The sequence below is a fragment of the Cibotium barometz genome, chromosome 24 (genome assembly GCF_041138505.1).
Source record: "Cibotium barometz isolate CiBa-2024 chromosome 24, ASM4113850v1, whole genome shotgun sequence".
NCBI lineage: Eukaryota > Viridiplantae > Streptophyta > Polypodiopsida > Cyatheales > Cibotiaceae > Cibotium > Cibotium barometz.
The window spans coordinates 10,189,344-10,250,291 of NC_141069.1; the positions used below are offsets into that span (position 1 = coordinate 10,189,344).

The 60,948-nt window shown below is 39.9% G+C and overlaps 2 protein-coding genes and 1 pseudogene across 5 annotated transcripts; all 3 read right to left on the minus strand.

Moving 5' to 3' along the window:
- Window positions 1-5,511: 5,511 nt before the first annotated feature.
- LOC147624898 (inactive protein kinase SELMODRAFT_444075-like) lies at window positions 5,512-7,996 on the minus strand. Its single transcript, XM_086818838.1, has 5 exons — window positions 7,991-7,996; window positions 6,913-6,995; window positions 6,561-6,714; window positions 6,166-6,315; window positions 5,512-6,058 (listed from the first exon to the last, which is right to left on the minus strand). The coding sequence occupies exons 1-5, from the start codon at window positions 7,994-7,996 to the stop codon at window positions 5,807-5,809; spliced, it is 645 nt and encodes a 214-aa protein (XP_086674964.1). The 3' UTR covers window positions 5,512-5,806.
- Window positions 7,997-15,207: 7,211 nt separating this feature from the next.
- Window positions 15,208-19,640, minus strand: LOC147624899 (uncharacterized; annotated as a pseudogene). Its single transcript, XR_015269014.1, has 10 exons — window positions 19,606-19,640; window positions 19,008-19,507; window positions 18,708-18,863; window positions 18,328-18,460; window positions 17,666-18,241; window positions 17,406-17,568; window positions 16,681-16,726; window positions 16,292-16,428; window positions 15,897-16,046; window positions 15,208-15,789 (listed from the first exon to the last, which is right to left on the minus strand). The product of XR_015269014.1 is annotated as an uncharacterized LOC147624899 (transcript).
- Window positions 19,641-37,966: 18,326 nt separating this feature from the next.
- On the minus strand, window positions 37,967-55,121 carry LOC147624900 (uncharacterized). Of its 3 annotated transcripts, none has more exons than XM_086818145.1 (10): window positions 54,189-55,121; window positions 48,761-48,897; window positions 46,443-46,537; window positions 42,242-42,735; window positions 40,892-42,100; window positions 40,631-40,794; window positions 39,368-39,450; window positions 39,016-39,166; window positions 38,621-38,770; window positions 37,967-38,513 (listed from the first exon to the last, which is right to left on the minus strand). In XM_086818145.1, exons 1-10 carry the CDS (start codon window positions 54,718-54,720, stop codon window positions 38,262-38,264), a joined length of 3,267 nt encoding a protein of 1,088 aa, XP_086674271.1. In that variant the 5' UTR covers window positions 54,721-55,121; the 3' UTR covers window positions 37,967-38,261. The 3 variants fall into 3 exon arrangements, with proteins under 3 accessions (XP_086674271.1, XP_086674270.1, XP_086674272.1); XM_086818144.1 differs by having other exon boundaries at window positions 39,016-39,169; XM_086818146.1 differs by lacking the exon at window positions 48,761-48,897 and having other exon boundaries at window positions 39,016-39,169; window positions 54,189-54,376.
- Window positions 55,122-60,948: the final 5,827 nt, after the last annotated feature.

Here is a 60,948-nt window from a genome sequence, read left to right on the forward strand (position 1 = left end):
TATGGCAACTAGTCCTTCCTTCTTAGTATGCTTGAAGCCTTGTAGCCGCCCCTTCCAATGATGTAGCATATTCCCTAGTACGCACTCCTAGTACGCACTCGATGTGGTCCCTTAGAGCTTGGCTGCATGTAGACCCAAGCCCCAACCCTGAATCTTGTTGGAGCCCAAACTCCATTCTCATCTCTTGTGTTATGCAGCACAAGCTCTTCCATCTTCTCCCTAGGTCTTATCACATTACTGGAAGAGGCCATGGTGGGTAAGAAAAGAGAAGAAGGAAAAACAAAAGCTTTTACAACAGAGGAGTGGAGAGGAGAGAAAGTTCAAGGTTTTCAGTGTAGCAATGGAAAGCTTAAAAGAGGGTAAGAGTTTGAGAATAGGCTTCCTGAACCTAGAGTAAACTAAAGAGGGATAGAGTTTCTGCAGCAATGGAGAGGGAGGAAGAGGGAGAGGGAGATTGAGAGGGAGGGAGCTTGAGAAGGAGGGAGAGCTTGAGAGGGATAGAGTTTTTGCAGCAGCAATGGAGAGCTTAGAAAAGGAAGAAAGAGGGAGAGGGAGCTTGAGACTAAGGGAGCTTGACATGCAGGGAGAGCTTGAGAGGTATGGAGTTTCTGCAGCAATGGAGAGCTTAGAAGAGGAAGAAAGAGGTTCAAAATGAGCTTTCCAAACCTAGAGTATGTTGGGGGGGAGTTTGAGAGGGAAAACACACTTTTAGGACAAAATTAAAAAATTTTAAATTTTTAGGGTTTTTAATCTGCGCGATTCCAGGTTGGGGGACCTCTAAGTTTGGGCCGAGGAGGTAGGGGGACAAGAGAAGTAATTAGGCCCAAAGCCTAAGCCCCCTAGGGTCAAAGAAGTCAAAAATGTGCACCCAGCCCTCCTCCTATTGGTCCATTCCTAATCAAAAGTTAATCCAAGAGCCCTCTTTGGGTCCAAAAATTTCCTAATGCAAAGGGGATAGCCGAGCGGTCATAAAGAGTGGGTCCAATGATGGGACAACCACCAATGCGTCGACCTCCTCATCTGATGAGGAGAAGATGCGACCTTCAACAAACCCTTTCATCAGAGGACAAATAGACCCCCACCAGCTACCTTGGAGCCCATTGAAGAGAAATAAAGGTTGAAGGCCACTAAGGAGCTGGTCAAACTATCAAGCTCAATTAGAGGAGGAACCTCAACTAGCACACCTTGAAGAATGTCCTTCTATCCTCAACATAATACTAACTAGGGAAACCCAGGAATATAGCAGGGGTTCTTCTATCCTCAACATAATACCAACATAATACTAACTAGGGAAACCCAAGAATATAGCAGGGGTCCCTGACCAAGCACCCTTTGAGAGACCCCCCTCGAATGGTAGAACCAAAAGCTATGGATATCCCTCACGAAGGAAACCTATCAGAGTATCTCAAAAAGCTAAGAGACCATCACCTAAAAAAATGAACATGGAAGTCCAGGTTCCAAAACCCTACACCCACAAGAGCCTATACACGAGCAAGGTTGATCCAACTCAAGAAACTACATTCATTCCTAGAGACATTATAGGTCTCTCCTCCTTCCTTTCTTCTCAAATCCAAATCCCCATTGGCACCTTACTCCAAGGCAGCCCAAGTTTATGGAAAGATTTGAAGCATTGGATGGAAGGGCACCTAGGAGCGGGAATATAAGAGCCCGCGGAATTAGCAAGCTCTGACGAGATTGATGAGGATGAATTCATAGAACCATAAGGAATCACCAGCGTTCCCACTGTTCGAGTCAACAAACTAGGGAAATACTTTGAAGGGAACAAACTCAACACAGCACTACCCCTAACCTTTGATGGCCTTTAAGTTACCGTCATCCTGGATGGAGAAGCAGGAGTGAGCATTGCTACTAAACAATGCTAGGAGAAATGCGGAGCTGATGCTATGAATGACACGGCTTTACTTGTGAAACTTGCTGATCGAGCCACCGCAAGGCCCATAGGCCTTCTGTGGGATTTGAAGATAAAGATCCTTGGAACCAACTTTGAACACACCTTTGTGGTGATGAACTTTGGCCAACAACATGTTTCCTATGATTGCATCCTAGGACGTCCCTTCATAAGAGAAACCAAAATGATCCACGATTGGTACACATATTATATCTACATTTGAAAGAAAGATCAAATGATAAAGGCCAACCTACCCACTTGGAAAGTCCATCATATGAGTCACCGAACCTTTAGCAAAAGATTCAATAACAACGACCCAATCCACTTGTTCCAAACATGCCATAAGACGATCGATAAGGAATGGGAGAGTGAAGAATTTGCACCCCTTCTAGAGCCAGAAGACTCTAAGAATTGGATGTATATCCTTGCTCCCTTGGACATACTTCCAAGACACATGGGTCCTAGAATTTCTACTTCTAACGGGCAAGAAATCCCATCCCTCTACATGCTAAGCACTGCTTGCATGCCCAATGCCACAAGCCACAAGCCACAAGCCATAAGCCTAAGAGTGGCAGTGTGATAGAGAACCATTATTGGGAGACATTTGGGCAAAACTTGTAAACCCAACAGTTTTCTCGAAAAAAATGCATATGTATATTCGATTAAATCAAAAGATCATTGGCTGAAATATGTTGGGGATGTCGACACGCATGCTTACTTCTGCCAAGTTTGGCAAAAGGAGCTCGCCGACATCTCAATTTTGGTCAATATGGTCACCTCAAAACTAAAAGAACCCACTGATTCCCAACTTGAATCTCAAAAGCTTTGCTACTCTGCATGCAAAGCACAAAACAAAAAATTAGTGCTTGTGGAAAAAGAGGCTAATAAACTAATGGAGGAAGAAAGCACTAAAGCCAAGGAGACTATACAAGTCCCCAAACACTTCAAGACCTTCAAGGTCGATGATCGTTTTATACAATGTGACACAACCCAAACAATCCATGATGGGGATCCAAGAACATCCTATGATGGTCCGTCCAAAGTTAGAGAAATTAACCTGGAAGGCCCAAGGGAAGATCCTAGACCCATCTGCATAGGGGAAGACCCATCTGCATAGGGGAAGACCTCTCTGTCGCGGCAGGAGAAGAAAAAGACATGGTCTCTTTTCTCACAGAATTCTAGGATTGCTTTGCATATGGAAGTATACAAACATGAAGGGTGTACCTCCCGAAGTAGTCAAAGATACCATCCCCATGGTAGAGGGAGTGAGACCAATGAAGCAAAGAGCCTACCCTATGAACCCAAAATATTCCAAGATGGTCTAAGAGGAAATCAAACAACTTATAAATGCCGGATTCATCTATGAGATAGAGCACACATAATGGGTTTCAACCATAGTGATAGTGCCCAAAAATAATGGTAAAGTACGAGTGTGCGTGGACCTCAAAAAGGTCAATGCTGCCACAATACGAGATCACACTACCTTTCACAGAGCATGTTCTTGAGAGAGTCACTGGAAAGGAAGCCTACAGCTTCCTTGACACATTTTCTAGGTACAATTAGGTGTTGATTGATCCAAAGGATCAACATAAAATAGCTTTTGCTGGGACATGTATGCGTATCAAGTCATGCCATTTGGGATGACCAATGCCCAGGCACCTTCCAACCCTAACGTGCATGGCCTATAAGGAATATCTTTGGAAATTCCTTGAAGTCTTCATGGATGACCTCTGTGTCAACTCTATGTGGAAAGCACATTTAGAGTGTTTATGAAAAGTGCTAGAGAGATGCTGATTCTATCAAATCTCTCTCAATCCTCTGCAGTGCCAATTTTGGGTTTGGCGGCATAGAGTAATCTTAGAACACATTGTCTCAAAACAGAGAATCTCCATGGACGACAGCAAAGTATGACTCATTCATGAGCTACCACCGTCGACCAATTTCAAAGGAGTGCAGCCCTTCATGGGACATGTTGGGTATTATCGACGTTTCATCTTCATGTAATCCAACATTGCTCATCTCCTCTATGGATGCCTAATAATCATTGAATGGATAGAGGAGTGCCAAAAGGCATATGATACCCTGAAGAAAGCCTTGGCAAGTGCTTCCAATTTGTTGTTCTTAGCCTCTAGATCCTTTGTTTTTTGTTCCAATTCATGGTTCTACAAATGCTGACAATAAACAACTTCTACAAACTCATTGTATTCATTCTCCTTGTTAAATGATCAAAAATTTAATTGCTTGATCTGAGCTTCCTTCATCATCAGCATCCTTTGTGACAATATCCAAACGCTTTGCACCTAACTCTTTGCACCTAACTAGCAAGCCTTGTTGTGTAACCAAGCAAGCTAGCATTGCCCTCACAAACATATTTGATCAAATAAGTTAGGCCTGAAAATTTAGGTGGTTTTTGGGTCGAGGAATCAGGTGGGTAAATTAATCCTTCCACCCATATATCAACATGCTTTCTCCCTAATTCCCTGGCCTATTGCATTACATAAGGGTTGACCCCTTAGAAGCCTCTTTTCTCTTATACAGAGGAGCATACTCATCATTCAAGTCCACATACATTAATCCTTCCACCCATATATCAACATGCTTTCTCCCTAATTCCCTGGCCTATTGCATTACATAAGGGTTGACCTTAGAAGCCTCTTTTCTCTTATAGAGAGGAGCATACTCATCATTCAAGTCAACATGTATAAATCACTTCTGAGAATTATCTCTGATGTTCTATAGACCATAAAACAATACTGAAATTGGAATTAACTCCTTTCTTTGCAAAAATATACGGTGTAGTAAAACATTATCATTAATTTTAGACACTCACGTTTCAAATAACATAAAAATTAATGCCCTCTAAACATATCCATACCTCCATTAAGCACTGTAGCAATACTTCTTGATGCCCTTCTTGATGCAATAACACTTCCTGGTAGTAGAATAATTAGGTTACAGGTATATAAAATCAATGAAGGTAAATATGACTTTTTGGTTCCACATGAAGGTACCAAAAATTTAAATCTCTCTTCATTGTTGTCCATGCATAAATAGTATACGAGGAAAGAGGAGATTCAGGTGAAAGCTTAGAGGCTTCCTTAAGAGATTAAAGATTTGAATGAAGGAAAATTCAAATGGAGAAGAGTGGCTATTGAATGAGAAAAACTCGCCCAACAACAACCACCATATAACTTCATGAAAATGCATTAGAATAGAACTTAAGCGTGTTTAATTGCACTGGAAAAAAAACTTTTTTAAATACTAAGTTTGCTTCAAGATATATTCGAGTTCTTTTAAAAAATGCCACTATTTTCAATCAACATCTTCTAATTCTCTGTTGTACTTATGTAAGAAATATAGTTGCATAGTTACATATGTTAGCAATATTCTCGTACTTGTTTTCTTACTTTATAGAGTATTAGCTTTTCACATTTATGAATTTTCACTGGCAGTGGTTGAAGTTACATAGAATTTAAGCACATTATAATAAAATAAGTATTGAATCTCTTTAGAAAATATGAAAAAATAAGAAAATTAGATTCGAAAAGAAGAGAAAGAAACTTAATATAATAATATTATTTTTGTACTTTTTTTTGGATTCCAGAAAGAGAAAGAAAGCCCTTAAAGGGTCCATTTGGAGCCCAAATTTCCCCTAATGTTCTTTTTTTTTTGTTGCAATTCAAAGATTGTATAGAAAGCCCAATAGCATATACTTTTGGTGCATTAATGTTAGTGAGAAAGTAGGGAATGTGAATGTTTTCTAAGCAAATCATGAAGTCCCATATATAGACTTGGTTATTTTAAGGTTTCTAAGAGCATATGAAGTCACATGTACAGTGGTTATTCTGAATGTTATCAACAAGAATCTGCATTGTGGTTTCATTTATTAGTATATTCTTATTGTAGCATTTCATCGTAAGTGAGCATGGCCCCTTTGGATTTTTTTCTAGGCTTGCTACTGCTGATGACCCGTTGGTGTACTGATGAGTGTGGCATAATTGCTACATGATCTGATTCTTTCTTAATTTGTGATGAACGCCTACTTCCAAGATCAACCTGCACGACCGACAGCTTTTCAGAAACATCAAGCTCTACAAGAGGAAAGCTCGAGTCATCATTGCCGCCTTCACCCTCCAAGATGTGCAGTACCTGGCTCATCATGCAACAAGACACACTTTATAATCAGGATTGATGCCATGGTAATGAGGACTCATTCAGAATATGTGTAGACCAATATATTAGCGAAGCAGATTTACCTGGCTCATTCGTGGGCGTGAAAAGAAATCGTCAGTTACACAAAGTGATGCAGCACGGACCATGCAAACCAATTTGAAAGAATCATGTGAATTTTCGAGCCGGGTGTCTAGCAATTCATGATATTTTCGCTCAAGCAGAAGTGGCCGTGCCTGTGCATGTCGATAGGATATCAGTGTGAGACATTCATTAATCCATGTTAAATGATGATTATAGCTCTCAAGGATCGTTACTAGTATCTGCAATATGTTTAAAAATCTATATTTAAAAAAAAGCTTGTTTTTGACTAACACCACACTAATCCATTCAACTAGATTGTGTTGCCCAAACTAGTATCTGCAATATGTTTAAAAATCTATTTAAAAAAAAGCTTGTTTTTGACTAACAACACACTAACCCATTCAACTAGATTCTGTTGCCCAAACTCAAGAGAGCTGTCGATAGCCTTTCGCCCCGTTATGAGCTCCAACAGCACAACACCGAACGCGTACACATCCGATTTCCATGACACTATGCGGCTGTTTGCACACTCAGGTGCCAGATATATTCTGCTGCATGCAATACACAAACACATGCATGATTAGCAAATCATATACAGTCACCCAAATATAATTAGGGCAAAGCATTATCAAACACTTATAGCATGGCGCGTTCTTCCGTCAAGTTCGAAAACAACAGATAAATATTGCTTATGATGAGAACTCAAACAGAGGGCGGCATCGGATGAAGTGCTAATTAATAAGGCCTACCCACTGGAAGTTCCAACGACTTGAGTGTCTATGGAATAATCTTTACTTCGTTGTGACCGTAGTGCCAGACCAAAGCTGCCAACCTGTGAACACAACTGTGCAATTAGAATCAGAATGAATATTCACATAACTCGAAGATAAAGAAGTTGTTTGCTGGTGCCATCTCCGACATTCATTTTGTACATCATTCAATATCCGGTTGATTCGGAATAACACAATCAGTGCTCACAAAAAAAACTTGTTCTCAACCGGTCTAAAAAGGGAAAAGTTGAATCCTAACCAGTTTTTATTAATAAAAATCTTGTTACTAATTGGTTTTATAACTGAATATGTAAAAAATTTTGCCAGTTTTTTTTAAATGATGAAGTTAAATTTTTACCCAAAAAATTTTGAATTTCAACCATTTGAAAATACACTAAAGGCCACTTTCCTGTGTGAGCACTGAACACAATGCTCATGTATATTGTGTTCATGTATATACACTAATGCATACTTGCAAAATTAGTATACATATATCCCGAGCAAACCCACGGCTCTAAGGGGGAATGTAATTAAGGCATTATCAATAACTTACGTGACTAATGCATGTGAAGGGGGAATGCTGACTTCTAAGGTATTATGAATACCTCGTGTAACTAATGCACATGCATGCATTAGTTACATGCACATGCATATTGTCAGTCACTAAACCAGTTGTATTAACTCTAAGTCTGTAAATCAGTTAGTAGAGTTGAAACCAACTCTAACATAGCTCACTCCTCTATTTGATAGAGGTCGACACCTTGTGAACCAGATATATAATAGAGGTCGACACCTTGTAAACCAGACATTCAAAGCCTCGACTCCTTGCAAGAGCTTGCGTGCTTTGTAAGAGAGCTGCTTCCACTGACAGGCATGTTGAGCCTTCAAAGCTGCGAGAAGATTCAGCAAGCTCTGACGAGATTGATGAGGATGAATTCATAGAACCATAAGGAATCACCAGCGTTCCCACTGTTCGAGTCAACAAACTAGGAAAATACTTTGAAGGGGACAAACTCAACACAGCACTACCCCTAATCTTTGATGGCCTTCAAGTTACCGTCATCCTGGATGGAGAAGCAGGAGTGAGCATTACTACTAAACAATGCTAGGAGAAATGCGGTGCCGATGCTATGAATGACACGGCTTTACTTGTGAAACTTGCTGATGGAGCCACTGCAAGGCCCATAGGCCTTCTGTGGGATTTGATGATGAAGAAGATCCTTGGAACCAACTTTGAACACACCATTGTGGTGATGAACTTTGGCCAACAACATGTTTCCAATGATTGCATCCTAGGACGTCCCTTCATGATGAGAGAAACCAAAATGATCCATGATTGGTACACAGATTATATCTACATTTGAAAGAAAGATCAAATGATAAAGGCCAACCTACCCACTTGGAAAGTCCATCATATGAGTCACCAGACCTTTAGCAGAAGATTTGATAACAACCACCCAATAAACTTGTGCCAAACATGCCATAAGAAGATCCATAAGGAATGAGAGAGTGAAGAATTTGCACCCCTTCTAGAGCCAGAAGACTCTAAGAATTGGATGTATATCCTTGCTTCCTTGGACATACTTCCAAGACACATGGGTCCTAGAATTTCTACTTCTAACGGGCAAGAAATCCCATCCCTCTACATGCTAAGTACCGCTTGCAAGCCCAATGCCACAAGCCATAAGCCTAAGAGTGGTAGTGTGATAGAGAACCATTATTGCGAGACATTTGGGAAAAACTTGTAAACCCAACGGGTTTCTCGAAAAAAATGCATATGTATATTCGATTAAGTCAAAAGATCATTGGCTGAAATATGTTGGGGATGTCGACATGCATGCTTACTTTTGCCAAGTTTGGCAAAAGGAACTCGTCGACATCTCAATTTTGGTCAATATGGTCACCTCAAAACTAAAAGAACCCACTGATTCCCAACTTGAATCTCAAAAACTTTGCTACTCCGCACGCAAAGCATGAAACAAAAAATTGATGCTCGTGGAAAAAGAGGCTTAAAAACTAATGGAGGAAGAAAGCACTAAAGCCATGGAGACTAAACAAGTCCCCAAACACTTCAAGACCTTCAAGGTCGATGATCGTTTTATACAATGTGACACAACCCAAACAATCCACGATGGGGATCCAAGAACATCCTATGATGGTCTGTCCAAAGTTAGAGAAATTAACTTGGAAGGCCCAGGGGAAGATCCTAGACCCATCTGCATGGGGGAAGACCCATCTGCATAGGGGAAGACCTCTCCGCCGCGGTAGGAGAAGAAAAAGACATGGTCTCTCTTCTCACAGAATTCTAGGATTGCTTTGCATATGGAAGTATACAAACATGAAGGGTGTACCTCCCAAAGTAGTCAAAGATACCATCCCCATGGTAGAGGGAGTGAGACCAATGAAGCAAAGAGCCTACCCTATGAACCCAAAATATTCCAAGATGGTCCGAGAGGAAATCAAACAACTTATAAATGCCGGATTCATCTACGAGATAGAGCACACATAATGGGTTTCAACCATAGTGATAGTGCCCAAAAATAATGGTAAAGTACGAGTGTGCATGGACCTCAAAAAGGTCAATGCTGCCACAATACGAGATCGCACTGCCTTTCACAAAGCATGTTCTTGCGAGAGTCATTGGAAAGGAAAAGGAAGCCTACAGCTTCCTTGACAGATTTTCTAGGTACAATTAGGTGTTGATTGATCCAAAGGATCAACATAAAACAGCTTTTGCTGGGACATGTATGCGTATCAAGTCATGCCATTTGGGCTGACCAATGCCTAGGCACCTTCCAACCCTAACGTGCATGGCCTATAAGGAATATCTTTGGAAATTCCTTGAAGTCTTCATGGATGACCTTTGTGTCAACTCTATGTGGAAAGCACATTTAGAGTGTTTATGAAAAGTGCTAGAGAGATGCTGATTCTATCGAATCTCTCTCAATCCTCTGAAGTGCCAATTTCGGGTTTGGCGGCATAGAGTAATCTTAGAACACATTGTCTCAAAACAGGGAATCTCCATGGACGACAGCAAAGTATGACTCATTCATGAGCTACCACCGTCAACCAATTTCAAAGGAGTGCAGCCCTTCATGGGACATGTTGGGTATTATCGACGTTTCATCTTCATGTAATCCAACATTGCTCATCTCCTCTATGGATGCCTAATAATCTTTGAATGGACAGAGGAGTACCAAAAGGCATATGATACCCTGAAGAAAGCCTTGGAAAGTGCTTCCAATCTTGAGGTCTCCAGATTGGGAAGTTATATTTCACGTTCACATTGACGCCTCTGCCTTTGCGATTGGGTGCATATACTGGCTCAACCCAGCAAATACAATAGGGATTTCCCTATCAGCTTTGCTAGCCGTCAACTAAACGAGGTAGAACGAAACTATACCACCATAGAAACGGAGGCGTTAGCCATGGTCTACATGGTTAAAAAATTTTGCCATTATCTTTTGGCTAAGTTAATTTTCTTTATGGATCATCAAGCTCTCCTTTACCTTGCAAATAAACCATGTACCACTGGGGCAGAATTACCAAATGGCTGCTAATTCTACTAGAATTTGACTTAACTGTCACGGTGCGAAAAGGCTCACAGCATGTCGTGGCCGATCATATGTCATGCACCAGTGGGTATGCTTAATCCTTGAATGGGGGGAGGAAATTGCACACTTCCTACCCACCACACCAAATCGCTCCTCACAAAGACCGAGAGAGACGCCTCATTAAAAAGGATGCCCCCTATCAGTTGATTGTTGCACGGTATTTTTACAAGAAAAGAAATGATTGAATCATGAGACGTTGTGTCCAAAAAGATGAATATACATGTTGCCTCTAGAGTAGGCCCACTTCGAAAGCACATGTGGAAACTTCGCAATAGACATCACTGCTCGAAAAATCCTACTAGTAGGACTATGGTGGCCCACTTTCTTTAAAGACATTGGGGAATATATCAAACGATGTGATGAATGCCAACGAGTGGTAATTTCCTGAACTAAGGACGTAATGCCCCTAAACCCAATCATGTCCTTACAACCATTTGAGAAGTGGGGTATTGACTTTGTAGGACCCATTAGTCCGGCAGCTCGACACACTCAGGCATGCTACATCGTAGCGGCCATGTGCTATTGTACGAAATGGGTCGAAGCTAAAGCCACCCGCAAAGATGATTGCAAGATCCATTGTAAAATTCCTTTATGAGTGTATGATCACTCGTTTCGGATGCCCTCGAGCTAGCTGGTAAAATTCCTTTACAAGTGTATGATCACTCGTTTTGGATGCCCTCTTGAGCTGGTGAGTGACAATGGCACACACTTCATCATGAAGTGATACAATTCTTGCTACAAGAATTCTTAGTCACTCACAGAGGAAATCCTCCCTCTACTACCCCCAAGCTAATGGCCAAGCTGAAAGCATGAATAAAACCCTATTCTCAAATTCAAAAGACTGAGAGTTCCACTAGTTTTACGACTGTTACAGGATGATGCCGAGCCATCTTCAAAGAGCGCAAAGTTTCACACACTAGTAGAGGATGCTAGTCGGCAGGATCAAGAGTAGTAGTAGATTCCCATCCATTGTAAAAAATTAATTTTTTAATTTAATACAATGAAACTTCTAGAGTATGGGATTTTTAATTTGACTCTATTGTTATATCCATGTTTTTAATGTCTAAAAGTTTGAAAGTATCCATGGGAGGTGGTGAATAAAGTGAAGCATAAATTGAAACGATTCACTGATTTATAATTGTGAAGTTTATTGAAGAATAAAATTTTTAATATTTAAAGCATTAAGCCCTATGAATTCAATGTGTTCTATCGGCTTTGGCTTCTTTCTTCTCTATCGTTAACTGCAATCCTCCTATACGACCACATGACTAATTACCTCAATGCACTGACTTCATGGATTCCACCACCATGCGAGGTGGCCTTTTGAAACCCAAAATGAGCTTGCCAATGTGAGTGCTCCATGCCTTGGGTAGACCAGATAGCTAAGCTTCCCTAATCTTTAAAGTAGGGACCGTGAGCCTCCAAAATGTGTTGGAATAAAAATGACAACAACATATGCACATTGGTTATTTTAAATAAGAATCACTAAGCAACATAGGAACCTAAAAAATTGGGGATCTTACCATATAGTGTGTTATGCTACTTGATGTCCATGCTTCCACCATATACTTGTAAAACATGGTCATACCTTGTTTAAAGCCATTGACATCTTCTTCGTTGAATGTCATTTTTTGTAGAAGTGTAGCAACCTTATCAAAGGCAATCCATACATTAGCCTTTGCAATTCTAGTCTCACCTTTTTTACTACGATTTGGGACAACCATGTGTACCTTCCTCCATGCCTCATACTTCCATGGTTGAAGAACTAATAAATAGCCTTCATGGTTCTTTGGTGGTGACAATAATTTTCTAGCCTTGGCTCCACCAATACTTGGTTTGCATAGCACATTTTCACTTGCACTTGACCTGTTCTCATCTTTCTTGATTTCCACTTTCCCTTTGTGTAGACCCACGCATGAAAGAACCTCCTCCACTCTCTTCTCACTCTCTTACACATTGCTTGGGCCTCTGACGTTGGTTGCATCTTATATGCAAAACATATATATTCATAAACCAAATTATTCTACAAACGGCATGTAGTGTACAAGGATGGACTCGTATGAAAGGAATGTAAAGTATAGGGTCCCACTTTGGATCCACCCTAACCATTTTTCTGCCATCCCATATGAATTCATCACGAGTCGGTTTACCATCCTTCCTAGTATTTATATTCCATGCCTTTTTTCCCTTCTTATCCTTTTTCCTTGACTGCATGCAATACAAGCAAGCGAACTCTGCATTTGCAGCATTTAAGACAACAAACATGCACTTAAGTGTCTTTAGATCACCTGTAAGATGCCATTCCACTCAGAAGTCTCCAAAAGCATCCAGATGTAGACTTTCACATGCTTTTTAATGTTGAATCATAGTAGGAATATCTTTTAGATTAAAAAAGATCTTTAGGATCTCATGCCTCTTTTGGAACCTCAAATGCTGTAAGCCACCAAATTTTATTTTCATATTAAACATTGAAGTGTTGAGGATCACATGGCTTTATGGAAGGATCCAATACCATTTTCATCAATGTCAAACTTACTCTTTCTATCTTTTGGTTCTTCAAAATAGTATAAATTCCCGTGTGCCACCACATTCTTGAACATATATATCATAGAACTTCACCATTGTAGTTTGCAATTTGCACACATCCAAGACATAATTGTTGTTTAGAGTCACTTCTTTAACATAATGCTTGAATACATGTGAGTAAACTATGTGTTTAGGCTCACCAATGAGTTCAAGGACATTGTTATTCAATTTTTGTCTTGCTTTTTGCTGACACTAAAAGGGCACGGTATCGGAGTTACCCTTTTGTTTTGCAAAACGGACTTAAAACCTTCATCTTAGATCATTGCATAGGATTCTCTACTTAAACCAACTTTGTCACAAATACCTTGATCTTCACTGCTGTAAATACATTCTTCACATCTTGCAATTGTGCATGCACGAGATTATCACTAATTGTTATGAACTTTGAATAAGAACGTGTAAACTTCACCATCTGTCTCTTGACAAGACTTGTGTGGGAGTGCTCCATTGTCTTGTTTAAGGTTCTTCAGCTTATTAGTCCCAGCATGTATACGGCGTTTGTAGTTTCCACTATTTTTTAACAATGCAGTAAGTGGCCTTTGTTGTCTTACTCGTTTTACATGCATCCAAATTAGAGTAGGGCCCATGTTTGATAGTCTTCTTTAATACCCCTTCTAATTTGTTGTTCTTAGCCTCTAGATCCTTTGTTTTTTGTTCCAATTCATGGTTCTACAAATGCTGACAATAAACAACTTCTACAAACTCATTGTATTCATTCTCCTTGTTAAATGATCAAAAATTTAACTGCTTGATCTGAGCTTCCTTCATCATCAACATCCTTTGTGACAATATCCAAACGCTTTGCACCTAATTCTTTGCACCTAACTAGCAAGCCTTGTTGTGTAACCAAGCAAGCTAGCATTGCCCTCACAAACATATTTGATCAAATAAGTTAGGCCTGAAAATTTAGGTGGTTTTTGGGTCGAGGAATCAGGTGGGTAAATTAATCCTTCCACCCATATATCAACATGCTTTCTCCCTAATTCCCTGGCCTATTGCATTACATAAGGGTTGACCCCTTAGAAGCCTCTTTTCTCTTATACAGAGGAGCATACTCATCATTCAAGTCCACATATATTAATCCTTCCACCCATATATCAACATGCTTTCTCCCTAATTCCTTGGCCTATTGCATTACATAAGGGTTGACCTTAGAAGCCTCTTTTCTCTTATAGAGAGGAGCATACTCATCATTCAAGTCAACATGTATAAATCACTTCTGAGAATTATCTCTGATGTTCTATAGACCATAAAACAATACTGAAATTGGAATTAACTCCTTTCTTTACAAAAATATACGGTGTAGTAAAACATTATCATTAATTTTAGACACTCACGTTTCAAATAACATAAAAATTAATGCCCTCTAAACATATCCATACCTCCATTAAGCACTGTAGCAATACTTCTTGATGCCCTTCTTGATGCAATAACACTTCCTGGTAGTAGAATAATTAGGTTACATGTATATAAAATCAATGAAGGTAAATATGACTTTTTGGTTCCACATGAAGGTACCAAAAATTTAAATCTCTCTTCATTGTTGTCCATGCATAAATAGTATACGAGGAAAGAGGAGATTCAGGTGAAAGCTTAGAGGCTTCCTTAAGAGATTAAAGATTTGAATGAAGGAAAATTCAAATGGAGAAGAGTGGCTATTGAATGAGAAAAACTCACCCAACAACAACCACCATATAACTTCATGAAAATGCATTAGAATAGAGCTTAAGCGTGTTTAATTGCACTGGAAAAAAAAAACTTTTTTAAATACTAAGTTTGCTTCAAGATATATTCGAGTTCTTTTAAAAAATGCCACTATTTTCAATCAACATCTTCTAATTCTATGTTGTACTTATGTAAGAAATATAGTTGCATAGTTACATATGTTAGCAATATTCTCGTACTTGTTTTCTTACTTTATAGAGTATTAGCTTTTCACATTTATGAATTTTCACTGGCAGTGGTTGAAGTTACATAGAATTTAAGCACATTATAATAAAATAAGTATTGAATCTCTTTAGAAAATATGAAAAAATAAGAAAATTAGATTCGAAAAGAAGAGAAAGAAACTTAATATAATAATATTATTTTTGTACTTTTTTTTGGATTCCAGAAAGAGAAAGAAAGCCCTTAAAGGGTCCATTTGGAGCCCAAATTTCCCCTAATGTTCTTTTTTTTTTTGTTGCAATTCAAAGATTGTATAGAAAGCCCAATAGCATATACTTTTGGTGCATTAATGTTAGTGAGAAAGTAGGGAATGTGAATGTTTTCTAAGCAAATCATGAAGTCCCATATATAGACTTGGTTATTTTAAGGTTTCTAAGAGCATATGAAGTCACATGTACAGTGGTTATTCTGAATGTTATCAACAAGAATCTGCATTGTGGTTTCATTTATTAGTATATTCTTATTGTAGCATTTCATCATAAGTGAGCATGGCCCCTTTGGATTTTTTTCTAGGCTTGCTACTGCTGATGACCCGTTGGTGTACTGAGTGTGGCATAATTGCTACATGATCTGATTCTTTCTTAATTTGTGATGAACGCCTGCTTCCAAGATCAACCTGCACGACCGACAGCTTTTCAGAAACATCAAGCTCTACAAGAGGAAAGCTCGAGTCATCATTGCCGCCTTCACCCTCCAAGATGTGCAGTACCTGGCTCATCATGCAACAAGACACACTTTATAATCAGGATTGATGCCATGGTAATGAGGACTCGTTCAGAATATGTGTAGACCAATATATTAGCGAAGCAGATTTACCTGGCTCATTCGTGGGTGTGAAAAGAAATCGTCAGTTACACAAAGTGATGCAGCACGGACCATGCAAACCAATTCGAAAGAATCATGTGAATTTTCGAGCCGGGTGTCTAGCAATTCATGATATTTCCGCTCAAGCAGAAGTGGCCGTGCCTGTGCATGTCGATAGGATATCAGTGTGAGACATTCATTAATCCATGTTAAATGATGATTATAGCTCTCAAGGATCGTTACTAGTATCTGCAATATGTTTAAAAATCTATATTTAAAAAAAAGCTTGTTTTTGACTAACACCACACTAATCCATTCAACTAGATTGTGTTGCCCAAACTAGTATCTGCAATATGTTTAAAAATCTATTTAAAAAAAAGCTTGTTTTTGACTAACAACACACTAACCCATTCAACTAGATTCTGTTGCCCAAACTCAAGAGAGCTGTCGATAGCCTTTCGCCCCGTTATGAGCTCCAACAGCACAACACCGAACGCGTACACATCCGATTTCCATGACACTATGCGGCTGTTTGCACACTCAGGTGCCAGATATATTCTGCTGCATGCAATACACAAACACATGCATGATTAGCAAATCATATACAGTCACCCAAATATAATTAGGGCAAAGCATTATCAAACACTTATAGCATGGCGCGTTCTTCCGTCAAGTTCGAAAACAACAGATAAATATTGCTTATGATGAGAACTCAAACAGAGGGCGGCATCGGATGAAGTGCTAATTAATAAGGCCTACCCACTGGAAGTTCCAACGACTTGAGTGTCTATGGAATAATCTTTACTTCGTTGTGACCGTAGTGCCAGACCAAAGCTGCCAACCTGTGAACACAACTGTGCAATTAGAATCAGAATGAATATTCACATAACTCGAAGATAAAGAAGTTGTTTGCTGGTGCCATCTCCGACATTCATTTTGTACATCATTCAATATCCGGTTGATTCGTAATAACACAATCAGTGCTCACAAAAAAAACTTGTTCTCAACCGGTCTAAAAAGGGAAAAGTTGAATCCTAACCAGTTTTTATTAATAAAAGTCTTGTTACTAATTGGTTTTATAACTGAATATGTAAAAAATTTTGCCAGATTTTTTTAAATGATGAAGTTAAATTTTTACCCAAAAAATTTTGAATTTCAACCATTTGAAAATACACTAAAGGCCACTTTCCTGTGTGAGCACTGAACACAATGCTCATGTATATTGTGTTCATGTATATACACTAATGCATACTTGCAAAATTAGTATACATATATCCCGAGCAAACCCACGGCTCTAAGGGGGAATGTAATTAAGGCATTATCAATAACTTACGTGACTAATGCATGTGAAGGGGGAATGCTGACTTCTAAGGTATTATGAATACCTCGTGTAACTAATGCACATGCATGCATTAGTTACATGCACATGCATATTGTCAGTCACTAAACCAGTTGTATTAACTCTAAGTCTGTAAATTAGTTGTGCGATGAGTTATATATAATTAGAGATTAAGTACATACCATGGGTTGAAAGTCATGAGTAAGAAAGATATTTTAGCTCTAATGTCATGATGTACAATGCAGCCTACACGGCATTCTTCATGCAGGTAGTGCAAACCCCTTGCAGTTTCAACAGTAATTTTTTGACGCACCCACCATTCCAAGCCGTTTGGGTCGTTTTCCTCTGCACCACATACCTATATGAATTTAGGGATGCGTCCTATTAAGCAAACCAAACATAGTTTCAGAAAAAAAAAGGTCCACTGCGATATTGTGCTCACTTGAAAGATGCCAATTGAGAGATTTGTTGCAGACATACTCATACACCAGCATGCAGTGGTTCATTTCATCACAATATCCGAGCAGCATGACCAAATTCCGGTGCCAGAAGCTCGACCTCAACGGGGCAATCGTGCACGTTGATCTCTCCTGATTGTGAACTTGAGATATGCTTGATCTGCTTTATAGCTATGCATTGCCCTTGCTTCAACAATCCCTTGTACACCAACCCAAACTCATCTTCTCCAAGTATGTTATCACTTGAAAAGTTGTCAGTTACAAACTGAAGCTGTGCATAACTGAACCTTATTGGCCGCTTGCCGAAGTCGGGGGATACTTGTTTACAAACAGAACAGAGGAAAGGGCCTGAGTTAAGGATCCTTTCACTGTTTTTACTTGGGTAAAAACTCTCTCCATTGAAAGCATGGGTGTGTATAAAGATGCTGTCATTACTGGAACGCCTTGCTCTGCAGGATGTTTTAGTGAGACGCTTGTGCTGGTATAATCTACAATATTCAGAATTGTCCCCTGCATCATTTTGGTCACGGCTTGCTCCTCTTTTGATCCTATCATCTCGTCTACATTATCCATAGCTGCCTGCTCCGGATAGAGATTCCCTAAACCACTTGCTACTACTGCAGTCTGCTACCGTTGTTGAGAAAACAGATCATATTGATCGTTAAAGGCAAGCCCTTCTGAGTCCAGAAGGGTCCTCAGAAAATGCGAAGCGCTATTTCCCCTAGGCTGTACAGAGACAACCTTCACATTCTCTTGTATGTCCATAGCGTATTTTGATACTGCATTATTTTGGAAAGAAAGGTTGCCTACTACGTCATGCTTAGTTGCTGAAGAAATATCGACTACAAGTTCTTTGAGATTAGAATCAAGGAGATTAAATAGATGGGAGGTCTCTAAGGAGTAATTAGATGAAGCAGAGCCGTGATAGTCTGAGCTGTTGTATGCCACTGAACGGCCGGATGAGGTTCTTGATGCAGAGGGGGTGGTGGTGGACGAGAAGGGATCGGGATTGTTATGGCTGTGTACTGATGTCCGGCCCAGTTTTGAGCAAGCAATCCATGGGAGAATTGAGGACATGTAGTGCCGAAAATGAGCTCTCCCTTGGAGTACTCTCGGTCACCTGGCTTGAATCCAAACAAATCGAGTCCCTCCTTGCTAATGTGATGGTGGCCAGACCACCAGCTGCTGCCGACATTAAAATAAAGGTCAATTTAACAATTTTCTCACTCAGACTTATTTATTGCATCTCTATAACCATATTGCTCTTTACCCAATTACATTAATATGGATTTCAACTAGTTAGCATTGATTTGTAGGAGCACATACCATTAATTAAAGCCATATCAGAATAGGTTGCCTGTAAAACATCGTCTCCTCTACTTAATGTCAAGCTGGGCAGCCTTGCAACCCAAGTTTCCTGGCCATTTCCTTTTAACTCAACGGAAGCCGCATTCTCCATAACTTTCCCGTCAGCAGAAGCAGGCATTTCAGAGCCGCCGTACTCAACATTTTGGCGATGAAACCATGATAAAGGGTGCTTCCCAATTGCAATGCTGAACAAGTCCGAATCAGTGATTTCGTTATTTTCTAGACTATTTTGAGATATGGATATGGAAACGCGTGCAGGATCAGAGAAGCTATGAGAAATAGATGAACGTGGAGACGAAGGCTTGCAATTTGATGGCACACTGTCATTGTTTGCTTTTGCATTAACACCAGTTGATAATTTAGTCCCTTGGAATGTGCTTGGTTGCTTCTTGCACCTCATTTGTACTATCATGCATGGAAGATGCTCAAGAAAGTGCTTTTTGTAAATCTTCAAGGTCCTGTATTCATTGAGTGATAAAACAGTACCATGTTACCTGATTGAATTTCTCAACCTATAATTCAAAACAGAAAAAAGAAAAAAGAAAAAACATGTCACCTTGGTATCACACCAGCATGAGAAAGGCATGCCATAGATGTAATTAGGAATGTCATCATACAAGGTAGTTAGAGCATCATGTTCTCATCGATCATTTATGTGATATGCCCAACGTGCAACATGAGCTTCCTTGTTTCCACTAATGCTCTAAAAAAAATGTTATTTTTCCAACCAATCAAAATAAAGGCGACAAGGACTTGCACTAAAAATTAGATAAATGTCTTGGATTATAACTAAAATGTATAATTTTTGCCCCTCGAAAATAATTGCAATATACATGTTAAGTCGAGAAACTACACCAGACATTGGTTCTTTGACCACTTCCGCCCACAGTGATCTCTGAAGTTAGGATCTCTGGGAAATAATGGGTTTGCTGAAGTCCCCATGCCACTAGGGTTTTGTTGAGGTGTGAATGCTATGATCTATCCCATGGCAGCTGGTTAGAGAAATTGTCTAATAGGAAACTTTAACATAATTGCGGTAGAATTAATATGGTTGGATGCTCGCGAACTTACAGAAAAGATTAATTTATTCCATGTGCATTATCCCATATTGAAATAAAATCAAATGTACATATACACGGATGAACCTATGTTATATGGTTTCCAATTTCTATTCATAAACCAAGTGACAATAAACAGCAGGTTATATTGGCTACGCATGTTGCTATCCCAATTCATCCCCCATTAACTTCAAATTCCTCTCAAGGCAGAAAGCCAAGAATTAAGCACTACATAAATTCTAGGAGTTAACCTAGTGTTCCCATGTGAGCATTCACAACAAGCCTACAAGGTGTCACAAGGTGTCAGACATATTTAATACAAAGTCTCCCTTGACTAAAAGAAATGCTTAGTCCCACCCAAGCCATGCGAACAATGTTGTTTGCAATGCAATTTTCTTTAAATGTAACAAACATGGCCCCTTTACTCTACCTCAAGTGCTCTAACTCCAATGGAGTAGCTAATCTTGCATTCTAGGCAACTCTGATGTCCAATGCTTGAAAAAAGTGTTTTTTTCAACCCTTAAAATTATTAGGCTTAACTAGGATTCAAGCTTGAAAATCACTAGAAATCGTACAAATGAGGGGATTTACAACTAAAATGTACAGATTTCAACCCTTAAAATTAAAGGCAATGTTGAATTTCAACCGAGATTTCTAAATTTCAGCAAAGAAAATTATGCTACATACTGGGTTATGTGAGCATTGCTACTATCACTAAAGTCCATACATAAATCCATCTATTGGGATCATTGCATACAAGTCCGGGGTATCCAACCTTTACATGTATGTGCATGTAGCATTTGCCAAAAAATGCCTAAAGAAGGCTAAATGATTGTGAAAAGGGGGGCATTTCTTTTGGCATTATCTTGCTAAAAGTCTCAATATAACGACATTTGATTGTGTAATAGATAGCACATTTAGAGTCTGGCCCCATAGGGAGCCTTTTTTTTAATGAAGGAAAGATAATAGCAATTTCTTGACACCATCCAACATATCCGAGCTAAAGGGGCTAGTGAGGATTCTAAGTTCAGACAAAAAATGATCTAACTGCCACATCGGGTAGAAGGTGCTGGTGGGGCACTACTTAAACACTATCTAATTATGAATACGTCACAACTGGTTCAAGATGTGGAAACAGATCTAGGGCTAGATGCTCATGAGGGGCCGGTTTTAGATTCCTGCTTTCCCCTAGGAGAGCTTGCTTCCATGTAAATTGGTCTTGTGTGCCCACCATCATGAGCCATCGTCCATCATAAACCATCGTTCAACTCCATTCCATAGAGTTTGAACATGGGGGCAGGCCCATAAAAGATTAAAAGATGATTCCTTGTGCATCTTGCAGAGCAGACATAAGTGAGAAACATGAGTCCATTTAGCAAGCCTATCATGGGTAGCTAGCTTCTGAGGTAGCACCCTCCATAAAAAGACGTTGACCTTAAGGCATGGCATGGCCTTGGCCTTCCACACTTTAGAGGTATAGGGCGAGACCAATTTGACGTCGAATCTTGAGTGCCCCAGCATTGAGAAAGATGCTCTATCCAGGGTGTGACTTGTTGGGGTAGGTCCGCTTGTTTTATCGTGGGGTTAGTGGCTTTCTTATGAACGAACGCCCAGTTTGACAAATTTAGGGATGTTTTCAAATTGCATAGATCATGGCATAGGACCTTATATTTAAGGGCTTCCAATAAGACCCAAAAGTTATAATTACCGTTGACACATTTTTGCTAATGGAAAATAGTATTATTGTGTGAAAAAAACATGTGAAGGATTCTTCAAAGTATGGCGGGGTTAGGCATATAGAGATTCAACGAAAGACAGAGCCCATTCGAAATGAGATACATGCATGACAGGTTTGATAGATATGTGCACAATACACACATATTGTTTGGGCATACATACTATCCCATTATCTATGTAAAATAACTAGTCTAAATTACATGGCATATATAGGGCCCTATCTATGATCTATGTCAAATAAGTAGTCTATTCAGGATAAAATAACCAAAGTTATCTTCTCATTGTTCATACAAGGTATAAGAATGGTCAAAAAATTTATGAGTGATAAAGTTTTTGCTTGTTCATTAATCTAGTTTGTGAACAAGTTCTCCACGAAAACATTAATTTATTGGGTGGTTACCTTACTTTTAGAATGTGTATGACCTACATGATTACATGTGCAAAGTGGTAGATCATGTATACGAAAAGACACATATATATGAACCCAAGCATGCACTCATGTGAGCACACACTATCCATAAGTACACACATATTTGCATGAATGCACACCCCAAGGTCATCACTAAAAAAGTTCTTCAACCTCACAAAGTGCATATGAGACCATTTTTAACGGGTGTAGTACTTTAACTCCATTCTCATCTCTTGTATTATGCAGCACAAGCTCTTCCACCTTCTCCCTAGGTCTTCTCACATATATGAGACCATTTTTAACGGGTGTAGTACTTTAGCTCCATTCTCATCTCTTGTATTATGGAGCACAAGCTCTTCCACCTTCTCCCTAGGTCTTCTCACATTACTGGAAGAGGCCATGGTGGTAAGGAAAGTGAAGAAGGGAAAAAAAAAGCTTGTTTTACAACAAAGGAGTGGAGAGGAGAGAAAGTCCAAGGTTTTCAGTGTAGCAATGCAAAGCTTAAAAGAGGGTAAGAGTTTGAGAATAGGCTTCCCGAACCTAGAGTAAACTAAAGAGGGATAGAGTTTCTGCAGCAATGGAGAGGGAGGAAGCTTGAGAGAGAGAGAGAGAGAGAGAGAGAGAGAGAGAGAGAGAGAGAGAGAGGGAGGGAGCTTGAGAAGGAGGGAGATCTTGAGAGGACAGCAATGGAGAGCTTAGAAAAGGAAGAAAGAGGGAGAGGGAGCTTGAGACTAAGGGAGCTTGACAAGGAGGGAGAGCTTGAGAGGATGGAGTTTCTGCAGCAATGGAGAGCTTAGAAGAGGAAGAAAGAGGTTCAAAATGAGCTTTCCAAACCTAGAGTATGTTGGGGGGAAGTTTGAGAGGGAAAATACACTTTTAGGAAAAAATTAAAAAATGTTAAATTTTTAGAGTTTTTAAACTGCGCGATTCTAGGTGGGGGGCCTCTAAGTCTGGGCCCAAGAGGTAGGGGGACAAGAGTAGTAATTAGGCCCCATTAGCAAACCAAAGCCTAGGCCCCCTAGGGTCAAAGAAGTAAAAAATGTGTACCCAGCCCTCCTCCTATTGGTCCATTCCTAATCAGAAGTTAATCCAAGAGCCCTCTTTGGGTCCAAAAAATTCCTAATGCAAAGGGGATAGCCGAGTGGTCATAAAGAGTGGGTCCAATGATGGGACAACCACCAATGCGTCGACCTCCTTATCTGATGAGGAGAAGATGCGACCTTCAAACCCTTTCATCAGAGAACAAATAGACCCCCACCAGCTACCTTGGAGCCCATTGAAGAGAAATAAAGGTTGAAGGCCACTCAGGAGCTGGTCAAACTGTCAAGCTCAATTAGAGGAGGAACCTCAACTAGCACACCTTGAAGAATGTCCTCCTATCCTCAACATAATACCAACTAGGGAAACCCATGAATATAGCAGGGGTCCCTGACCAAGAACCCTTTGAGAGACCCCCTCCAATGGTAGAACCAAATGCTATGGATACCCCTCACGAAGGAAACCTAGCGGAGTATCTCAAAAACCTAGGAGACCATCACCTTAAAAAAATGAAGATGGAAGTCCAGGTTCCAAAACCCTACACCCACAAGAGCCTATACGCAAGCAAGGTTGATCCAACTCAAGAAACTACATTCATTCCTAGAGACATTACAGGTCTCTCCTCCTTCCTTTCTTCTCAAATCCAAATCCCCATTGGCACCTTACTCCAAGGCAACCCAAGTTTATGGAAAGATTTGAAGGATTGGATGGAAGGGCGCCTAGGAGCAGGAATATAAGAGCCTGCAAAATCAGCAAGCTCTGACGAGATTGATGAGGATGAATTCATAGAACCATAAGGAATCACCAGCGTTCCCACTGTTCGAGTCAACAAACTAGGAAAATACTTTGAAGGGGACAAACTCAACACAGCACTACCCCTAATCTTTGATGGCCTTCAAGTTACCGTCATCCTGGATGGAGAAGCAGGAGTGAGCATTACTACTAAACAATGCTAGGAGAAATGCGGTGCCGATGCTATGAATGACACGGCTTTACTTGTGAAACTTGCTGATGGAGCCACTGCAAGGCCCATAGGCCTTCTGTGGGATTTGATGATGAAGAAGATCCTTGGAACCAACTTTGAACACACCATTGTGGTGATGAACTTTGGCCAACAACATGTTTCCAATGATTGCATCCTAGGACGTCCCTTCATGATGAGAGAAACCAAAATGATCCATGATTGGTACACAGATTATATCTACATTTGAAAGAAAGATCAAATGATAAAGGCCAACCTACCCACTTGGAAAGTCCATCATATGAGTCACCAGACCTTTAGCAGAAGATTTGATAACAACCACCTAATAAACTTGTGCCAAACATGCCATAAGAAGATCCATAAGGAATGAGAGAGTGAAGAATTTGCACCCCTTCTAGAGCCAGAAGACTCTAAGAATTGGATGTATATCCTTGCTTCCTTGGACATACTTCCAAGACACATGGGTCCTAGAATTTCTACTTCTAACGGGCAAGAAATCCCATCCCTCTACATGCTAAGTACCGCTTGCAAGCCCAATGCCACAAGCCATAAGCCTAAGAGTGGTAGTGTGATAGAGAACCATTATTGCGAGACATTTGGGAAAAACTTGTAAACCCAACGGGTTTCTCGAAAAAAATGCATATGTATATTCGATTAAGTCAAAAGATCATTGGCTGAAATATGTTGGGGATGTCGACATGCATGCTTACTTTTGCCAAGTTTGGCAATGCCAAGTTTGGCAAAAGGAACTCGTCGACATCTCAATTTTGGTCAATATGGTCACCTCAAAACTAAAAGAACCCACTGATTCCCAACTTGAATCTCAAAAACTTTGCTACTCCGCACGCAAAGCATGAAACAAAAAATTGATGCTCGTGGAAAAAGAGGCTTAAAAACTAATGGAGGAAGAAAGCACTAAAGCCATGGAGACTAAACAAGTCCCCAAACACTTCAAGACCTTCAAGGTCGATGATCGTTTTATACAATGTGACACAACCCAAACAATCCACGATGGGGATCCAAGAACATCCTATGATGGTCTGTCCAAAGTTAGAGAAATTAACTTGGAAGGCCCAGGGGAAGATCCTAGACCCATCTGCATGGGGGAAGACCCATCTGCATAGGGGAAGACCTCTCCGCCGCGGTAGGAGAAGAAAAAGACATGGTCTCTCTTCTCACAGAATTCTAGGATTGCTTTGCATATGGAAGTATACAAACATGAAGGGTGTACCTCCCAAAGTAGTCAAAGATACCATCCCCATGGTAGAGGGAGTGAGACCAATGAAGCAAAGAGCCTACCCTATGAACCCAAAATATTCCAAGATGGTCCGAGAGGAAATCAAACAACTTATAAATGCCGGATTCATCTACGAGATAGAGCACACATAATGGGTTTCAACCATAGTGATAGTGTAACGCCTCCGCTATACGGCTGTGTCTTTCTCAAGCCGCCATAGCCTAGGCGTGGAGAAGAAGAGAGGGTGGAAGTCGGTTCACCTCCCAACCATATAATGACGAGTTAGGGTTTCTCGTTGGGTTTTATACCAAAACCCTGGCTTGTGTCCACACCTCCTAGCCCGGCCGCCCATCTTACTTAGGAGCCGTGCTAACTTAGATGTGTACACACATCGACCAAACCCTAACGCCCATTAACCCCTGAACCCCGCTAGCACTAATAATACTCTCGAGACTCCGAAAGCTATTAACTTATGCTAGGGTTTGTAGGACCATAGTCGTGACATTACTCCCCCCTTCGAAAAGAGTTTTCGTCCTCGAAAACAAAAGTGGGAAAACGTTTCCTCATCACACTAATGTTTTCCCAAGTGGAGCCTTCCTCTGGACGGTCCTTCCACTTGATAAGAGCTTGTTTCCGAACTTGGTGGCAAGTACGTAACATGTGGTAATCCAATACTCTTTCTGGTTCATGAGGCAGTATTGGAGGTTCCACATATTCTACCAAGAAAGAATCATCCACCGACCTTTCATGACCCATAAGACGTTTCCTCAAACGGCTTACGTGAAAGATGGGATGAACCTTGGAATGTGCTGGTAACTCAAGTTTATAGGCTATTGGGCCCACTTTCTTGAGTATCTTAAATGGTCCACAAAATCGGGGCGACAATTTTGGTACGGGACCCGTTTTTAAACTGGTGGAGTTTTCTGGTACCTTCAGAAACACCCAATCACCTTCTTGAAAGTGAAGTGGCCTACATTTTTGGTCCGCAAACTTCTTGTAACGATCTTATGCTTGACGAACATTTAATCGTGCAAGGCGCAACATATCCATATGGTCTTGGATAAAATCCTTAACCTGACTGATTTTCTCATTCGCCAGTCCCACCGACACTGGTGAACGTGGCTGAAAACCATACATCAACATGAAAGGGCTAAAGCCTGTCGATACATGCTTTGCACTATTGTAAGCAAACTCAAGAATAGGCAAATAAGATTCTCAATCAGATTGTTTTTTGCTGACATATGCCCTAAGCATATCTTCCAGCACTTGATTAACCCGTTCAGTCTGACCATCTGTCTGCGGATGATCAGCTGTACTAAGGTTCAACATAGTACCCAACTTACTGAATACTGCTCGCCAAAAATGGGTGTTAAACTTGCGATCGCGATCACTGACAATATTGGACGATAAGCCATAAAGTCGGTAAACATTCTCCACGAAAAGGCATCCCAATTCTGGAGTTGTAACTGTTTTCTTAGTAGGCACAAACCTACAAAGCTTGGTTAATCGATCCACGATTACCCAAATGGCATCATGTCCATGATTCATTGTGGGCAAGCCCGTTATAAAATCCATAGAGATACTTTCCCACTTTCCGTCGGGAATCTCTAATGGATGCAGTAACCCGCCAGCTTTAAGACGTTCTGCTTTGTTCACTTGACACTTCTGACACTGCAGAACATAGTCAGTAACATCATTGTGAAGTGCAGGCCAATAGAAATGCTTTCTTACGAGAGCATACGTTTTGTGAATGCCCGCATGACCTGCACTTGGACTATCATGACACTCAAAAAGAATTTGGCGCCTAGTGTCTAAGTCCAATGGAACAAAAACTCTCCCCTTGTGGAGTAAGTATCCATCATCGATGGAAAAGTTTTTCCATCGCTGTAGTTCATCTTGTGATAAAGAAGAACCATGTGTGGAAGAACTGGGAACACTACCGTTTGAGTGAGAGGGACCCCTCATTTGAACATGATTCCACACCTTTGAGTATGTTGAATCCTGCTTGCATTTGCCTCGTAAAGATTCTAACAATTCGCTTTTCAACTCTGTGAATAACAGCGAATTAATCTCTGGCATACGACTCAAAGCATCAGCTACAATATTGTAACGTCCTTTGCGATAGCGTAGGTTGCAATCATACTCCTGAAGGATCTCAGCCCATCTGGCCTTTCGACCCTGCAAATCTGTTTGGTTCATAAACCACTTTATGCTTTCGTGATCAAAAACAATCTCGAATTGCGCACCATATAAGTAATGTCGCCATTTTTGTAAGGCATATATGATGGCAAAGAGCTCATGCTCATAAGCTGAGTAGTTTTGTTGAGCACGATTGAGCTTCTTGCTCTCATAGGCAACAGGATGACCATCTTGAATGAGAACCGCACCCACTGCCTTAGCACTGGCATCCGTTTCAATCACAAATGGTTTTTGAGGATCCACAATTGCCAAGATGGGAGCCGTAGCCAAAGCAACTTTAAGCTTATCAAAGCTACGTTACTGCTCCTCACACCATTGAAAGGTAATTGCTGCACCTTTCAATTGATCAGTCATGGGAGCGGCGATCTTTGCATAACCATTCACATATTTGCGATAAAATCCTGCTATTCCCATGAAGATTTGAAGTTCTTCCTTACTTCGAGGTGTTGGCCATCGCATAATAGCATCAACCTTACTAGCATCCATAGCAATTCCGTCTGCAGAAATTACATGACCTAGGTATTGTATGCTATCCTTGAGAAATTTGCACTTACTTGCTTTTGCGTAAAGTGCATTCTCGTGTAGTAACTGAAAAACTTTTCGTAAGTGTTCCAAATGCTCTTCTAAAGTCGAACTATAGACCAAAATGTCATCAAGAAAGACAATGACAAATTTGCCTAAGTACGGCCTTAGTACGCTATCCATAAGCGTCATAAACGTTGCCGGGGCATTAGTAAGCCCAAACGGCATAACCAAAAACTCATAGTGTCCAAAGCGAGTCCGGAACGCAGTCTTGGTTATATCATCAGCGTTAATACGCACTTGATGATATCCTGAACGTAAATCAATTATAGAAAAATACTTCGCACCTTTGAGTTGATCAAACAACTTATCTATCCTAGGTAGCGGGTATTTGTTCTTAATTGTTATCGCATTCAAGGAGCGATAATCCACACACATGCGCATGGATCCATCCTTTTTCTTCACCAAAAGAATGGGCGATGCCCATGGTGAAGCACTATGGCGAATGAAGCCCTTACTAAGGTAATCAGCAAGCTGACGTTCCACCTCAGCTACTTCAGTCGCACTAAGCCTGTACGATGGCTTACTAATTGGTTTGGTGCCCGGAATGACATCAATGCGATGAGGCAAAGCTCGTTCGGGTGGCAAACCCTCTGGTAAATCATTAGGAAAAATATCTTTAAATTCTTGTAACAGTTGTTGCAAAGACAAAGCATTAACAGGTTGCTTAAGATTATTTAAAGAGATTTTAGAAGAAGGTAAAGAGAAAGAAGGCATCGCTGAGGAAGATTCATTTGAAGAAGAAACATCATGCACATCAAACCCACTAGTTTGAGACACACAATAACAAAAATAGACTTCTTCTATTTGATTACTATGCTCCAAAAAAGAGAGTTCGGCATTACATATGAGTGGTGTTGGGGATACAGCACGTTCCCCAATAAGTAAAACATGCTTACCATTGGCCTCAAACGTAAACGTATTATGTTCATAACTCCTTTTGAGTGATGACCCTAACCCATACAACCACTCCCGTCCTAAGATGACATCCGCACGAGACATATTCATCACTTGGAAGTCAAGAACCATAGTGTGTTCTTGCACAAACACAGGCACTTGCCATACTAGAGTATCCCACACATCGTGATCATCCCCCTGAATGGTGGACACCACATAACGATGAGAACTCTTTGTCTCCGGCAACTTTAATTTCTTAACTAATGCATAGTTCAAGAAATTGTGCGTGGCACCATCATCAATGAGAATACGTACTCGATGACCATAAATGGAGCCATGCATACGGACCAAATCGTGTGGTCCAACTGTCTCTTGCCACATAGATGCAGTGAGATTACACTCATGCAACTCGGCAGTGTGCGAAACCTCTACCGGAGAATACTTAGGATCAGCATCCAAGGGAAGCGTTTGCACCATGTGTACAGCCTTCTCCTTGACCTTATCCTTATTCTTGCGAGGCAACTGTGGACAATTTTTCTTCTCATGATCACTACCTAAGCAATGATAACATAGTTTCTCCTTCTTGGCCCGTTCATAGTCTTGTGGAGACAACGGACCACTTGACCCTTTAGACTTCTTTGTGTTTTCAGTAGAATTGCTGGCAAGTTTACGCTTATTAGCATTAAATTGCGAGCCATTGAATTTGGCCGGTCTATCCATGCCCTTCTTATCCATGGTGTCATCAAAGATAAGGGCACTTTGGATAGCCGCTTCCAAAGTTTTAGGATACTGGGTTTTAACCTTTGCCTGATATTCTTTATCAAGGCCTCTAACAAACCCACGAACCTTTTGAAAGTCGTCCAAACCGTCTAGCTTGAGAATGACTTCACGGTATTTGGACACATACTGATTAAGTGTAAGACCTTCCATCTTGCACTTGTCCCAGGCTGTCCAACTCCGATCTTTCTCGTTTTGTGGTAAGAACTCCTTTTTAAAAGCTGCCTCAAACTCCTCTCAAGTCTTAGGGCGAATTTCAATAGGTAGACTCATCCACCACTTGTAGGCTTTACCTTCAAGTGTGAGACTCGTCTCAGTGGCCATAACAGCAGCGGGAGTGCGGCGTAAGCGATGCAAGTCCGTCCACTTGTGTAAAAATTTATGGACCGCATCCTTGTTACGATCGCGCTCCTCTCCCTTAAACACAGACGGCTTCACATTTTTCAACATAGCCCCTTCCTGCATTGCAGAGGGTGCAATAGATTCTACTGTAGGATTTGGAACAAGAGGAGGCATAACTATCGGAATAGGCCTTCCACTTGCTGCCGATCCACTTGCAAAACGTGCCATAAATTCAGTAAAAAGCGTGCTCATGTTTGTGAGATTGGTATTGACATTTGTTATAGTGCGCTCAAGTGCAACTACCCTTGAAGTGAGACGCCCAAACTCTACCGTGTCTACCAAACCATAATCGTCTAGTGGACTCGCACCTCCTTCGGCATCGGTCATGTTGGCATCCCGATCAGGCGCAACGGCCTGTCGCGAATCACCCACACCACCACCCAAAGGGCATGCCTCACTAACATCAGACATATCATTCTCAAAATCGAAGTGAACATGAGACGGTTCCGCTGAGGCCATGGTATGCACGTGCTTACAAATAGAGAACGGATTATCTTCAAAAGCGAACTCCAATTGAAGCGTCGTAGAAGAATTCCTCTTGCATGCACGAAAATCGAGAAGAAATCACCACTCGAGTCGTCAATCAACACATGCATGCAAAAAAGTGTGTTGCATGTAGCATGTCGTTGAAGATCCGTCCACCAAAAACTTCCAAACTTGGAGCATAGAAAACTCCTCTCACAAATTGAAAGAAGGAAAGTTGAAGGTGAAAAGGTCACTTTCCTTGTAGTTTGTGTCACTTTCCTTGTAGTTTGTGTCCTCCCTTGAAAGAATAAGTAGAGTTCTTTTGAAGAGAAGAACAACAAGAGTGAAAAGGTGAAGTGGCTAGTACACTTGCCTTGGAGCTTGAGGTGGTGGGTTCAAAACCCCACTCCTTGGATGGTGAAGCCTCCCCCTTGTGCCACTCAAGTAAGGGAGAATTCTCGCGCGCTCGCCAACGGCGCGCCAACGATCGCTCATCGATCGCCTTCTAGGACTGCCGGACTACCTTGGTCGCCGCCTTAGGCGTCCGCTGTGGTGACCATGCGGACGACGTTTAGGCGGCGACGGCGCTCGCTGTGGGCTGTTCACGCAGGCGCGGATGTGCAGGCCACCGTACGAGCAGCGGATGCGCTCGTTTCTTTTGCTGCAGCGTCGAGCTGTTTCCCGTGCAGGTCACGTGTGCCGCTGCTGCTGGCTCTGATACCAGTGTAACGCCTCCGCCGGCTACGTCTTCCTCAAGCCGCCATAGCCTGGGCGTGGAGAAGGAGAGTGGAAGTCGGTTCACCTCCCAACCATATAATGACGAGTTAGGGTTTCTCATTGGGTTTTATACCAAAACCCTGGCTAGGCGGCGACGGCGCTCGCTGTGGGCTGTTCACGCAGGCGCGGATGTGCAGGCCACCGTACGAGCAGCGGATGCGCTCGTTTCTTTTGCTGCAGCGTCGAGCTGTTTCCCGTGCAGGTCACGTGTGCCGCTGCTGCTGGCTCTGATACCAGTGTAACGCCTCCGCTACGGCTACGTCTTCCTCAAGCCGCCATAGCCTGGGCGTGGAGAAGAAGAGAGAGTGGAAGTCGGTTCACCTCCCAACCATATAATGACGAGTTAGGGTTTCTCGTTGGGTTTTATACCAAAACCCTGGCCTGTGTCCACACCTCCTAGCCCAGCCGCCCATCTTACTCAACAGCAATGCTAACTTAGATGTGTACACACATCGACCAAACCCTAACGCCCATTAACCCCTGAACCCCGCTAGCACTAATAATACTCTCGAGACTCCGAAAGCTATTAACTTATGCTAGGGTTCACGACTTTCGTAGGACCATAGTGCTGACAGATAGTGCCCAAAAATAATGGTAAAGTACGAGTGTGCATGGACCTCAAAAAGGTCAATGCTGCCACAATACGAGATCACACTGCCTTTCACAAAGCATGTTCTTGCGAGAGTCATTGGAAAGGAAAAGGAAGCCTACAGCTTCCTTGACAGATTTTCTAGGTACAATTAGGTGTTGATTGATTCAAAGGATCAACATAAAACAGCTTTTGCTGGGACATGTATGCGTATCAAGTCATGCCATTTGGGCTGACCAATGCCTAGGCACCTTCCAACCCTAACGTGCATGGCCTATAAGGAATATCTTTGGAAATTCCTTGAAGTCTTCATGGATGACCTTTGTGTCAACTCTATGTGGAAAGCACATTTAGAGTGTTTATGAAAAGTGCTAGAGAGATGCTGATTCTATCGAATCTCTCTCAATCCTCTGAAGTGCCAATTTTGGGTTTGGCAGCATAGAGCAATCTTAGAACACATTGTCTCAAAACAGGGAATCTCCATGGACGACAGCAAAGTATGACTCATTCATGAGCTACCACCGTCAACCAATTTCAAAGGAGTGCAGCCCTTCATGGGACATGTTGGGTATTATCGACGTTTCATCTTCATGTAATCCAACATTGCTCATCTCCTCTATGGATGCCTAATAATCTTTGAATGGACAGAGGAGTACCAAAAGGCATATGATACCCTGAAGAAAGCCTTGGAAAGTGCTTCCAATCTTGAGGTCTCCAGATTGGGAAGTTATATTTCACGTTCACATTGACGCCTCTGCCTTTGCGATTGGGTGCATGTACTGGCTCAACCCAATACAATAGGGATTTCCCTATCAGCTTTGCTAGCCGTCAACTAAACGAGGTAGAACGAAACTATACCACCATAGAAACGGAGGCGTTAGCCATGGTGTACATGGTTAAAAAATTTTGCCATTATCTTTTGGGGCTAAGTTAATTTTCTTTATGGATCATCAAGCTCTCCTTTACCTTGCAAATAAACCATGTACCACTGGGGCAGAATTACCAAATGGCTGCTAATTCTACTAGAATTTGACTTAACTGTCACGGTGCGAAAAGGCTCACAGCATGTCGTGGCCGATCATATGTCATGCACCACAGTGGGTATGCTTAATCCTTGAATGGGGGGAGGAAATTGCACACTTCCTACCCACCACACCAAATCGCTCCTCACAAAGACCGAGAGAGACGCCTCATTAAAAAGGATGCCCCCTATCAGTTGATTGTTGCAGGGTATTTTTACAAGAAAAGAAATGATTGAATCATGAGACGTTGTGTCCAAAAAGATGAATATACATGTTGCCTCTAGAGTAGGCCCACTTCGAAAGCACATGTGGAAACTTCGCAATAGACATCACTGCTCGAAAAATCCTACTAGTAGGACTATGGTGGCCCACTTTCTTTAAAGACATTGGGGAATATATCAAACGATGTGATGAATGCCAACGAGTGGTAATTTCCTGAACTAAGGACGTAATGCCCCTAAACCCAGTCATGTCCTTACAACCATTTGAGAAGTGGGGTATTGACTTTGTAGGACCCATTAGTCCGGCAGCTCGACACACTCAGGCATGCTACATCATAGCGGCCATGTACTATTGTACGAAATGGGTGGAAGCTAAAGCCACCCGCAAAGATGATTACAAGATCCATTGTAAAATTCCTTTATGAGTGTATGATCACTCGTTTCGGATGCCCTCGAGCTAGCTGGTAAAATTCCTTTACAAGTGTATGATCACTCGTTTTGGATGCCCTCTTGAGAGCTGGTGAGTGACAATGGCACACACTTCATCATGAAGTGATACAATTCTTGCTACGAGAATTCTTAGTCACTCACAGAGGAAATCCTCCCCCTACTACCCCCAAGCTAATGGCCAAGCTAAAAGCATGAATAAAACCCTATTCTCAAATTCAAAAGACTGAGAGTTCCACTAGTTTTACGACTGTTATAGGATGATGCCGAGCCATCTTCAAAGAGCGCAAAGTTTCACACACTAGTAGAGGATGCTAGTCGGCAGGATCAGGAGTAGTAGTAGATTCCCATCCATTGTAAAAAATTAATTTTTTAATTTAATACAATGAAACTTCTAGAGTATGGGATTTTTAATTTGGCTCTATTGTTATATCCATGTTTTTAATGTCTAAAAGTTTGAAAGTATCCATGGGAGGTGGTGAATAAAGTGAAGCATAAATTGAAACGATTCACTGATTTATAATTGTGAAGTTTATTAAAGAATAAAATTTTTAATATTTAAAGCATTAAGCCCTATGAATTCAATGTGTTCTATCGGCTTTGGCTTCTTTCTTCTCTATCGTTAACTGCAATCCTCCTATACGACCACATGACTAATTACCTCAATGCACTGACTTCATGGATTCCACCACCATGCGAGGTGGCCTTTTGAAACCCACAATGAGCTTGCCAATGTGAGTGCTCCATGCCTTGGGTAGACCAGATAGCTAAGCTTCCCTGATCTTTAAAGTAGGGACCGTGAGCCTCCAAAATGTGTTGGAATAAAAATGACAACATATGCACATTGGTTATTTTAAATAAGAATCACTAAGCAACATAGGAACATAAAAAATTGGGGATCTTACCATATAGTGTGTTATGCTACTTGATGTCCATGCTTCCACCATATACTTGTAAAACATGGTCATACCTTGTTTAAAGCCATTGACATCTTCTTCGTTGAATGTCATTTTTTGTAGAACTGTAGCAACTTTATCAAAGGCAATCCATACATTAGCCTTTGCAATTCTAGTCTCGCCTTTTTTACTACGATTTGGGACAACCATGTGTAACTTCCTCCATGCCTCATACTTCCATGGTTGAAGAACTAATAAATAGCCTTCATGGTTCTTTGGTGGTGACAATAATTTTCTAGCCTTGGCTCCACTAATACTTGGTTTGCATAGCACATTTTCACTTGCACTTGACCTGTTCTCATCTTTCTTGATTTCCACTTTCCCTTTGTGTAGACCCACACATGAAAGAACCTCCTCCACTCTCTTCTCACTCTCTTACACATTGCTTGGGCCTCTGACGTTGGTTGCATCTTATATGCAAAACATATATATTCATAAACCAAATTATTCTACAAACGGCATGTAGTGTACAAGGATGGACTCGTATGAAAGGAATGTAAAGTATAGGGTCCCACTTTGGATCCACCCTAACCATTTTTCTGCCATCCCATATGAATTCATCACGAGTCGGTTTACCATCCTTCCTAGTATTTATATTCCATGCCTTTTTTCCCTTCTTATCCTTTTTCCTTGACTGCATGCAATACAAGCAAGCGAACTCTGCATTTGCAGCATTTAAGACAACAAACATGCACTTAAGTGTCTTTAGATCACCTGTAAGATGCCATTCCACTCAGAAGTCTCCAAAAGCATCCAGATGTAGACTTTCACATGCTTTTTAATGTTGAATCATAGTAGGAATATCTTTTAGATTAAAAAAGATCTTTAGGATCTCGTGCCTCTTTTGGAACCTCAAATGCTGTAAGCCACCAAATTTTATTTTCATATTAAACATTGAAGTGTTGAGGATCACATGGCTTTATGGAAGGATCCAATACCATTTTCATCAATGTCAAACTTACTCTTTCTATCTTTTGGTTCTTCAAAATAGTATAAATTCCCGTGTGCCACCACATTCTTGAACATATATATCATAGAACTTCACCATTGTAGTTTGCAATTTGCACACATCCAAGACATAATTGTTGTTTAGAGTCACTTCTTTAGCATAATGCTTGAATACATGTGAGTAAACTATGTGTTTAGGCTCACCAATGAGTTCAAGGACATTGTTATTCAATTTTTGTCTTGCTTTTTGCTGACACTAAAAGGGCACGGTATCGGAGTTACCCTTTTGTTTTGCAAAACGGACTTAAAACCTTCATCTTAGATCATTGCATAGGATTCTCTACTTAAACCAACTTTGTCACAAATACCTTGATCTTCACTGCTGTAAATACATTCTTCACATCTTGCAATCGTGCATGCACGAGATTATCACTAATTGTTATGAACTTTGAATAAGAACGTGTAAACTTCACCATCTATCTCTTGACAAGACTTGTGTGGGAGTGCTCCATTGTCTTGTTTAAGGTTCTTCAGCTTATTAGTCCCAGCATGTATACGGCGTTTGTAGTTTCCACTATTTTTTACCAATGCAGTAAGTGGCCTTTGTTGTCTTACTCGTTTTACATGCATCCAAATTAGAGTAGGGCCCATGTTTGATAGTCTTCTTTAATACCCCATTCTAATTTGTTGTTCTTAGCCTCTAGATCCTTTGTTTTTTGTTCCAATTCATGGTTCTACAAATGCTGACAATAAACAACTTCTACAAACTCATTGTATTCATTCTCCTTGTTAAATGATCAAAAATTTAACTGCTTGATCTGAGCTTCCTTCATCATCAGCATCCTTTGTGACAATATCCAAACGCTTTGCACCTAACTCTTTGTACCTAACTAGCAAGCCTTGTTGTGTAACCAAGCAAGCTAGCATTGCCCTCACAAACATATTTGATCAAATAAGTTAGGCCTAAAAGTTTAGGTGGTTTTTGGGTCGAGGAATCAGGTGGATAAATTAATCCTTCCACCCATATATCAACATGCTTTCTCTCTAATTCCCTGGCGTATTGCATTACATAAGGGTTGACCCCTTAGAAGCCTCTTTTCTCTTATACAGAGGAGCATACTCATCATTCAAGTCCACATATATTAATCCTTCCACCCATATATCAACATGCTTTCTCCCTAATTCCCTGGCCTATTGCATTACATAAGGGTTGACCTTAGAAGCCTCTTTTCTCTTATAGAGAGGAGCATACTCATCATTCAAGTCAACATGTATAAATCACTTCTTAGGATTATCTCTGATGTTCTATAGACCATAAAACAATACTGAAATTGGAATTAACTCCTTTCTTTGCAAAAATATACGGTGTAATAAAACATTATCATTAATTTTAGACACTCACGTTTCAAATAACATAAAAATTAATGCCCTCTAAACATATCCATACCTCCATTAAGCACTGTAGCAATACTTCTTGATGCCCTTCTTGATGCAATAACACTTCCTGGTAGTAGAATAATTAGGTTACAGGTATATAAAATCAATGAAGGTAAATATGACTTTTTGGTTCCACATGAAGGTACCAAAAATTTAAATCTCTCTTCATTGTTGTCCATGCATAAATAGTATACGAGGAAAGAGGAGATTCAGGTGAAAGCTTAGAGGCTTCCTTAAGAGATTAAAGATTTGAATGAAGGAAAATTCAAATGGAGAAGAGTGGCTATTGAATGAGAAAAACTCGCCCAACAACAACCACCATATAACTTCATGAAAATGCATTAGAATAGAACTTAAGCGTGTTTAATTGCACTGGAAAAAAAACTTTTTTAAATACTAAGTTTGCTTCAAGATATATTCGAGTTCTTTTAAAAAATGCCACTATTTTCAATCAACATCTTCTAATTCTCTGTTGTACTTATGTAAGAAATATAGTTGCATAGTTACATATGTTAGCAATATTCTCGTACTTGTTTTCTTACTTTATAGAGTATTAGCTTTTCACATTTATGAATTTTCACTGGCAGTGGTTGAAGTTACATAGAATTTAAGCACATTATAATAAAATAAGTATTGAATCTCTTTAGAAAATATGAAAAAATAAGAAAATTAGATTCGAAAAGAAGAGAAAGAAACTTAATATAATAATATTATTTTTGTACTTTTTTTTGGATTCCAGAAAGAGAAAGAAAGCCCTTAAAGGGTCCATTTGGAGCCCAAATTTCCCCTAATGTTCTTTTTTTTTTGTTGCAATTCAAAGATTGTATAGAAAGCCCAATAGCATATACTTTTGGTGCATTAATGTTAGTGAGAAAGTAGGGAATGTGAATGTTTTCTAAGCAAATCATGAAGTCCCATATATAGACTTGGTTATTTTAAGGTTTCTAAGAGCATATGAAGTCACATGTACAGTGGTTATTCTGAATGTTATCAACAAGAATCTGCATTGTGGTTTCATTTATTAGTATATTCTTATTGTAGCATTTCATCGTAAGTGAGCATGGCCCCTTTGGATTTTTTTCTAGGCTTGCTACTGCTGATGACCCGTTGGTGTACTGATGAGTGTGGCATAATTGCTACATGATCTGATTCTTTCTTAATTTGTGATGAACGCCTACTTCCAAGATCAACCTGCACGACCGACAGCTTTTCAGAAACATCAAGCTCTACAAGAGGAAAGCTCGAGTCATCATTGCCGCCTTCACCCTCCAAGATGTGCAGTACCTGGCTCATCATGCAACAAGACACACTTTATAATCAGGATTGATGCCATGGTAATGAGGACTCGTTCAGAATATGTGTAGACCAATATATTAGCGAAGCAGATTTACCTGGCTCATTCGTGGGCGTGAAAAGAAATCGTCAGTTACACAAAGTGATGCAGCACGGACCATGCAAACCAATTCAAAAGAATCATGTGAATTTTCGAGCCGGGTGTCTAGCAATTCATGATATTTCCGCTCAAGCAGAAGTGGCCGTGCCTGTGCATGTCGATAGGATATCAGTGTGAGACATTCATTAATCCATGTTAAATGATGATTATAGCTCTCAAGGATCGTTACTAGTATCTGCAATATGTTTAAAAATCTATATTTAAAAAAAAGCTTATTTTTGACTAACACCACACTAATCCATTCAACTAGATTGTGTTGCCCAAACTAGTATCTGCAATATGTTTAAAAATCTATTTAAAAAAAAGCTTGTTTTTGACTAACAACACACTAACCCATTCAACTAGATTCTGTTGCCCAAACTCAAGAGAGCTGTCGATAGCCTTTCGCCCCGTTATGAGCTCCAACAGCACAACACCGAACGCGTACACATCCGATTTCCATGACACTATGCGGCTGTTTGCACACTCAGGTGCCAGATATATTCTGCTGCATGCAATACACAAACACATGCATGATTAGCAAATCATATACAGTCACCCAAATATAATTAGGGCAAAGCATTATCAAACACTTATAGCATGGCGCGTTCTTCCGTCAAGTTCGAAAACAACAGATAAATATTGCTTATGATGAGAACTCAAACAGAGGGCGGCATCGGATGAAGTGCTAATTAATAAGGCCTACCCACTGGAAGTTCCAACGACTTGAGTGTCTATGGAATAATCTTTACTTTGTTGTGACCGTAGTGCCAGACCAAAGCTGCCAACCTGTGAACACAACTGTGCAATTAGAATCAGAATGAATATTCACATAACTCGAAGATAAAGAAGTTGTTTGCTGGTGCCATCTCCGACATTCATTTTGTACATCATTCAATATCCGGTTGATTCGGAATAACACAATCAGTGCTCACAAAAAAAACTTGTTCTCAACCAGTCTAAAAAGGGAAAAGTTGAATCCTAACCAGTTTTTATTAATAAAAATCTTGTTACTAATTGGTTTTATAACTGAATATGTAAAAAATTTTGCCAGTTTTTTTTAAATGATGAAGTTAAATTTTTACCCAAAAATTTTGAATTTCAACCATTTGAAAATACACTAAAGGCCACTTTCCTGTGTGAGTACTGAACACAATGCTCATGTATATTGTGTTCATGTATATACACTAATGCATACTTGCAAAATTAGTATACATATATCCCGAGCAAACCCACGGCTCTAAGGGGGAATGTAATTAAGGCATTATCAATAACTTACGTGACTAATGCATGTGAAGGGGGAATGCTGACTTCTAAGGTATTATGAATACCTCGTGTAACTAATGCACATGCATGCATTAGTTACATGCACATGCATAATGTCAGTCACTAAACCAGTTGTATTAACTCTAAGTCTGTAAATCAGTTAGTAGAGTTGAAACCAACTCTAACATAGCTCACTCCTCTATTTGATAGAGGTCGACACCTTGTGAACCAGATATATAATAGAGGTCGACACCTTGTAAACCAGACATTCAAAGCCTCGACTCCTTGCAAGAGCTTGCGTGCTTTGTAAGAGAGCTGCTTCCACTGACAGGCATGTTGAGCCTTCAAAGCTGCGAGACGATTCTTGGCGAGCAGTACAGATGGAGACGTAGCAAACCTTAGAAAGTGACGGTTACTTTCAGTAAACCTTTCAATTTTAAAGCTTTAAGCTTCTAAAAGCAGCATGCTGTAGCTTCGAACAAAAAACAACAACGAGCGACGAAAATTGATGCAGTAGAAATCAAGGAACTGGATGACTCTTCTGGCACTGTAGGGCGCCTTGGCCTCATAATTGAGGCTTTAATTCCCTGCATCCCATCAGCGTTCTCTTGCAATCCCAAACATACAATTCAAAACGACGACCGTTCACAGGTGTTACAGGTATGTGCGATGAGTTATATATAATTAGAGATTAAGTACATACCATGGGTTGAAAGTCATGAGTAAGAAAGATATTATTAGCTCTAATGTCATGATGTACAATGCAGCCTACACGGCATTCTTCATGCAGGTAGCGCAAACCCCTTGCAGTTCCGACAGCAATTTTTTGACGCGCCCACCATTCCAAGCCATTTGGGTCGTTTTCCTCTGCAGCACATACCTATATAAATTTAGCGATGCGTCCTATTAAGCAAACCAAACATAGTTTCAAAAAAAAAAAGGTCCACTACGATATTGTGCTCACTTGAAAGATGCCAATTGAGAGATTTGTTGCAGACATACTCATACACCAGCATGCAGTGGTTCATTTCATCACAATATCCGAGCAGCATGACCAAATTCCGGTGCTGGGCACAAGTCAGAAGCTCGACCTCAACAGGGCAATCGTGCAGGTCGATCTCTCCTGATTGTGAACTTGACGTATGCTTGATTTGCTTTATAGCTATGCATTGCCCTTGCTTCAACAATCCCTTGTACACGAACCCAAACTCATCTTCTCCAAGTATGTTATCACTTGAAAAGTTGTCAGTTACAAACTGAAGCTGCGCATAACTGAACCTTATTGGCCGCTTGCCGAAGTCGGGGGATACTTGTTTACAAACAGAACAGAGAAAAGGGCCTGAGTTAAGAATCCTTTCACTGTTTTTACTTGGGTAAAAACTCTCTCCATTGAAAGCATGGGTCTGTATAAAGATGCTATCATTACTGGAACGCCTTGCTGCAAGATGTTTTAGTGAGACGCTTGTGCTGGTATAATCTACAATATTCAAAATTGTCCCCTGCATCATTTTGGTCATGGCTTGCTCCTCTTCTAATCCTATCATCTCGTCTACATTATCCATAGCTGCCTGCTCCGGATAGAGATTCCCTAAACCACTTGCTACTACTGCAGTCTGCTGCCGTTGTTGAGAAAACGGATCATATTGATCGTTAAAGGCAAGCCCTTCTGAGTCCAGAAGGGTCCTTAGAAAATGAGAAGCACTATTTTCCCTAGGCTGTACAGAGACAACCTTCACATTCTCTTGTATGTCCATAGCGTATTTTGATACTGCATTATTTTGGAAAGAAAGGTTGCCTACTATGTCATGCTTAGTTGCTGAAGAAATATCGACTACAAGTTCTTTGAGATTAGAATCAAGGAGATTAAAGAGATGGGAGGTCTCTAAGGAGTAATTAGATGAAGCAGAGCCGTGATAGTCTGAGCTGTTGTACGCCACTGAACGGCCGGATGAGGTTCTTGATGCAGAGGGGGTGGTGGTGGACGAGAAGGGATCAGGATTGTTATGGCCGTGTACTGATGTGTCCGGCCCAGTTTTGAGCAAGCAATCCATGGGAGAATTGAGGACATGTAGTGCCGAAAATGAGCTCTCCCTTGGAGTACTCTCGGTCATCTGGCTTGAATCCGAACAAATCGAGTCCCTCCTTGCTAATGTGATGGTGGCCAGACCACAAGCTGCCGACATTAAAATAAAGGTCAATTTAACAATTTTCTCACTCAGACTTATTTATTGCATCTCTATAACCATATTGCTCTTTACCCAATTACATTAATATGGATTTCAGCTAGTTAGCATTGATTTGTAGGAGCACATACCATTAATTAAAGCCATATCAGAATAGGTTGCCTGTAAAACATCGTCTCCTCTACTTAATGTCAAGCTAGGCAGCCTTGCAACCCAAGTTTCTTGGCCATTTCCTTTTAACTCAACGGAAGCCGCATTCTCCATAACTTTCCCGTCAGCAGGCATTTCAGAGCCGCCGTACTCAACATTTTGTTGATGAAACCGTGATAAAGGGTGCTTCCCAATTGCAATGCTGAACAAGTCCGAATCAGTGATTTCATTATTTTCCAGACTATTTTGAGATATGGATATGGAAATGCGTGCAGGATCAGAGAAGCTATGAGAAATAGATGAACGTGGAGACGAAGGCTTGCAATCGGATGGCACACTATCATTGTTTGCTTTTGCATTAACACCAGTTGATAATTTAGTCCCTTGGAATGTGCTTGGTTGCTTCTTGCGCCTCATTTGTACTATCGTGCATGGAAGATGCTCAAGAAAGTGCTTTTTGTAAATCTTCAAGGTCCTGTATTCATTGAGTGATAAAACAGTACCATGTTAGCTGATTGAATTTCTCAACCTATAATTCAAAACAGAAAAAAGAAAAAAGAAAAAACATGTCACCTTGGTATCACACCAGCATGAGAAAGGCATGCCATAGATGTAATTAGGAATGTCATCATACAAGGTAGTTAGAGCATCATGTTCTCATCGATCATTTATGTGATATGCCCAACGTGCAACATGAGCTTCCTTGTTTCCACTAATGCTCTAAAAAAAAATGTTATTTTTCCAACCAATCAAAATAAAGGCGACAAGGACTTGCACTAAAAATTAGATAAATGTCTTGGATTATAGCTAAAATGTATAATTTTTGCCCCTCGAAAATAATTGCAATATACATGTTAAGTCGAGAAACTACACCAGACATCGGTTCTTTGACCACTTCCGCCCACAGTGATCTCTGAAGTTAGGATCTCTGGGAAATAATGGGTTTGCTGAAGTCCCCATGCCACTAGGGTTTTGTTGAGGTGTGAATGCTATGATCTATCCCATGGCAGCTGGTTAGAGAAATTGTCTAGTAGGAAACTTTAACATAATTGCGGTAGAATTAATATGGTTGGATGCTCGCGAACTTACAGAAAAGATTAATTTATTCCATGTGCATTATCCCATATTGAAATAAAATCAAATGTACATATACACGGATGAACCTATGTTATATGGTTTCCAATTTCTATTCATAAACCAAGTGACAATAAACAGCAGGTTAAATTGGCTATGCATGTTGCTATCCCAATTCATCCCCCATTAACTTCAAATTTCTCTCAAGGCAGAAAGCCAAGAATTAAGCACTACATAAATTCTAGGAGTTAACCTAGTCTTCCCATGTGAGCATTCACAACAAGCCTACAAGGTGTCACAAGGTGCCAGACATATTTAATACAAAGTCTCCCTCGACTAAAAGAAATGCTTAGTCCCACCCAAGCCATGCGAACAATGTTGTTTGCAATGCAGTTTTCTTTAAATGTAACAAACATGGCCCCTTTACTCTACCTCAAGTGCTCTAACTCCAATGGAGTAGCTAATCTTGCATTCTAGGCAACTCTGATGTCCAATGCTTGAAAAAAGTGTTTTTTTCAACCCTTAAAATTATTAGGCTTAACTAGGATTCAAGCTTGAAAATCACTAGAAATCGTACAAATGAGGGGATTTACAACTAAAATGTACAAATTTCAACCCTTAAAATTAAAGGCAATGTTGAATTTCAACCGAGATTTCTAAATTTCAGCGAAGAAAATTATGCTACATACTGGGTTATGTGAGCATTGCTACTATCACTAAAGTCCATACATAAATCCATCTATTGGGATCATTGCATACAAGTCCGGGGTATCCAACCTTTACATGTATGGTGCATGTAGCATTTGCCAAAAAATGCCTAAAGAAGGCTAAATGATTGTGAAAAGGGGGGCATTTCTTTTGGCATTATCTTGCTCAAAGTCTCAATATAAAGACATTTGATTGTGTAATAGATAGCACATTTAGAGTCTGGCCCCATAGGGAGCCTTTTTTTTAATGAAGGAAAGATAATAGCAATTTCTTGACACCATCCAACATATCCGAGCTAAAGGGGCTAGTGAGGATTCTAAGTTCAGACAAAAAATGATCTAACTGCCACATCGGGCAGAAGGTGCTGGTGGGGCACTACTTAAACACTATCTAATTATGAATACGTCACAACTGGTTCAAGATGTGGAAACAGATCCAGGGCTAGATGCTCATGAGGGGCCAGGTTTAGATTCCTGCTTTCCCCTAGGAGAGCTTGCTTCCATGTAAATTGGTCTTGTGTGCCCACCATCATGAGCCATCGTCCATCATGAACCATCGTTCAACTCCGTTCCATAGAGCTTGAACATGGGGGTAGGCCCATAAAAGATTAAAAGATGATTCCTTGTGCATCTTGCAGAGCAAACATAAGTGAGAAACATGAGTCCATTTAGCAAGCCTATCATGGGTAGCTAGCTTCTGAGGTAGCACCCTCCATAAAAAGACGTTGACCTTAAGGCATGGCATGGCCTTGGCCTTCCACACTTTAGAGTTATAGGGCGAGACCAATTTGACGTCGAATCTTGAGTGCCCCAGCATTGAGAAAGATGCTCTATCTAGGGTGTGACTTGTTGGGGTAGGTCCGCTTGTTTTATCGTGGGGTTAGTGGCTTTCTTATGAACGAACGCCCAGTTTGACAAATTTAGGGATGTTTTCAAATTGCATAGATCATGGCATAGGACCTTATATTTAAGGGCTTCCAATAAGACCCAAAAGTTATAATTACCGTTGACACATTTTTGCTAATGGAAAAGAGTATTATTGTGTGGAAAAAACATGTGAAGGATTCTTCAAAGTATGGTGGGGTTAGGCATATAGATATTCAACGAAAGACAGAGCCCATTCGAAATGAGATACATGCATGACAGGTTTGATAGATATGTGCACAATACACACATATTGTTTGGGCATACATACTATCCCATTATCTATGTAAAATAACTAGTCTAAATTACATGGCATATATAGGGCCCTATCTATGATCTATGTCAAATAACTAGTCTATTCAGGATAAAATAACCAAAGTTATCTTCTCATTGTTCATACAAGGTATAAGAATGGTCAAAAAATTTATGGGTGATAAAGTTTTTGCTTGTTCATTAATCTAGTTTGTGAACAAGTTCTTCACGAAAACATTAATTTATTGGGTGGTTACCTTACTTTTAGAATGTGTATGACCTACATGATTACATGTGCAAAGTGGTAGATCATGTATACGAAAAGACACATATATATGAACCCAAGCATGCACTCATGTGAGCACACACTATCCATAAGTACACACATATTTGCATGAATGCACACCCCAAGGTCATCACTAAAAAAGTTCTTCAACCTCACAAAGTGCATATGAGACCATTTTTAACGGGTGTAGTACTTTAAGTCTTTACATTTATAAAAGTGCATAGGAGACCATTATTCTTTACATTTTTAAAATGTGTCTTATTTATTAGCTACTAATAAATAAGACATCTGGGGTCGACTTTTTTAATGGGTCTACCTTACTTTAAGTCAACATTTATAAAAGGTGTCTTATTTATTAGCTACTAATATATTTGACTTACAATAGGGCATGTGGCCCTCATTCTTAAGAAAACCCCCATATCGCCTACATGCAAAAATTCTAAAAATAGATATATATACATGGTTTTTAGGATATAAAAATTCTTTCAAATACACTCACAACTATTCAATGAATAGATTTATAAATGCAAAATTATAACTGGCCTAACTAAAAATAGGTCTCTTGTTTAACTCACATAGTATCATACATTTCTTTTTCCAGGCAATATGGATATTAGATATTCATCGCAAAAGAATGTCATATATAGAGGAAAGGATATTTATATTTACAAAACCAAGTATACCTATTTTTCTTACTACCCTTTGCATGCAGATGGTATGGGTTTTTTTTTAAAATGAAATAAGGTCATATGACCATGCTTGTGGTGCTAGAACCATACATATAGTATCAAGGATTCACCTATGTGGGGATGGGATACCATTAGACTAACACACACACACACACACACACACTACATATGTGCAGCGAGAGAGAGAGAGAGAGAGAGAGAGAGAGAGAGAGAGAGAGAGAGAGAGAGAGAGAGAGAGAGAGAGAGAGACCTATCAAGAACAACACAGGTAGCTCCTAGTGTCGTGGCATGCTCAATCCCCACAAGCTTAACCTTTCCTTGTTCTACGTCCAAGTAAAAGTTCACCTAAAAATATCATGAAAAATAAGCACAAAATTGGTTTAATCATCCATCACATATATACATGTTCAAATAAACATTTGATGATATGAACAATTCTAATTCAAATATTATCATGGAAAGAGGGTAGATATATCACTGAAAATACCAAATATACTCTCTCTCTCTCTCTCTCTCTCTCTCTCTCTCTCTCTCTCTCTCTCTCTCTCTCTCTCTCTCTCTCTCTCTCTCTCTCTCTCTCTCTCTCTCTCTCTCTCTCTCTCTCTCTCTCTCTCTCTCTCTCTCTCTCTGTGTGTGTCTAACCCTTTGGTAAATTTATCATATTTAGCACTTACCTTTCTATTTAGCATCGCCAAATGATTGATGCTAATAAAACTCATCAATTTATATATCACTTTCACAGATCCCACATGTAGAATCCAACTCTTCTTTGAGCTTGGTAATGAAGCCTATCCCTTGTTGATCAACATCTTGTCTAGAAGGTGGGAAGCTCTACCTTCTCGGCCTCATTATAATGTAGTTAGGGCCATGTAGATCCATATAGCTAGTGGTGATAGAGAATAACTACCTTTCTTCTTACATTTGTTGCATTAGTGCATTTTATTCTAAAGGATAGCTCTACACTAAGTCCCCATTGATCACATGGCCCAAGTTCAAACCTATATATGCTCAAGCATATTGTCACTACAATGTTTATAATGGTTTTTACTAGGAACACAAAATTAACTCTTTATCCATAGTGCCTAACATTATGAACCATGAAATGCTAGTAAGCCCTTGTCAAATGCCACGTTGTAAAATTGTGACCATTATATAACAAGTGGGGGGAGAGGTGTCAAATCAAGTGGAGGAGAGGTGTTGACACCTTCCTTCATACTAGTGTAAAGGTAGGTGTCAAAACAAGTGGAGGATAAATGGTGACACCTGCCTTCCCACATTTGAGGTTGATCCTAGTGGAGGGGAGGTATCAAAACAAGTGGGCTCAGGAGAGTTGTCAAAACAAGTGGTAGAGAGGTGTTGGCACCTACCTTCCCACAAGGTTCATACTAATTCTAGCTTGTGTTATCTTGTGGATTTTGGCATGTATATCCCTTCCCCTTCAACTTTGGCATTTGATTGTGACAAGCACTCATATTAGTTAATCAATGGCTAAAGATCTTCAATAGAAAAGTCAAACTTGCTATCACCCATATTTTTAATGGGATTATAACTCTAAAATTCAAAAGCCCCTACAATTTCATACTATCACAAGTAGTACTTTAAATGCGTTCTTAAATCCCAAATTTAGTTTGTTCACCTACACATTGCACTAACCCATGCACTAGCAAGATTGTAACCCACGTCGATGCCTTAAGACCTCAAAACTCCACAACATTTTCCAAGAGACTAGTGCCTAGCGATTCTCACTCTAATAAAGTTTCAAAATGTTTCTGAATTTTTAACTTTATATTGGTATCTAATATAACTTTATCTCCTTTTTTTTCAACTCGCCTTAGGCCGAAGGTCCTCACCCATATAGGCATTTTTTATTTGCTTGTAGGTGATGCCACCAGGGAAGCACCTTGTGGGATTTTGAACCCATGACCTCTTGGTCCTAGACAAGCACCAACTTTACAACTAAAACTACTATCACCTCATTCGCAATACATTCTTTTCTTTTCTACCTAAGGGCATAATACTATGCTATTGGGGTGTTTTTGGAATTCACACACACACACACACACACACACGTAGAGTGTGTACATTTTAAAAAAGACTTTCCTTGAAATTTTCCAAACTATGCTTGAGAATTCTCATCGACACATGGGCTACTTGGAGTTACCTAATATTTCTACCTTAAGAAATTCTTATTGACAAATGCACTTACTGGAAGAGGAAAATGTTTGCATATGCAAGTTGATTGCATCAGCTTACTAGTAATCATTTTCCCAACCATGCATTATTAGATTTTACGTTTTGTTAATGCAATGCTTTTCTAGCTTATACTTTGAGATATGACTAGTTATTGCAATTAGGTAGCTAAGTGACATTGCAAACACCTAGATGCTAAAAATACATAAGTTTTCCAATCTCAATATCTAACATATTAGATCTTTTAATTAAAAAAGTTTTTGTAAATAGAGAAAATTAAAATTATTTGTGCATTTCTTAACATGTAAGCCTCTTCTTTCAAGGTTGATAACTTACTCCAATAAACACAATAAGATTAGTCAATGGTGATACACTTACCCCCTTTTCTTTACAGTCTATATAAAATTGAGAAAAAATCATCTCAATTTCATTTCTTTTACTTGCAATTTTATCTTGCACCTTTCTCTTGCTTTTTTTGGAAGTAGATTTTGGATTTGCTTTTAAATTGTATCCAACTGTAAAACAAGAGTCAAATGGTTAAATGTTAAACACGAGTCTCGTGATTGAGCCATAAAAGGTGGCTTCAACAAAAATGGCTTAAAACATGGAAAGAAAAATCAAGTTGAAATTCCATAAACTTACTCGAGAATACATGATTTGCATGCATGTATCTATGGTATAAGTTTTAAGAAAAAATTTTGTACCCAATAATTAAATTTTTTCAATATTACTACAAATGTAATAAATGTAAAATGGCAAGAGGACTTCTATTGTCCTTGAATGTACTTAAAAATGTGTGTACTTAAATGTAATTGTGTGTAAGATGAGAAGAAAGTACTCTACTTTTGTTCATTTAACACTAGTCTTGTTAATAAAAACACTTTTACGGCTTTTAATGAAATTTGTAAAGGATTTATTTCTCTTAACTATGTTGTTTCAAAAAAGTTAATATTAGGGTGCTATTAGGAAGATACTATTAACACAAAATATTAGTTGGGAAAATTTGCCAAGTGCCAAAATAGTTGTAAGATAGTATTCCATGGTTATCATTTGGGCTTTTTAGTTTAATGTTTTACTTTTACTTTGAAAATACCTTAAATCATTTTTTAAGCACACTACAAATACAATGCAAAAATTTTTCTACATGTATTTAGGCAATTGGCATTCTTCCTCTATCAACTAAAGACACACTTTTTAATACGCACGCCTATGACAACATTTAGGGAAGTAAGTAGTTAAGCATGCATTATTTAATCTCATGATGTATAATGTATACATCTAAAGTATAGTAAATGGCGACATGGCACATGTTAATGAGTGGCATGCCTCTAAATCCTTATTATAATTGGTTGTGAGAGGAGTAACACAATGATAAAAATAGCAAATGAAAAGCAAAGCTAATCAAGGATGACTAGGCTTTCTAGTCACATTATCCCTGGGGGGGGATGTTGAATATTATTAGTGTGATGAATGTGGGATAAACAAGAGATGGGTGGTTGTGTAAACTAGCACTCTAGTGTGTGTAAGATTATGCTTAAAATAAAGTGGTTCCAATGTGTGTGAGCAATCGCTAATGTGTGTAAATTCTTTGTGTGGGAATAACCTCTTAAAAGGATCTTATGTAAGCAATGATGTGGGGCAAAGTGACACCTATTAGGCATACTTGGCATTATGTTTTGACATTTGGCATATGTGGTGGCGACATAAGCTTCATCTTTGTAAAGGGGGGCTCTTATAAAAAGGACCAAATATTATAATATGAGCGTGATCTTTTAGTTTATCTCATGCCCCCTCTTGCCAATCACTCTTGTAAATCTTGATTAACCCTAACACCCCCAATAGATGTTTTTTGGTAGGTTAACAAGGCAAGTTACATGTGTCAGTGGAACTTTTATAAGGCTGAAAAGGTAAGGTAGCTAGTACGGTGTGAGTGTTGGATGCTTTAAATAAAGTGGTGACCAAGAAGCTCACTCGAAAGAATTGGTGAAAAATTACAAGGCACATCTTGGGTGCTTTGATAGATAAAGGTATTGTATGATCTCCCACCCGCAATCCATCAAGCTTACTCAACAAAAGAAGAATATTAGCATGGAGAAAAATGAGTAAATCACCATTTTGAGCAAATGGATGGGTTAGCAAGGGAATTAGGGGTGTTTGTTAGATGCCATCATGTCAGAGGAATGTTACCATAATGAAGAAGAACCTGGTGGTGCATGGTGAGGTAAGTCCTACGGAGGGAATGTTGGCGAAAGCACATTGTGGGTGGGAATCATGCTTGAATGAAGGAGAAGATGAAGTCTTTAGGATTGTGTGTGTATATATATATGTGAGAGAGAGAGAGAGAGAGAGAGAGAGAGAGAGAGAGAGAGGAGAGTGGGGGTGGGGAGTGGGGAGTGGGGAGTGTGGGCTTATAATGAAATCTTTAATGAAGAAGGCAGAAGGAAAATGAGCAAGGGATCTTTAACAAAAATGACTTAACGTTTACTAAATATTAAATTCTTCTCTCTCTCCTCTTTTATCCCCAAACTCGTTCTACAACAAAAATGTCGATTGTCCACCCCTTGACACTTCTTCATCACAAAAAAAACAAAGCAAAAGAACGGTGGTTTTTTAGGCGAGGCAAAAAGGAGGAATTTAGAAAATTGAGAAAAATGATGCGGGTAGCCTTGCTACTTCGCTAACAATTGCATTGCTCTAGTAGTGTGGAGCCCCCGTGGTGCCCATATTGTGCATTATGTACTGCCAACATCCGCCACCACAAACCAAGCTCATCGAATTTCCTTTGAAATTATTTTCTATTTTTGAAAGTTCTCTCCCTCTCTCCCTAGACCTATGCCAAAGCTCTTTCTTTCTCTCCCAGACCTATGCCAAAGCTCTTTCTTCCTGTTCTAAACCTACCACATGTAATTCTTCCTCTCTTGAACCTGTCACACGTGTAAAGCATGGGAATAGTGAAAATGAAGAATAGATATAGATAACCCTAAGCCTTAAGGCTTAGATGACACGTGTGGTGACGCTCTCTCCCTATGCAAGTCAATCGAAGAAGTCAATCAAATATAGGAAATGTTGCTGCATAGACAAGAAAGCAGAGAGTAGTGAGCACCTATGGTAGGCTACCATGATCATTTTAAAAAAAGGGCTATGTAGATAGGGCGACGTAGTCAAATCAGAAGAGAGAAGTTAAAATAGAAAGAGATAGAGAGAATCCCTTAGAAAGAGAGAAGTTGAAGTGGAAAGAGATAGAGAGAGGTCTTGAGAGAGAGAGAGAGAGAGAGAGAGAGAGAGAGAGAGAGAGAGAGAGAGAGATGGGCCCTACTCAACACTTATCAACCTATGGGTGATGCGATTATATTAGAGAGGAGAATCATGTAGCGTCCTGACATAGAGAAAGACTGAGACAGAGAGAGACATGTAAATGTGATGTAGAGAGAAAGACCAAGACAGAGAGAGACATGTAGATGTGTACTAATAACTTGGCAAAGAAAAAGACTGAGATAGAGAGAGAAATGTACATGATTTCACATTGAGAGAAAGACCAAGCACACTGTGCCGAGGGGAGAGAGAGGGAGAGAGAGAGATAGCCTAACAAATTGTCAAACTTGCCAAAATATAATTTATAAATGAATGTACTAAACCTTACAGAAACCTTCTTAAAATAGAATATGATGTCTTAATTAATAGGGTCACCTTCCTACTAAAATGTGATTTTATGCCTAGGTGGAGGTCAAAGTCCACCTCTCTCTTTTTTTACTCTCTCTATTCAAGGGAGACTTCATAACATAAAATTACTTGTAATTTAACAACTTTCCAAGAAAAAAACCCTACAAAAAGGATGGCTTTAAATCTTGCATAGACTTGTCATGCTCCACATATTAAAAAAAAAACTTGAGCCCTCTTATTTTTCTTCCCAAAATATGGCACCAAATTGGTTTTTGCATTTTCATTAAATATAGTATGCGGGATTTTCAAGAATAAGAGCGTTTTTCTAAGGTTCCATTTTAGTGTGTAATGATTAATGCTTGAAGAATTAAATGAAATGATGACCCTCCATATCCTTTCTATTTAAGGCAATGAAATGATGACCCTCCATATCCTTTCTATTTAAGGCAATGAAATGATGACCCTACATATCCTTTCTAATTGTATGCATTCACCCATATCCTTTCTATTTAAGGTCTCACAATTGTCTATAAAAAGCCTCAAAGGACTCATTTAACGAGTAAAGGGAGGGAGACAGAGAAGAGGAGAGGGAGGGGGTGGGGAACTCATGCACTAAGGTTATATTAATTAAATGCCAATGCATTGGCATTTAATTAATACACCTACAAAAAAGTTGTGAATATGCACCTGAAATATTTTTTCTTCTTTCATTAATAAGTGCTTACTTACAAGTAAAAAGCCTTAAAAATATAATGATTTTTTTAATGGTAGTTTATATGCTTTTTTGTATGGTAGTTTATATGCTTTATAACGTTCATGTTCTTATATCTTCAAATAATATTTTTTTTTCTTTTGGTTTCTAGAGTTTTTTAAGATAAACTAAAGCTCCTCTCTACAACCGGTACACAAATGAGGGGCAGACACTTGAGCTTTCACCTCTCTCTCTCTACACACATCTCCTACAATAATTGGCACATAGTCAAGGTTCGCTTTGCTAGATTTGGGTCCCATCCTTGTGCGAAGCTAGAGGGGGTTGCACCTATGTGTGTTGGGGGGATGTTGTATGCTTGCATATCCCATTCTCTCTCTCTCTCTCTCTCTCTCTCCTCTAGGTTCATGCAGCGGGGGGAGGGACTTACAAGTACAAACAACCATTGTTGGGGGCTGTTGAGGTGCCAGCAGGTGGAAGGCGGTGGCTAGTAGTGTCTCCCATGTGTGATAGGTTTCGAAGAGTACGTGGGAGGAAAGAGTGCACAACGCATAGGGGAAGGGATGACATGTGTCCCCCATATGGACCTTTGACAAAAACATCCTTAGCCTTAGGCATTATTTAATGCCTATGTATTTCCATCTATTTTGTATTCTAGGTCATTCTCTCTCTCTCTCTCTCTCTCTCTCTCACACACACACACGCACAGGCCTGCGTGGTTTTGCGGCTCTCATTCTTTGTGTGCAATCCAGGCCAAGGGAGGGCACAGAGTCGAGCAGAGCTGCAGACTCGCTCTCCCTCTCTCCCTGGTCGACACACGTGTCAGGATGGGTTCTATGTGTTTTCCAAGCTCTGTTCAGTTTAGCTAAGCGCTTCAGGTCTAGTCGCACATGTAACCAGGGGTTGGATGGGTGCTGTTAGGGGAAGCTGGAGGTGCAGGATGGGGGGAACAAGGAGTTAGGCAAGCGCGGGAGAAGACAACTCCAAAAAAAAGGAGCAAGTCATGGAGCTAGGCAGCGAAGACGCAGGAGAAGAAGCCGAAGGCCATAAACCTTGGTTTACACCCCTTTTCCAGGCCGTGTCAACCTTAGTTTACACCCCTTTTCCAGGCCGTGTCAAGAGAATCTTCCTGTTTGTAAAACACAGCTTCTTAGATTCCTAACTATGTCGAAATTTGCATTATGAATTTTTAATTTAGAGTGCGTAATTATTATTTTTTTAAAGGCAAAAAAATTGTCGTGTTTGGAAAACGTTAATCTCTCTTTCCTGCTAAAAACTCACAAGGTTTCTTGAAGTCTTGACAGCATCAATACCTTTAGAAAAGGTAACAATTTGGATTCTGATTCTAACACAACGAATTCACAATTTCTCGAGACAAAAAATATTTTCACGGCTTGTTTATCAAAGTATGTGCAAAGGAGGGTTGTTCATACTTACGCAAATGAGAAGCGATGTTGAAGGTGGAGGTGAGCTGGTTATAATCATCGGTTAGCACAGCAAGGAGCACGAGGACATCACCGGGCTGGACGAGGTTCTCCAGAGCCCAGTTGGGCGCCCGCAGCGAGACTTCGAGGGAGGAAGCAGTTACCACCACAACAACAACTTCCTTCTTCAGCTCCGAACCATTCAATATATTTTCAGCCTTACCAGCTGCAGGAAGGGATTGCATTAAATTCGATGAGCTAGGGATACAGTTATTAGACAAGTCGGCTAGTTTGATCTTCTCCTTGTTGGTAGAGGGAGAGGCGGCGGCCGGCGGGAGGAAACCCGGATCGCCTATGCTTCTCCACACCATGTTGTAGCCCTCCACTAAAATGACGTCCTGCAGTAGGGAGACTGTAGCTGGCCTAACGGACGGCGAGGATGCGGCCGGCTTGTGTTGAACGGACGGCTTGCGATTAGCGTGAATGTACAGGGCCGATGGAACGTTCTGGTAAGCTTGCACTGCACGGCAGGATGAGCCGGTCATGATCGAAGCAATGAGCTAATTAGACCAAACCCATGACCACGGCCATCCCAGAAGCGAGCAAACCAGCTTAGGTGATCAAATTGGAACCTAAGGTGCCAAACCCATGACCAGTCCCATAAAGCAGAAAGCCTAAGGTAGTAAACATAAGGTGATCAAATCGAAACCTAAGGTGACCAGCAGCATTAAATCTCATAAACCAGGGAACCTAAGCTGATCATATCGAAACCTAATTAGGTGCATAAACCAGAGAACCTAAGGTGAAAGCTAAGGCGCCAGACCCCTGACACAAGAAGCATTAATCCCATAAACAAGCAAATCTAAGCTGATATGAAAGTAGCTGTGGCTGACCCGTGACCAGAAGCGTTAAGCCCATAAACAAGCAATAGCTCGCTAGAATCAAAGGCAGATTCAAGATTCAATGGAATATAAAGTTGGAAGCTGAAAGTGACCTAATTTCGGAATCAAGAGTTAATAAATTAGAATGAATAAATCGAGACGTCCAGCAAGAATCGATATTTTCTATAAGAAGCCTATAAAATTCTAAAATTTTTGGGAAACATATACACATTCTTTTCACTCTTAATAAACGAAAAAATAGCTATACTTTTCGAAAAATTTACACTATTCACTGCATTTTCTCGAATCTTTGAAGCCGGCTATTTTTGGATTTTCATCGGGGGATTTTTTTAATGTGAGGCTGCTATTTTCGCGAACACTATGAAAGAGAGCAGCCGGCAGGCACTAGATGTTGAGATGCGTCGTGCCAAAACGTCTCGGCAGGTAATTATGATTCTTGTACCTGTCCGCTTGCAAGATGCAGTCTAATCTCTCTCACACGGACGGACGGCCTGAGCTTTTCATTGTGTGGTAACAGAATTACCTAGATCTACCTTAACTTCTGTGGATTCTGCATACGTACACTAGATGCTTAACTTTGCGTGGGCTGGTCTTTTAGAAAAACCTTTCCAAACCGAGAACCCTAAACATAGGAATGTTTCAGGTCATGGAGTGACCGTCCCAAGCACCTAGGGTCCCTCAGAATGGTTTCCCTTGTTCTTTACGTCCCCCCGGCCCCCAAAAATGGCTTTCCCACTGTGCCGGATCAGCTAAAATGGCCTTTCCTTTTGGTATTTACTGTGTCTGTGCGGCCATATAATATTTGGCATAGTTAGGGAAACTTCTTCTCAAACCTGGCGAGCTAAGGTCTCATCGATCATCTAACAAACTCGTGAGTCGTGCGTACAGTGTTCGGTGCCTCTCCTTAACAGAGTCCCAAAAAGGAATTGAGCCGGTCGTAAATTTTTCCTTTATAAAAAAAATACGGAATTATATTAGAATATAAAGTGGAGAATTTACAAAATATCCAAGCTCTTAAGCCAATTCATTTTTCAGAGAGATCAGATTCTGAATATACTCCGTCAACTCAGATCCTTTTCCAGCCTTTCTTTCTGAATTCACTCGATCTTCTCCTGGAACTTATCTGTGGCCGTCCCCATTTACGGCATTTCTTCGAGATCATTTTTCATGTACTGCACTTCACACGCCTTGTAGCTGACTTTATGCAAGGGTTTCAACTCCACATTCAGTTCACATGTCAGACCAAGGATCATGTTGGTATTTGCATGATTAAACAAGCACTTATTTTGATTAATCCAAACAACCGACAAGTATTTAGCACGTATGACATTCCACACTTTTGCAAAGAAATTTAACTGTTGCCCTAATAAGATTTCCTACCATTTAGTTCCCAATTCTGAAGAGAGAGGACACATAGATTCAGGAACTAAATTGCTTCCCTAGGGGCATCAAATGAATAGATGTGTAATAGCTTCTTGTTCCCATTTACATCTAGGGCATATACCAACTCCAAATCCTATTTATGATGGGCTCTAGCATTGGTCCATCGAGCTTTGTGCATAATTAATTAGAGCAGGCAAGATTTTTTTGGCGAGATCACTGGCGACCTGATTTTTGAGAACTTGAAACCCCATTGTCCCTCTCCTTGCACACATAAAATTAGGCCAAACCCTTCTAGCACATGATAGGTATCTCATAACTCTTCAAGCTCATCCAAACAACGTAGCAAACCATCGCCGGGTGAAGGAGAAATCGCTATTTTAGCAGGCTAGGTCCCATAGTAGGTTCCATCTATTATTTAGCTTATAGTGTAGAGTGGGGTCTTGAGGGGGGGGAGAGGCAGGATAGGGGATAGTTTATGTTTGCGCTTCCACGAGAAAGCCTTGGATGTCAGGGGTCTCTTTAGTTGGGGCAGAGTTGTTTTTTGCTCATGCCATAGATTTTTCCTCTCTGAGATCAATTGAAAATCTGGTTCAGATAGCCTGTAGCAATCCATGAGCTCCTGATCAGTCAACCACCTCTGGTTATTCCTGTACCATAAATCACCCCATGTACTAATGCCCTTTTTGTGAAGTTTTTGTATAGAAGATTTATAATTTGTAGAGATGATGATGGTGTTAAATTAGATAGATGCATACATTTTCAAAGACGTTTTGTAAATTCTATCAAAATCTGAGAGATAATGGAAGTTTACTATAGCTCTAAGGCTTTATCACCTTGTATCTAAAACTTAGAAATTTTGGAAACATTGAGATTAAGGCCTTGACATCGTGATATGGAGAGGATGAGGTTCTCAAATGTGGTGAAGAGTTTGCAACAATGAATTAAAAAAAACAAGCAAAGAAAGAATATTAATATTTCAAACTACAAGCTCTGCATGAGTGGAAGGGACAAAGTTTGAATGATGCTTGGAGTGCCATCAAAAGAAATAAAAAATGAGAGAGAAATATCCCATGCTAGTAGGCTTAGCAAGGATTTCCTTACTATAGTGTTGTAGCGCCAGGTTTGAATGAACCAATTGAAGAGCCAAGTTTGAATGAGTTTGACTTTTCTGAGGCAATAGCACCATGGAAAAAAGGTGCAAAACTAGCCGGCACATTTATGTAGAGAGTGTAAGGTAAAATAATCATTTATTTAGTAGTTATGTACATATTATTTCATATGTTTTTGGCTTTCAAAAGACTCTTATTGTAGGATACATGAAAACAATGGATGATCCATGCTTTTTTCATTTTTTGTAAGTATTATCCATGTACAATTGTGTTGTGTGTACATGATTGGCAATTAGGTGTAAGGTCTAGGTAACACTTGTGCATATGATAATTTGGTTGGACAACCATCAATGGACAACCACCATGAGTAGCCTAGACTTTGGTCAACCGGTAATTTGGTAGCCCTTGACTAGGTCAAGTATGCATGTTTCAAACTTCAAAGCCTACTATAGCTTGATTCTTGGCTTACTTATGTGTATGATTGTTGTAGCCAACGATAGCAAGAGTGAAGCCACAATGAAGGACTGTAATCACAGTATGGACCAAGTTATTCTGTAATACAATTGCTTTTTTCTGACTTCTTCTCTCAATGCTCAAAGATTGATTGAGAACTTAATTTATCTTATGAAAACTTTGTAGTCTTTACAGCATTTCTAGGACCTCTGAGCATGGCATCCTCTCAAAATGGGTTGACGGCAAAAATATTTTAGTGCATTATAATCTGTATACACTTTATATTTAGCTCCATGCAAAAATGCCAATATTACTTTAACCGTGCATAATTGTACAAGTGTAGCTCAAGCTCATTGGTCGGCCTTTTTTGTTGAATAATATCAATTGATTTCTTACTCTCAAAGGCAACTAGAAATCCTTGTTCCATGCTTCTTACATATTGATGATATTGGTGTAGGTGGTGAATAAAACTATTGATCCTTCCTTAGTTTTTAATATGGCAAGGTGGACCTCCTAATGCAATGGCTACAATCCATACAAGACAATGCATATGTCTGTTCAAGCAACTAAGTGGAGAACTTCAAGGATGTGAGTAATCTAGCAGCTTGGTAGTGCAACAAAGGAAAATATATATGCCCTAATGCTTTGAATATTTGAAGGTCACCAAGTATGTCATATGTCCTATCTTTTCTTTGCTTCTCTATCACATACATCATTAGGAAAAATATGGACTCAAAAAAGGGCCCTGTAAGGGCTCTCTCTCTCTTCCATGAATCAAGGAAAAGTGCAAAAAGAACTATAAAATATTATCTCTCTCTCTCTCTTCTATCTAAAAGATCAAGTTTTGGCTATATTATAAGAGATTCACATATATTATATTTTTTTATTCTGATAATATCTTTGTCTAAGATTGGGACCAGCTTTTGAAGATAACAAAAAAGTGTTTTTTTATTTGAACTTAAAACATGCAGCTTGTTGATGTGACTCTCTTGATTAACCTCCTAGCTTTTTACTTTCAAATTCACTACAAGAGGCGGGGCCATTATCCATGCTTTTTTCGACGCTTTAGAACTAAGCTTAAAATCTTCTAAACGTCAAAATACCCGGTAAAAAAAAAAAGCATCGAAATAGAAACGTCGAAATAAGTGCCGAAACAAGCGTCGAAACAAACGTCGAAAAAAGTAATTTTACCATGCATTTTCGACGGTATTTTCGACGACTATCTCGACTGCTATTTCGACCAGTATTTTAATGGTTATTTCGACGCATATTTCGATACTTATTTCGACTGTCATTTAGACGCTGCTTTGATGGATGCATGACATTTTCGATGCTTATTTCAAAGGATGCAGGAAACTTTCGACGCTATTTTCAACGGATGTAGGAAACTTTTGACGCTTCTTTCGATGCATGTAGGTATTAATTTTTTTTGGCATAATGGTGCATCTAGCTGCAGACTTGTAGCTGGATGCACCATTATGCCAAATTTATAGAGTACCAAACACTGTAACACTAGGTCCATGGATGGTGTTATGCGTGTGCCCACAAATTCCCCTGCATGGAAGCACATTGAAGAGAAGTGGGTAGCCTTCTAGAAGGAGGCTCGCCATATTCGACTTGGACTAGCCATGGATAGAGTGAATCCATTTGGTCTACGAAGTTCATCATGGAGTACATGGCTTGTTTGTCTAGTTAACTATAATCCTCCACCATGGCTAGCGATAAAAAAAGGACATATTTTATTGTCTTTGATAGTTCCTAGAAAGTACAAGGTGAAGAACATGGATGAGGAGGAGGATCTTGCATATGGTTGTGATTTCCATGTATGTGAGTTAGAGATATCTACGCATTGTCTTTTATGTTGTGCTTTCGTGAATTTATACAATAAAAGTACTTATTTATTGTGCTTGTAGTATTGTAAGTTTGGGAAAATTTGGTCACGCGCGGACGTCACTTTCGAGTAGAAGGAATAGATAAAAAGAGAACAACATTTGATTGTGGTGTGAAGGCTAATTTCATGCAAGAAAGTTGTTCAAGTGCAAGTGATGGCAATACTGAAGTAGGCATGCTAGATTATTGTGGAACAATCCAAGATATTATCAAGGTTGGATTCAGAAAATTTGATATGTTCATTTTTTATGTGAAATGGTTCAAGTTGGTAACTCAAGGGGCACAAGTAACTATACACAAAAACAAGTGTGGATTTCTTCAAGTAGACCGCACAAAGATATGGATTGACCAAAGGGACACATTTGTGCTACCAGAGCACTGTGAGCAAGTCATCTTTGTGGAAGACCCGACAGATCATAAATGGTTGTTTGTGATCCAAATAAATCCACGTGGAAAACAAATATTTGAAGAGGTGAAAATAGCAGTTGGCTGTTTGCCAGATGCTAAGGAACTCCCCCTAGATCATGTGATGGTTGAGCATACACCACTAGCACCTACTGAACAACAAGAAGAACCAGAAGAAGACATACTAGTTGAGGAAGTAGGTGAGGCTCACACGGGATTAGGATCGGATGAAGGTGTACTCATTGAGAAAATACATCTTGAACGAGAAACAGACACTAGAGATAATCCAAAAGAAGAAGAGATTCAAGCTGAGTATGATCATGATGCATCGACAGCTCTCATGCTAGAGCTAGAAGAGGATGACGACATGGATGAATTACCTTCTACTACTACAAGACAATTGGTTCCACCAATTGACAACAATAATGGAGTATTTCTAGAAATAGATTTATTTGGAGCCATGGATCTTGCTGAGGATGAGCAAGTTGATGATAAACTTTAATTTCATTGTAAAATAGAGCACTTTCTTAATTGCACCTTAGTGATGAGGAGGAGGAGCTAGCATTTTTTCTCCTTCAAAGAGCGTGATGGAAGTTATACCATCCTCTCTCCCTCGGCTCTCCCCGTCTCT

Coding starts and splice junctions, on each gene's coding strand:
- LOC147624898 (XM_086818838.1), bottom strand. Junction 6,715..6,912: donor GTCGTTGGAACTTCCAGTGG/GTAGGCCTTATT, acceptor TATTGCATGCAG/CAGAATATATCTGGCACCTG. Junction 6,059..6,165: donor CACGCCCACGAATGAGCCAG/GTAAATCTGCTT, acceptor ATGATGAGCCAG/GTACTGCACATCTTGGAGGG.
- LOC147624900 (XM_086818144.1), bottom strand. CDS start 54,720: ATGACCGGCTCATCCTGCCGTGCAGTGCAAGCTTACCAGAACGTTCCA. Junction 40,795..40,891: donor TCTCAATTGGCATCTTTCAA/GTGAGCACAATA, acceptor TATGTGCTGCAG/AGGAAAACGACCCAAATGGC. Junction 39,170..39,367: donor GTCGTTGGAACTTCCAGTGG/GTAGGCCTTATT, acceptor TATTGCATGCAG/CAGAATATATCTGGCACCTG.